Source organism: Phaseolus vulgaris, chromosome 4, assembly GCF_000499845.2.
Source record: "Phaseolus vulgaris cultivar G19833 chromosome 4, P. vulgaris v2.0, whole genome shotgun sequence".
Lineage (NCBI taxonomy): Eukaryota > Viridiplantae > Streptophyta > Magnoliopsida > Fabales > Fabaceae > Phaseolus > Phaseolus vulgaris.
Window position 1 is genome coordinate 8,965,318 of NC_023756.2, and position 72,089 is coordinate 9,037,406.

General features: G+C 33.4%; 2 protein-coding genes and 1 long non-coding RNA gene across 9 annotated transcripts in view; 2 read left to right on the top strand and 1 right to left on the bottom strand.

Annotated features, from left to right (window-relative positions):
- The window catches only part of LOC137837190 (V-type proton ATPase subunit a1-like), a 16,883-nt gene extending 11,282 nt beyond the window's left edge, over positions 1-5,601 (top strand). Inside the window, exons 2-5 of one of the 6 annotated variants that reach the window (XR_011085384.1) lie at positions 165-278; positions 391-432; positions 596-733; positions 1,615-4,626. Coding sequence is in view for 3 of the 6 variants with exons in the window: in XM_068646110.1 (XP_068502211.1) it covers positions 78-278; positions 391-432; positions 596-733; positions 1,615-1,698 (465 nt within the window). In the remaining 3 variants the exon portion in view is untranslated. The other 5 variants (XR_011085383.1, XR_011085382.1, XM_068646112.1 and 2 more) reach the window with 5 other exon arrangements.
- Positions 5,602-27,876: 22,275 nt separating this feature from the next.
- LOC137838259 (uncharacterized) lies at positions 27,877-28,818 on the bottom strand. Its single transcript, XM_068647510.1, has one exon. The coding sequence runs from the start codon at positions 28,816-28,818 to the stop codon at positions 27,877-27,879; it is 942 nt and encodes a 313-aa protein (XP_068503611.1).
- Positions 28,819-49,314: 20,496 nt separating this feature from the next.
- LOC137837191 (uncharacterized) lies at positions 49,315-56,198 on the top strand. Of its 2 annotated transcripts, none has more exons than XR_011085386.1 (4): positions 49,315-49,618; positions 50,306-50,696; positions 51,534-51,704; positions 54,788-56,198. It is a non-coding gene; the product is annotated as an uncharacterized lncRNA (long non-coding RNA). The 2 variants fall into 2 exon arrangements; XR_011085385.1 differs by lacking the exon at positions 54,788-56,198 and adding an exon at positions 51,856-52,088 and having other exon boundaries at positions 49,316-49,618.
- The last annotated feature ends 15,891 nt before the right edge of the window (positions 56,199-72,089 follow it).

Genomic DNA, 72,089 nt, shown 5'->3' on the forward strand with positions numbered 1-72,089 from the left:
TTTATTGATCTTCTTTTCTATTATACTTCTGATTATAATGTATTGCGTCAAATATCAATGATATTTTACTTTTAACTATGAATGTAATTCTGTTTTTTTTATTAGCGAATTCTTACATACTGTCTCATTTTTGTAAGATATATAATATTGTGCACATATTTCAGGCATGTAGTTTTCTTGTTTCAAGCCGTGGTGTTGTTGTTTCAGAAGAGCGAGAATTGGAGGAGAATGTTTTCTCAAATGGAAACTATGTTGAGACACCATTTTTGTTTGAACAGGTTCCTTGTGACATTTCTTATTACTGTGATATTTTTCTACTCTATAAAGTGTAAATTTTGTTACTAGTTTCTTTTTTCTTTTTCAATTTTGTCTAAATGGTTTATTTCACAGGAAATTACGCCTGCACCAGCTGATCCTATTTCCACTGAGATGGTTATCTTCCTTATCAATTTAAAGAATATTGATCATTAGGCTGTAGTTTTGTTAATATGTATTTAACATGCTATTACTTTCACCAATCCCTTGCCCAGTTTGTTTATTTCCTAATAATTTATTATTGCTCTTCCTGATGACCAATTCCTGTTTTTATTTTCAGGTTGAGAAAACTGTCTTTGTTGTGTTCTTCTCTGGGGAGCAAGCAAGAATAAAGATCCTGAAAATTTGTGATGCATTTGGTGCAAACTGTTACCCTATCCCTGAAGATAAAAGTAAGCAGAGGCAAATAACATCAGAGGTATGTATGTCCAGATTAAGAACATTTTTTCCTCTTTGAATTAGTATGGAGTTGGTGAAGGCTTGGGCTTTTCACATTCTTTGAAATGCTTCTTTGAAGCATAAGCAAATGGCTTAGCCTTCAACACAACTTCAGCAAGTCTGTTCCCTCGTTTAACATTGGTAGGTATGTTGAATGGAGAGTCCTTAGGTGGAGCATAAAGCTTGGCTTTGCACACTACGGATCCATATCTCACATAGTTAAAGTCCTTAACTGTGATGCTCTATTTTCCATTGCTTTTAGTTTCACCATAAGCCTTAATGATGTTTCTTCCTGCTTTGCATTTAACCTCCACAGTAGCACCTGCATTCACCCCAAAATGCTTAATTCCAATTCATAAATCATAACACACACCAAGTTATCATTAAAGTGCAAGTTTTGTCAGATACCATATTATATTATATATTAAGAATCATTTAAAGGTTGATATATAAAGTGTCTAGTTGATTATTTCTTAATGTATTTCAGGCATTAGCCGATTCCTCTAAATTATATTTCTGTTTTTCTTTTCCTTTTTATGAAGACATTTATTTAGTATCTTTGTTTAATTTAAATACAGATACTTGCACATATCAATGTAGATAAATATATCATTAAAATTATGATAATTTAACGTGGATCAACCTTATAATTTGAAATGCCTATTAACCACATTATAAAACGTTCACTTGTGAAAGTGACTGAATTTTAAAAACAAAGGCATTTCCATTATGGAAACATAGGAGTCTCCTAACTCCAAAAAGCGGCTGCTAATGAACATCAAAGAAGCAGGAAAGTAACAGTTTGATGGTAACACAGTGAGCATTAATTGGAAGGCTTAAAGTAACTTTTTTCTGTTACAGGTGGGAGAAAATTGTCTGAAATTCAATATTATAATATTGTTTACATCCCACATCAACTACAAATATATCATGTATTATAACTAATGTAGTCATTATAAGGCTTGGACACTCCTTATCATATAAGCCAATTTTGTGTGGTGAGTTAACCCCTAATTTCGAATTCTGAAATTGTATTTGAGTCCATCTTAGATCCGTTATATCACTCATGTTAGTCTACAATAGATGTTTATTTCTAGGCATGGGGAAATTTTGTTACTGGGTGACCCATATTTGTCCATGGTTTGATATACAGGGCATGAGAGGATGTGTTTAAATCTCACATTAAACTAGAGATATGACTAATGTAGATACCAAGTACTTGGTATTTTCTTTTCATCCCATCTTGGTTTTTCTTCGTCTTTCCTCAACCAATTAATTACATTTGATATGAGTGAGTTTGCATATTTATTTCAACTTAGGGTTTAGATTATAGTTTGAATGCTTATTTGTAAAAGTGGACAAGCATGGTAATATCTTTTGAAGTATTTAAGAAATAGAATATTGAACTATTGATGGTATATACTATGTTGGACAAATTTTTCTTTCCATCTGTATTAGCACAATATAAATTTGGTGGTGCATTAGTGATTTGTTTGTAATTTGTCCTTACTCTTTGAGGAAACTATTGTATATTGTTGTAAGTTTATGATTATGGTTTCACAATTCGTTTGGTGTTATTGGTCTAGGATTTGTAACTCTCACATCAAATTTTTGTTTATTGATTTCATGTAATACATTAATTTCTAATGTTTATTACATTAATGTTTCTTTCCCGTCCCTATAGTTTTTGGACAACATGTTTTTTAATTTCTCCATGGATCTGAATGATGAGTTATATGTTTACATGAATTCCCTCTAGCATTTATTGGAATGTCACTCAAGGTACAAATTAAATAAATTTACTAGACAATTACCATAAGAAAATTCTGCAAAAGAGTCATGTTTGCTTACTTTCCAAAAAAAAATTATGGGTAAAAAAAGAATAGAATAAATGGAGGTATTTCAAGGATACCTCAATCTTTATACAAAGACAACGACATCCTTCAACCAACCACACACATTGATAGCTATAGAACGAGCAACACCGAAAAAAGCTCGTCAGCTACTCATACCTAGATACAAAAACAACACCCCCTAACTTGAGTCAAACCGTCTCAACCTGACCTCCCCCTTTTAACCATTCCTATTTTTGTTTGACTTCATGCATACCAAATGTTTAAGACACCAATCTGAGTAGGAAAAGCACGCTAAATTTACCTCTGAGCTAACCCATGACCAGCTTGCAGCTGCACCATTATGAAGATTTCTATATGATCTATGCGTCCATTCCGGAAGACCTTCTTATTCCTTTGTTTCCAATACCAGATTCGATTAATGTCTTCGCTTTCCTTGTTCATCCTAAAAAGGGAGAAAAACATTTTTGGATCTTGATGGATCTTCGAAGTCGCTGGCAATCGGAGTTTATACGCCATGGTGCCTATATGACAAAAGATTTGAAATGAGTCGAAGTAGCATGGTGCAAGGTTAGATGAAGCATGACGTTCCACGGATTGCTGCCACTATGGTTGGAGGCGGACCCACACCCATCGTCGATGTTGAAGGACATATAAGAGCGATGGCGATCAGCGTTGTCTCGCATTCTTTAGCACGAGCACAGGAGATGCTTCTTCAATTCGTGTCAGATGAAAATGTGTTGGTGGAAGAACTCGGTCACGATGGTTTTGGAGTGTGTGGTATGTAGCAAATCCAAAGTGGATGGTGGTGGACGACTGTAAAGTGTTGTGAAGGGTGATGTGCCTATCTGGGCCGACTCGGATCGACATGGTCCCAAGTCAACTCGACCAACATGGGCATGGGCCGACTCTGTTCGACATTGGCCCAGGTCGGCTCAGATCGACATCGACCTGGGTCGACTTTGATCTACATGGACGCGGGTCGATTCAGATTCACATCGACATGGGTCGAATCTGCTCAAAATGGGCACGGGTCGACTTGGCTCGACATGGATCTGGGCTGACTCGGCTCAACATTGGTCTGGGCCGACTCGGATTGACATGGTCCCAGTCCGCATCAAATCAACATGGGTTTGGGTCGACACTGTTCGACATTGGCTCGGGTCTACTCAGATCGACATTGGCCTGAGTTGACTAGGATCAACATGGACGTAAGTCTACCCAGATCGACATTAGCCTGGGCCAACTCAGCTCGACATGGGCCTGGGCCGACTTGTCTCGACATGGGTCTGGGCCAACTTGACTCGACTTGGGCCCGGGTTGACTTCATTCGACTTTTTCCTGGGCCCAATGCTAACTCGAGGCACTAGCCCACTCAACTCGACTAGGACCCGAGTTGACTCTACTTGATTTTTGCCTAGGCTAGCTAGGCTTGACTTGGGTCAAGATCGACTCGGCTCGACTACGGCCCAGACCGACTCAGGCCAACTTTGCTCGACCTGGATCCAGATTGGCTCAAGTGAACCTGGGCCCGGGCCAGGTCAAAATCCAACCCAAAATTCATTTTGGACAATTAAAAAATATGTCCAATATATATCTAATCCATTTCGAATTAAATGGATTGGTCTTAAATCCAAAAATATGGATTTGGATTAGAGCAAATCCATTTAAATAGATTAAAAGTAATATGGATTTGGCAATTTGGATATTTTTACCCACACTTACCTTGTACAAAAACAAGATACACATTTTAGTAATTTCTATGTGTTTCAACTCTAGTTGCAAAGTAATAGAATTTCGTACGCACTTACAATGCAAGAAAAAATTCTCTAAAAATGTGACTAATATTTTTTGTAAATGTGAAGAAAATGTTCCAAATGCAAAGTCCAAACATGCTATACTTTTAGAGGGAATTAAGCTTTAATTGTTAGTTGTGATATCTTAAATGAATATGAGAGTATAATGATACAGTACTTGTATATATGTATTTTCTTTCTCCAATGATGATTTTTCTGCGATGAGTTAGGTATGGGGAGAATGCAGATGAGGTGGGACATTTGGCTATTTAGACATGTCAGAAGTGTCGAGGCTTTTCCAATTGTAGCTTATGCTAGTGAGTTTCTTTTCATTTTTTCTCTTTATGTTTTGGATTAATATTTTATCCATGAGTTCAATATGAAAGAGGAGTTGTTGGTAGGATAAAACAAGCAACCTACTGGTTCCCTATATCTTAGTGCTAAGGAATCTGATTGAAGTATGTTGTGAAAATTCTTGTTGTTAAGAAGGCTTCAAAAGCTTCAGAATTGAATAAGGTCAACAATACGATTATCTTACCATCAAATGAAGCTAATGAGAAAAAAGTATGTTATTTTTCTATTCATTCCATTTACGAAATCTCATGTGGTTGATATTCTTGGTTAAAAAGGATCTCTTGTTTAATTGTGCAAATTCGTGATTAGATAATGATCATATGAACGAAAATGTGTTTATATTTCAACTTATGATAAGTTTTTTTATGAGATAACCTTGTGGTTGGTGGTTCATTTTCTTTTTTGTTATTTGTTGTACGAGCTTGAAGTACTTCTCTCAAGGAAACTTGCGAAAGAAAATTTTACATATGCAAATGATATCATTAAAGTTTGCAACAAAGATGGTGATGATGATAATGTTGGTGCCATGTTCCAATGAGAGATAACAATGTTCCCAAATGTTGGTATGAACTTAGAGACCAAAACATATGAGGATAAAATTCTTTTTTCCCCTGAAATGGAGTTAAGAGAAATATTTGACATTGAGTTACCACCCAAAGATGTTGAGAATGCATTGCAACTTTTAGAGTTTTGCAAAGTTTTTGGAAATGTATGGTTTTGTTTCATGTTAAATTTTTTTTTCCTGATGTTTGGTTTGATTAATTGCAGCTTATTGTTGCATAGTTGATTGACTGAATAAACATAATTGACAAATTCTTTCAATGTTATATAGTGATATTACAAAATTGGAACTAATTATTTGTATAAAGTTTTAGATGATTTTCTAGTTGGTCATTTAATTGAATGGTTTCAACACGATATTCCCTTATCTTATAGTATATAATTTAATGTAACAAAAGATAATATCATTCATGGTGAAACCATTCACTTAAATGACCAACTACAAAATCATTGAAAACTTAATTTTTAAGTTGCATGATATTTGATAGAGATAATTAGTTCCAATTTTGATATCATTCTATAGCATTGAAGAAATTTGCCAATTATGTTTACTCATTTAGTCAACCATTAAATGCAACAATGAATTGCAATTAATCAAATAAAACATCAAGACAAATTATTAACATAAAATCATACATTTCCAAACACTTTGTAAAACTCTAAAAGATGTAATGCATTCTCAACATCTTTGGATGGTAACGCAATGCCAAATATTTCTTTTAACTCTGTGTCAGTGGCAAAAAAAAATTTCCCTTCAAATTTGTTTCTCTCTAAGTTCATACCAACATTAAGGAACCTTCCTATCTCTTTTTGGAGCATAAGACCAACATTATCACCTCCATCATTGTCTTTGTTGCAAACTTTAGTGATATTACTTGTATCTGTACAATTTTCTTTTCCAAGTTCTCCGAGAGATGTAGCTAAAGCTCCTATTAGAAATAACAAAAACGAACATGACCATCAACCATAAGGTCTTTCTTTAAAAAGCATAAGTTGAAATATAAACACATTTTCGCACATATCATCATTATCTAATCATGAACATGCACAATTAAACAAGATATCATTTTGAACCAAATTTGTCAACCACAAGAGGTTTCGGAAAGGGCATGAATAGAAAAATAACATATTTTTTCTCACTAGCTTCATTTGATGGTAAGACAGTCGTGTCATTGAGCTTATTTAATCCTGAAGCTTCTGAAGCCTTCTTAACAGCAAACATTTCCGCAACAAAACTAAAACCAGATTCCTTGACATTACAATACAAGGACCAGTAGATTTCTCATTTTTTCCTACAAACAAAACTCCACTTTCATATTGAATTCATGCATACAATACTAACTCAAAACACAAATAGAAAAATGAAAAGAAACTCATTGACATAAGTTGCAGTTGCAAAAACCTCGACACTTCAGACATGTCCAATTAGCCAACTATTGCAACTCTTTTGCATTCTTTCCATACCTAATTCACCGCAGAAAAAACCTCATAAGAGAAAACAAGTACATATATTAAATACAAGCACGGTATTGTTATACTCTTATATTCTTGTAACATATGTCAGCTGACAATTAGAGCCTTATTCCTTTTAAATGTATAACACGTTTGGACCTTGCATTTGAAACTTTTTTTTGTCACATTTACAAAAAAAATATTAGTCACATTTTTTAAAAAATGCATTACAAGTGCATGGGAAATTCCATTGCTTTGCAACTATAGTTAAGACTCACATAATTCATCAAAAAGTGTTATCTTTTTTTTACAAGAACATGCATAATAAAATCCTTTAGCTTCGTGTTCCACTCAAATAAGATACAAAAAAATCCATATTTATTTTCAAGATTTAACATCATCAACAAATTTTCAATATTTAATAAGCGATATGGACTTTATATATCTAATTGAGAAAATTACTATAAACAGAGTGTCATATTTGTGTACCAATAAGTACCTAAATATATGCCTCAATTTACAATTAATTACACTATTGTAGCTAATTAAAAGATATGACATAAACATATATCTTAATTTATAAGTAATTAAACTATTACTGCTAGTTTCATATTTCATTGTACTTTTTAATTAATTAATAGATAAAATAGTTATCATTAATAAAATGAAAATAAAGGTGAAAAGCTTTATCTCAACATATTCAACACACTCAAGTTGCCTTTGGTAACCATTTACTATTATGTCCATTGACACAATATAAAGAATCCAAACTTTTCACAATCACCTTGAGAAAATATACTTCACAATTTTATCTATCTTCCGAAATTAAAGAGACTAGTTTTCTTCAAATGTGTGTTGTTTCATCTTATATTTTTATACTTGTGTGTTGTTTTTTTTTTATTTCTTTTAGAAATCTTGTTGGATTACAATATGTAAAGAAGTGAATCAACAAATCAACAATGTACCACCAAACTTCATTTTTGGCGGACAGATTGGAAGAAAAATCTATTCACATTATAGTGTATATCATCAATAGCTCAATGTTCGTTTTCCTAAATACTTAAAAAAAAATACTAATATAAAAAGTAAAGGACAAGATATTGAAATCTATAATTATCTCATAAACTATGTACAATTAGATGTACTCTCGAAAAGAAATATTCATCTAGATTTTCTGATGTTCAAATAACAAAAGTAGGTTATAATTTCTTATACAAACCAATTATTAAATAAAGCAAAGGAAGTAAAACATACAATTTTTGCATAATTATTTGTGCTAACGTGATAGATAAAAACATTTCTCAAATATCAAATATTATTACAACAAAAATGGAAAGGTTTGTTTCCTTTTTAGCTGAAAAAGGCCTTCCAAGTGTGTATCTTACCGAGATCTCTTAAGTTTTGTTGAGCAAAATTGTTGAACAAATATATAAATTTCACTACAAAACTCAAGCCAAGTGACGTGGGACTTACTAACCAATTCACACATATGAGTACAAAATAAAATTTACTAATTGCGGGACAAATGTATTAAATTTCTTTTAAAAATGTACATTAAATCTAAAAATAAAGTTTTACTTTTGAATTTATCTTGAGATTAATTTTAGAAATAGAAATAAGTAACTAGAGATATTCATGAAAAAATACATTAAATCTTTTATTAATTACACTCACAAATATATTACTATTTTGCAAGCTTTACAATGCAAGAGAATAGTCATACAAACATTATAACTCACCATTCAGATCCATGAAGAAGATTAAAATATGTTGTTCTAGAATTTTAGCTACATGAAACAAAAATATCAACTTAAGAAAAATCTATTCACATTATGATGTATATATCATCAATAACACCATATTCATTTTCTTAAATGCTTCATAAAATACAAAAATAAAAAAGTAAAATACAAGATATTGAAATCCACAATCGTTCTCATAAACTATGTACAATTAGATAAACAAATTTTTAAACAAAGGAAAAGAAGTACAAATATAAAACAATATTCTCTTAAGTGCAATATAGTCTCACACATAGCATATTTTTGTTTCTTTTTCTCTAAAAACACCTCCCACTTTTCTATCTTACTAAGAAAAACCTATTCACATTATAGTGTATATATCGTCAATAGCTCCATATTCATTTTCTTAGATGCTTCAAAAAATAAAAATAAAAAGTAAAAATTAAAACAAATTATATAAAACAAAAGAAAGGAAGTAAAATATCTTACAAAGATTCCATAAGTCTTATAGAACAAAATTGTTCAACAAATATATAAATTTCACTTAAAAACTCAAGTTAAGTGGAGACAAGTGATGTGGAAATTTCTAAAATTTAACCATAATAACACTAAAAACTGAGTATTTATTAGACGTGTGTTCATACTTCTATTATTAAAAGTAAAATCACATTAAAATGTAACATTCATTTGCAATGTAAATTTAACTTATTTTCATAATTTATGGTCAAGAGGAGAAATAGTTTATAAACACATATTTTGAGGTCATTTCAAGCATTTACATGCAACGTACCATATTTATATAAGAATGAAAACAATTTCAATAATGTCAAATTTTACAAATTTAAATTATAGATATCTTAACTAATCTAAACCTTAGGTTGAAATAAATCATAAATTACTTCTGGGAAACATATTCGATTTGATCCATTTTTTATTGAGAAAAGAAAAGAAAAATCAATTTAGAATTAGAGAAAAAACAATACTAGAAGTCATAAAAACATTAACATTAAAGTATTATCAATCACATAAAAAATTGAGATAAGAGTCCAAAAAATATCTCAAGACAAGAAAACAATAATTCTTCTACTCCCTTAAACTAGATAATTGTTTGTTTAATTTGTTGACAAAAAAATGTTTTAGTGATCTTACAATCTCTTTTTTTGAGCGTTTTCTTTCAAACAACAATGCACCATAATACAATATATAAGAGAGACATAGTAAAACTTCTCAAATATTATTACAACAAGAGTGGATAGGAAACAAGAGTGGAAAGGAAAAGGTTTGTTTCCTTTCTATCACTTTAAACCATTCTCCTAAATGTATTATTGCCTCATGTATCTTAGGTTTGTTTTCTTTTTAGTTGAAAACACCTCCCATATGTATATCTTACAAATATTAGTAAATACTGTTGAGAATGTTGTTCAACAGATATATAAATTTCACTCCAAAACTCAAGACTTGGACAAAACCCATGAAGAAGATTAAAATATGTTGTCCTAGAACTATAGCTGCACGAAACAAAAAAACATCAATTTAAGTAAAATTATCGAAACAAACATACATGCATGACTTACCTCTATTATTAAAAATAAAATCAGATTAAATTGTAAAATTCATAATGTAAATTTAACTTCTTTTCTTAATCTATGGTGAAAGGATAAATAGTTTATGAACACATATTTGAAGTTGTTTCAAGCATTTGCATGGGTTACTATAGTCCGAAGCATTTGGATCAGAGAAATCTGGTTGTCTTCAAATAAGGATTGCTGATGCTGAAGAGATATTCCACCTTGCCCAACTCTCAATATGGCTTAAGCTGAAGTTTGGGAGAATTCCCTTTAGTTATGCCTTCTCGGATTGGATTCTCAATCCTGGTCAGTGTCTACAAAGCTGTTGTAGTGGAGGGTGTCGTGATACATAATTCTTTTTCGGCTTTTGAAGGAATATGTGCTGGATGGGAATTGGCTAGCCGCAGTAACTTTGGAGATAGGAAGTTACGTCTGGGATGCTGATTTTAGTGCAGGAAGGGCGGGAGTGTGGCACCTTATTGGCTATTAGTGAAGGGTAAATAAGTATAAGGCCACTTTGTTGGAACTGTGAAGATGGGATTGGTAGAACTGCCCTGATTAATTGCAAAAGAAGTCCTGTGAAGACGAGGGGCAGTAGAAGAAGCACAGGGAGTGGTCATTGTTGTGTCTGAGCGGCTGCAAGGGCTAGTCTAGCTAGATGGAAGGAGTTGAAGGAGTTGAATGATAACTACCTCACCCTTAAGTACCAGGATGATATTCTATGGCTATATGGACGTATCTATGAGTTAGTAATGTAGAAGTGGGTTTAAAACCTGGTTTTTTGGTCTAGAGAGCCCTGTTGTGTTTTTGTTGCTGGTGTTGTGGTGATACAATGCAGGTTTGGTCTGAATTTAACAGGTTGCAAGTATGGGGTTGTGGGTGCCACTCCCCAGATGCCATACACTGGGAAAGCTAAGAACTTTTGTAGGCTATGTTCTCCAGCTAATAGCTATTTGTGTTTGTTTGTGGCAACTTCTGAGGTAGCTATAGGGGTCCGCCATTCAATCTGGTTTATAAGTGCAGAGCCAATGCATTGGTGTATTGCTTCTTGCTTCGTGAAGAGTGGGTGCATCATCTACTGGAATGCTGTCCTTTTTGGTAAAGCCAGGAAAATGTTCAGGCAAGATGGTGGTGAACAACGAAAACACTATTGGATACGAGGTGATATGTATTTGAGGAAAGCCAGATGGGAGATATAACAAAGAAATTAAGGTAGTGTGTTATATACCTAAGATGATAAACATAGTACGTTAAAAGAAGTACAGGGAGTGGGTTTTTGCTGTGACTAAACAACTTGGAGGATTGGTCCATCTAGACCATCAAATGTGCTATTTTAGCAAGGTATGATGAATGTTTTGTGCTGCATAATTCAAGACCAATTGAGCAACAGTTGTGAGGGATTCTGGTCTTATATGCTGTCAGGAGGTGTTAAGTCCTTACTCCTGGCTTTTGGTTTCTTGAGGGATTCTTTCCTCTTTTAAACCAGCATGTTACAGCACAAACCATGTGTCCAAATTTATATGCTGCAGAATTATGCAGTAATGGTAGGTTTTTTTAAGTTCTGGTTTTGTTTGTAACATGGTAGGTTTTTTTAAAGGATTGGAAGACCCCAAAAGTATTCTCATTAATTATTTTATTTATTGATAATAAAAAAAAGAGCATTTTCATGCAAACAAAAACTACAATATTTATATAAAAATAGAACAGTTAATGTCAAATTTTACACGTTTAAACTATAAAGGTCTTAACTAATATAAATCTTAGGATGAAATAAACTATAAATTACTTCTAACAAACAGATTGGTTTCATCCAGCTTCTTGATTGAGAGAAGAAGAAAAAAAATTAGAAATCAAGCTAGTTGCCACTCCATTAAGCATAAATATAGATCTCACGTAAATAAGCATGACTGAAGTTGTTGATTTTGCATGAGAAGAGTCAAATGAGAATATATGTAAAAAAGTAGAAAAACTGAGATACTAAATATAAAGATGCGTCCATGATGTTAATTGCTTCTACTTTTATTATTAATTTTTTTTCTTTAATCATAAAAAGCTTGTTATCATACTAAGAAGTTTGTAGAAACATAAGAAAAATAACTAAATGGATAGATATGAGTATATTTAAATTCCAAATAACTGTGAAAATAAGAGTAAATACAAAGTCATATTAAAACTGCCTATTTGCCAACTTGAACCGCTAACGAATGTGCTTGTAAGAATCAATACATCCATTCAATGCAAACAATTACTCCACTCTTACAAATAAGCATATGATCTAAACCCTAAAGTTGAAATAATGGTGCAAACTCGTTCAAATTAGATATAATTAATTGATTGAGGTAGAAAAACCAGGTTTAGGTGAAATGAAACCTCATTCATAATTATTTTCTTCCACGCCTATATATATATAGCTTCACCAATGAATGCAGATTCCTTCATTCTTGCTCTGTATGAGGGTTGAACCACCTCTTAAGTGGATCGATTTATTTTAGTTTTTTCTTGTTGATAAAAAAAAAATGAATGCAAATTCCAATCACTGTACATAAGAGAGTGAGTGCAAAGTCACATTAAACTTTCAACCTGAACGGCCACTGCATGCATAATATGAGAATCCATGCATCGCATTACAAGAAAATCATCAAATAGAAACCAATTTTTAGAGATCAAAATAATTAGTTGCAATAATAACTAAATTAGAGACCATTTTAAAAACTAAATAAAAAATTGATTTCTAAATTAGTTTCTATTATTGTTAAATAATTTATAGTTTATAAATTGATTATTATTTCAAAAACTATCCCAAAACATTATAAACAATAAATCCAATCTAACATCCAAATAAACAAAATTTAATTTCAAATAATTTATTATATAAGAAAATAAAATAGTTAGGTTTTAAATAATTTAATATTAGATATAATAATTATTTTAATTTATCTGATTAAAGATATTCATTAATCAATTAAAAACTTAAAAAATATTTATATAATAAAATACACTTTTAAATATATATAAATTTTGAAAATTTAAAAATAAAGTTGACAAACTTGAAACATGTCTTAACTATATGTCTTGAATAACATGTTCATAAATAAGAGTAAATGAAAAAAAAAAAACTTTTTGAGACTTAGAATAAATAAAATAAAAACGTCTGAAAGAAATCCATATATATAAATTTTTTTAAATTTTTTTTGTTTCAAATAATTTGGTAGGTATAATTACCTTCTTTGTCCATATATTTGGGGTCAATATTCAATTTAGTAGAGTGATTTTTAAAAAAATCAATTTGGTTTCTATGTTTTTTAAAATGTATCTAAATTGGTCATTTTCATTAAGTCTCACTTTACGACATCAAGTACTGCTACGTGGCAGAGAGAGATGAGATTGAGAGATTTGAGGTGTCAAGTGGCGACATCTCCTAAGACCATAACCCCCGCATCGTCACCGGCGACATCTCCTCCCACCGTTGTGGCTCCTTCTCTAGTGTCCAAGCCTCCGGTAACGTCTCCTCCGGCTGCAATGGTGACTAAGGGTGGACAAAAAATCAAAATTACAAAATGCAATCCATAATTATCCATTTCCATATTAGTTTTAATTCATTTAAATGGATTTATTTCAAATCCAAATTCATATTTTTGTATTTTAAATCCAATCCATTTAATTGGATATGGAATAGATATAGATTGGATACCTTTTTGGATTATCCAAATTGCATTTTGGGATGGATTTTGACTTGGCCCGATCCAAGTTAAGCCAAGATAATCCAGCTGATGTCGAGCCGAGCGGGCCCGAGCCGATCTCAAGCCCAGCACGCCCGGGTCGTTGTCGAGCCGAGCATTCCCGAGTCGATGTCGAGCCGAGCTGGCCCAGGCCGATGTCAAGCTGATCTGGCCCGGGCCGATATCGAGTCAAGCAAGCCTAGGCTGATGTCGAGTCACCAGACCCCCACCAATGTCCCGGGCCCGGGCCCATGTCGATCCAAACGGGCCCAAACCAATGTCGAGCTGAGCAAGCTTGGGCTGATGTCAAGCCGAACGAGTCCAGGTCAATGTCGCGTCTCCCGGGACCGGGCCGATGTCGAGTCGATTGGGTCCGGGCCAATGTCGAGCTGACCGGGCCTGAGCCAATGTCGAGTCTGCCGGGCTCAGGTCGATGTCAAGCCGAACGGGCTCAGGTTGATGTCGAGTGGATTGGGCCTGAGTCCATGTCAAGTCGATTGGGCCCTGGATGATGTCGAGCTGAACGGGCTCGAACCGATGTCGAGTCTCCCGGGCCCAGGCTGATGTTGAGTCGATTGGGCCTGGGTCGATGTCGAATGCAGCAAGCCCAAGTCGATGTCGAGTGGAGCGGGCATGGGTCTATGTCGAGTCGATTGGGCCCTGGCCAATGTAGAGTCGAGCGGGCCTGGGTCGATGTCAAGCCGAGCGGGCTCGGGCCGATGTCGAGTCGAATGGGCTCAAGCCGATGTTGAATCATCCAGGCCCGGGCCATTGTCGAGTCGTCTGGGCCGATGTTGAGTCGTCTGGGCACGAGCCCATGTTCAATCGTCCGGGTCCGGGCTGATGTCGAGTCGATTGCGCCCGGGCCGAAGTCGAGCCGAGCCGGCCCAAGCCAATGTCGAGTCTCCCAAGCCCGAGCCGATGTCGAGCTGAACGGGCCCGAGCCGATTTCGAGTGGAGCGGGCCTGTGCCCTAGCTAATGTCGAACCAAGCGGGTCCGAGCCGATGTCAAGTCAAGCGAGCCCGAGTCGTCTGAGTGGAGACCATTGTCGACTCGTCCGGGCCCGGACTGATGTCGAGTCGTCTAGGTTCGGGCCGATGTCGAGTCATCCGGACCCGGACTGATGTCGAGTCGTCCGGGTTCGGGTCGATGTCGAGTCGTCCGGGTTCGGGTCGATGTCGAGTCGATTGGGCCATGGCTAATGTCAAGTTGAGTGGGCCTTGGCTAATGTCAAGTTGAGTGTGCTCGGGCCGATGTCAAGCCGAGCTGGCCCGGGCCGATGTCGAGTCGAACGGGCTCGGGCTGATGTCGAATCATCCAGGCCTGGGCCATTATCGAGTCATCCGGGCCGATGTCGAGTCGTCTGGGCCCGGGCCTATGTTGAGTCGTCCGGGCTCGGGCTAATGTCGAGTCATCTGGGCCTGGGCCGATGTCGAACCGAGTTAGTCCGCGTTCAGGTTGAGTCGGCTTAGGCCCGATTCGAGCCAAGTTAGTTAGTGTCCATATCAAAATGGATTTAGTCTAATTAACAAAGTGGATTTAATCTAATTAACAGAATGGATTGAATCTAGATTTAATCTACTTTAAATGGATTTAAAAAAAAATCGATTTAAATTTGATCTAGTTAAAATGGATATGGATTTTAAATCCAATCCATTTATTTGGATTTGGATTGGCTTTAGATTGGATTTTGAAAAATCCAATCCATGACCACCCCTACTTGCATTTATAGGCGTCGGAAGAAATAAAAAGTTGGGCACGTGAATGAGCCGTTTGGGGTTTCCGCAGTTGTTGTGTGCCTTCAAACAACTCAGGTTTTCTTCCTTCTACTTTTCTTTATCTGCATTTATTTGAGATTGAGTTAGGCTTAAAGTTCACTTCTTAATAATTATTTAATTTTATATCCATTTTAGTGTCCCTCAAACCTACGCTATAGTTAAATAATATATTTTTCTTTAAGTAGGCTTAGCCAATACTACCTTGTAAATTTTTGTCCCATTGGAGGTCGTCTCTAATGCATCGCCACCAAAAAATTAGCTTCCATTTCTATTGAGATGCTAAGCCCACACTAACCCTATGCAACGTCTCTCTTTTTCTCTTTGTGTCGCTCTTTTGGGGACTCTACCATCATTATTTCTTGTAGTGGTAACAAGCAAAATTAGCAGAGTTGTTGGTGATTATGCAAATGACTCAAGATTGCTCAAAAAGTCATATGTAGGTCTCCACATAATTGAGTCATGGTAACACCTTATTACTTACTACATAACTTTAAATTTAAAACATTCCTTAGTTTGTGGCTTTTGGTCCATTAATACATTAGAACCAAATGAAATGCATTTGTATTAAGTGGATATAACAAACAAAATTGGCGGAGTTGATTGTGATTGTGCACACGAGTCAAGATTGTTCAAAACTCAAAACTCTATATGTAAGTGTCCACGGAATTGAACCAAGGTAACTTATTTCTTACTACATAACTTAAGTTCAAAATATTCCTAAGTTTGTGACTTTTTTAATGTTGCTAGTATAATTTTTATTTTATTATTGAGAGTTGTTTTTTTATGAATCTAAACATTGACTTTTTAATTTTGATATGTAATTTATTTTTTTTGTTAAATATTTTTAATTATATCATGAATTGAATTTACTTTTACGTGGTTGATCCTCTTAGATTTAATTCACAAATTTAATTTAAATTTAATACAATGATTCTAATTAAGGACCTGTAGTCATGATTGTTTGTCTTTCAATCATTTAGGAGTGTTTATCTTTGTTGGTGCTCCAAAGAGTTGTTTTCTACAACCTCTTAGCAATATGGGCCAGATTCAGTTGGTCAATACAGTGATTACAGGAATTCTAGTATATAACTTTAATTTGTATAAATGCCTGTTTCTCTTCTTAAGCAAGTTGAGCAGTGGTGTCAAAACTTTATATGGATTAGAGATATTTTGAAGAAAGGCATAGCTACTATTAGTTGGGCTACGATTTGTTCTCCCCTTGGAAATGGAGGTTTGAAGATTATTAACCTTCACCATGAAAATAATGCATATCTTCTCAAGCTTGCTTGGAACTTTGCTTATAGCGAAAGGTCTTGGTCTTTTCTCTTGAAAGCCAGGGCTCTTAAATCAAAATACGAGTTTAAAATGGTTTATAGATCCTCATCTCTTTGACCAGGAATTAAGCAGTTTTATTCTATTTGATTATACTTCTTGGGCTGTTGGTACAGGTACTTTTATTAATTTCTGGAATGATAAATGGTGTTCTACTACTCCTTTAGCACATATTGTAGGGTTATCTAATGGTATTAACATTCCAGATACAATTTCTCAGTTTTGGATAGGTTGTGATTGGAATCTTCTTTTGTCTTTAGAGCAGATGCCTCATCTTTTTAGTCATATCATGGTTAGGGCGGATCAAGATGTTCCTAATTGGATTCTAGATGAGTCTGGTCGGTCCACTCTTAAATCGGCTAGGACTTTTTTTTGGAACCAGGAGTTCCCTGTGGTTAGAGTAAATTTATTTGGTCTTCAGATATCCCACCTTCCAAAACTCTTGTCCTTTGGAAAGTTTTTAACAGGCGGCTTCCTACAGATCAGCATATTCAAAATAAAGGTCTCCATATTTGTTCTATGTGTACGCTTTGTGAAAAACATTAGGAATCTATTCATCATTTATTTTTTGAATTCCCTAATGCTTTATATATTTGGAGTTGGGTTCGGTAGATTTTTCCTACTTCTCATTTCTCTAATAAGGATGATCTTCTTTCTTTTATTAAGAGTGATGGTAGTCCTTTGGTTAAATTCATTAAGCTCGCTGTGATAACTTTTTCTATTTGGATGTTATGACGTATGAGGAATTATGCTCGTTTTCAGGATAAGATTGAGGTTTCTAGGGCTATTTCGGTTATTAAAGATTTAACATGTCTAGTGGGAAAGTCGTCTAAAGCTTCAATGAAAAATGAAATGATGAATTATAGTGTGATTAAGTTTTTTGGTATTAATACTCGTACTGGTAAAGTTCTTCGTCCTCTTCCTGTTAGATGGGAGTTTCCTTCACCAGGCTGAGTTAAAATTAACAATGATGAGGCTGCTAGGGGTTATTCAGGTCTTGCCACTTGCGGAGGTATTTTCCGTAAGAGTATGGGGAAGTTTATTGGAGCTTTCTCTGCGTTTCTTGACGTTCATAATGTTTTGGTTGCTGAATTTTATGGAGTTATATATGCTTTGGAGGAAACTCAAAAGTTGGGACTTACTAATGTTTGGCTGGAATGTGATTTTGCCTTGATTTGTGTTGCGTTTACTTCTAGGACAAATGTTCCTTGGATGCTTCGTAATCGATGGAATACTTGTCTTAATTACTGTGGAAAAATTAGGTTTTGGGTTACTCATATTTTTTCGTGAAAGGAATGTATGTTGGTAAGTTGGTTAATTTAGGGTTTATTCATAGAGAATCGTTTCATTGGTATAATAAGCTTCCATCTAGTCTGTTCTTTGAATTTTTTATTAATAGGTATAGTCTACTTTTGTATCGTTTTTGTTAACATATGAGTTTTGGTCTAATCCCCATATTTTTGTATTTTCTTTCTTTTTCTTTTTTTTAATAATATTTTTTTCATGTGATGACAAATGATTGTTGTTACTTAGGTGTCAGCCTAGCTGAGATGTCAAATAGCATAAGAAAAAAATTAAAGAACAAACTAAACAATTTATCATTATTTTCTATAGAAATTTAAATCTAAATAAAAATCTAGAACGTAGTTCTAAAAGTATACGAGGAAATTTGATTCTCTGCATAGATAAGATCACGTGGAAGATTATCAATTACCTACACAAAGTAAATTAATTGAATGTATGTACAAATTAATTTAAGTATTTGAAATCACAATGAAAGTTGAGCAGCATACAAATCATCACAGACGCTTGCTCTGTTGAAGCCGCAGAATAGTGTCTTGTAGCAGCACCACAGCAGAGCAAGATACCATGGGCGGCTGTGGCATTCAAATAGTAGAGTTTTCAATACTGGCCACTGCAGCTAAAATGTAGTGACACTACCATGATATAGGCTTCTAACTGATTTTATCCCTAAAGAATCATTGTTTAGAGTTTTAGAGGTACAAAATGAGCTTACTCCCACATTTTCTAGTACATTTTTTATAAAAAGAAATAAATTGAATTAAAATGGGACACTTCGGAGTGTCGAACAACCTTATACAAAAACTCTATATCCTTTTCAACTAACTAACACTATTAGTAACCAATACAACATATATAATATCTCCCTGTATATTAAAACAACCCCTCACATAACATAATGTTGCATTGATAAGCATCAGAGCCATTGCTATTGTGCTGCTCCCTTACCACTGGTTGTCCTAATGTTAGGTGTATATATATCCTTTTAACATTAACACTACACCCTTACAAACCATAAACTTCAGCTTAATACTTACATCAATCATTAATATTGGTTGGTGTCCTTACAACAGGGACCAAGAACACTCGAAACAGGTTGACAAGATTAATTTTTATGCAAATCTTCCAATCTTGGGCTGGACTCTCTGTTTCTCCTCACGACATGTGCTCTCGGCTTCTCCTCACGACAGGTGCTCTCGGCTTCTCCTCACGGATGGGGGGGGGGGGGGGGTACCTGCAAGTCGCTCCGAAGTCAGAAATAGTTTAATGTTCATCAGATAAAATCACTCTTACCTTTTTCTTACGCTGACCTCCTATTTATAGGGTTTCTTTAATGGGCCTTCTACATTCATTTTGAACTTTCTTTCTACACCTTTTTATTATTTATACACCCCCTCATGCAGGTTTCTATCTTAATTGGGCCTTATTATAATGTTTATATTATCCTTTCAGCTTTCGATCTAAACCTCTCGGTTTTAGCTTATCACCTTCGTTGTTTAGTATTTAGTTCTTCGGCCTAAACCTCTCGGTTTTAGCCTACCAGTACACTAGCCCCCGAGACAGAAATAGTTTATTTAAATTTAAACAAAAGTATTTGTGTCTTAATATAATATAATAGTTTTGAAATTTGATTTGATTTGGTATTTAATGCCTCGGTTTTCGTATTTTATTTTGTTGAGACTAAATGATTTGACGTGAATTTGCTGTTTTAACCGTTAAATTATATATTTTTGAACGGTTTCATATTGTTCCAATGTTTTGAATTCTAGGGTTTGTTTTGGGTTATAAATAGGTTTCTCATTCAACCTTTTATGATTGTGAGTTTTGTTGCTATTGAAAAGGAAGTTCGTTTTCAATCTTCAGTCGGTTCTTGCAAAGGTAATATGTCTCTTTTGAGCTTTTCTGCTACTGATGATTTTTCGAGCGCGGGTGGTGAATCAACTGGGCGAGTGGTTCGAGAAGAAGATCATCCAGACTCGAAGTCTTCATCTGCTACTCCTTCTTGCATGAACGATTCAAATGGAGCTCCTACTATTGATGCTCCTCAAGAATTAGAAATTATATTGCCTTGGAAAAATCTTCGTCCAGGTTATTAGTGGGTTAATCCTAAAGTCTGAGAGTTTTTTTCGAAGTATCGTTCTGCTATCGAACTTCGTAGTTTTCTTTCCCATTCTCAAATTTATTATTTTGACATTGAAAATGATATTATTTCTTTTCGGCGTGTTGGGGATGTTGATAATGTTTGCCATGGCCGAGAGGGTGATAGCTATGAATTTTTTTATTTTTATGTTTGCTTTTTTAGAGATCTTCATATTCGATTGCCTTTGAACAACTTTCAAATAGGCGTTCTTAACTTCCTTAATGTTGCTCCTACTCAGCTTCATCCCAATGGTTGGGTTGCAATGCAAGCATTTAGTATTTTGTGTAAATTATTATCGCTTTCTCCTAGTCCTGCTTCTTTCTTGTACTATTATAGCTCTCGGCCTGGTAAACGGCCAGGGTGGTTATCCCTTATCAGCAAATCCAATGTTTGTTTCCTTAAACCTTTTACATCATCATATAAGGATTTTAAGGGAGGTTTTTTCAAAATTCTAATAGAGCCAGTAGGAAGAGAGTATTTTTTCAATGGAGATTCTCCAAAGTTTCCTCTGTATTGGACGAGGGATCCCGTGAAGTTTAACTCAATATCTTTTCACTCAATGGGTGCGGCCGATCATCATGTTATTGAAGTTTTTAGTCACCTCTCGTACCAGGTTCCCACTCGCGCCTTGCTACAATTGTACACTTCATCAAGTCCTCGAGAAGATCTTATTGGTACGTGGTTGTTCCACATTTTCTTGCTTTATAGGATGAGTTTTTTAACTTTGCTAAGTTTTTTATTGATTTTCAGCTCTGATGGCAAGCACGAATCCGAAAGCTCGATCTTATTTTTTGAAGCTGCTGAACAAGGTAGGTGATGTAACTCCTCGACGTGAGAATGTGGTGAATCCTGTGGTGGAAGTAGAAGTCGTGGAACCTGTTGCACATGTTGAAGTGATTGAAGCTACACGTAATGTTGATGTTGCCGGTCCCTCGAAGAAGTCAAAGAAACGAGACAGAAATAGCAAGAGATCACATTCGTCCTCTCGGCGTCATCGCCACGTTGAAAATGTTTCGTCTGAACCTCTTTCTGAAACAATTTTTAGTGCTTCAACAAAATACGCGAAGTTTTTTCAAACTTCTTTTAATGAATCGTCTTACAACATGTTGAAAAATATGGATGCTGCTTCATTGGCGGATTCTATTATTGAATTGTCAAGTAAAAGTCTTTTGATTGGACAAATGATGAAAGAGAAGAATGGAAACTGTGTGTCTTTATCTGAATTTGAAAAATTGAAGACTGATCTTGCTGAGTATAAGGAAAAAATGAGCTCTTTATCTTGGGAATTAGAAGAGATTAAGAAGCAGAAAAATGAAGAAGAAGTTGCAAAGGAAGGTCTTGGAAAGGAAATTGCTGAATTGAAGAGTGAAAACTTAAGATCTAGTAAAGAGAACGCTCAAATTCTTAAAGAAAATCAACTTTTGAGCGAAAAGGTATCGGCGTTATCTTCTGCAAACGAATCTGACAAGAACACCATCAAACTTATGGATGAAGAGATAAATCAGCTAAGGACTAACGTTTTTGAAGCCGAAAGGTTTATCTTTGAACAGCATAACCTTGGTTTTAAGAAGGCTCTTCAACAAGCAAAATATTTTTATAAGATTCCTATTGATGAAGGCAACTTCGATGTTAAGAAGGATTTTTATAAGGGTGAATTAGTTCCTGCTAATGAGATTCCGGAAAATGATGCTAAAGATATTAATATCGAGAATTAGGTGGGCACAAGTTTACTTGCCGAAAGTGAATTTGTTTTGGAATGCTGATCCGTGTATGGATATTTTTGGAATGCTGATCCATGTATGGATATTTGCATTCTTCATGTAATCTCTTTTTTGGAACCTTAATACGTATAAAGTTTATTGGTTTCTTTTTAACTTTGTTATCTTATGTTATTTATTGGATACTTTTTGTTTCTCATTCGCCGATTGTCATTTAATTTGTGGTTGTGACCTCTCGGTTGTATGATTAAGTGTCTCGATAGACCTTTCGGTTTTTACCTCTGGATGCTTAATTTTTTGGTCATTTAATTGAAAATGTTTTAAATGTTTTAAGTGCTTTAACTTATACTTTTTAATTTCAATATCTTTAACATGATTACGTTTCGGTTTAAGCACTGAGTACCTTTCAGCTTTTAAGACTTTAAAGCACAAGTATCTTTCGGTTTTTATCTGAAAGTGTTCCAAAATGGTGGATTCTGCGCGAATTTTGTAACCATTAAAAGGAATTTTTAGAAGACTCGAGAATGCTTTTGGTCGAATGTATAAGATCAAGTTTATGTGGAATATTGTAATGGTTTATTAATTGATAATTTTAATAGCGACTGATATGAATGGCGAATGAAATTTAGACAACCTTATGCAATTAATGTCAAAACCATCGATGGCGGATGCAATTAACATGATCACCTCTCGGTTTTAGTATTTGGTTTTTAAATAGAACTTGCGATTTAGATTTTTATTTATTCTTTCGGTCGAGGATATTTTTCTCACGTTTTCGGCTTTCTTATTCGGTTTATCATGCTGTGAAGTATGACGTAGTCTGATTTATTTAATGTAGCAATTATTTGCTATTTGTGTTTTCGACATTATTCGATGATTATTTTAGATCGCGAGATTTTTTCGGGAGGGATTTCACTTGAAGTGAAAGCATCCGGGACCGAAAGTAACATAAGTATGTGTTCTTCGGGTGGGTTTTCACCTGGAATGAAATCATCCGAGACCGAAGGTATTATAAATATATGCTTTTTCGAGTGGGTTTTCACTTAGAGTGAAATCATCCAAGACCGAAAGTTTTGTAAGTGTATGCTTTTTCGGGTGGGTTTTCACTTAGAGTGAAATCATCCAAGACCGAAAGTTTTATAAATATATGCTTTTTCGGGTGGGTTTTCACTTAGAGTGAAATCATCCAAGACCGAAAGTTTTATAAGTAGATGCTTTTTCGGGTGGGTTTTCACTTAGAGTGAAAGCATCCAAGACCGAAAGGATCATAAGGAAATACTCTTTCGGGAGGGATTTCACCTGAAGTGAAAGCATCCAAGACCGAAAGAATTTTTAAGCAGATGTTTTTGCGTTGTGGAATTTTACCTAGAAAAAATATCCAAGACCGAATAAAAATGAAAGTTAACAAGATGAATTTTGTCACTTGGTAATGCTTCTTGATTAGATGATAAGTATGTACACAAAAGTCTTCTGTTTACATCTTCTATTTTAACTAAAATAGAACTTTAAATGACTCGCATTCCATGTTCTTGGTATTACTTTCTCTTCCAGAGTTTCTAATCTATAGGCTCCATTTTGTAAATTTTCCAATACCCTGAAAGGACCTTCCCAATTGGATGCTAACTTTCCATGTCGTGGATCTTTTCGAGCATCAGTTCGCATTCTCCAGACCAAATCCCTTTCCTTAAAATCTCTTAACTTTACTTTTGCATTAAACCTCTTCATTGCTCTTCTCTTTACTGCAGCTTCCTTTATTTTTGCTCGTTCTCTAAGTTCTTCAATAAGATCAAGGTCAGTCCTTAAGCATTCGTTGTTGATATTCCAATCTTCCATTTGCCTTCGTAATGTTGGTTCAATAGCTTCCACTAGTAACATTGCATCTGTTCCATATGTGAGGTTGAATGGTGTTTCTCCAGTTGACGTTTGTGGTGTGCACCTATATGCCCATAATATCTCTGGCAACTTCTCTGCCCATAAACCTTTAGCGCTTCCTAACCTCTTCTTTAACTGTCCGAGAATAACTTTGTTTGCAACTTCAGTTTGTCCATTCGTTTGCGGATGTTCAACTGAAGTATTTGTTGACTTGATTCCCAAATCTGCATAAAATTCCATAAGTTTTTTGTCAATGAATTGTCGGCCATTGTCAGTTATAATGGTGTGTGGGATTCCAAATCGACATATTATATTTTTCCATACAAACGCTTGAACCTACTGAGCTGTTATCTTAGTTAATGCTTCTGCTTCTATCCATTTTGTAAAGTAGTCCACAACTACTATCATGAACTTGGTTTGTTCTCGTCCAAGTGGGAATGGACCAAGTATATCAATTCCCCATTTTGCAAATGGCCAGGGGGAAACAATTCCTTGCAACTCTTGCGCTGGTATATGATTTAAACTTCCAAATTCTTGACATTTTTTACATGCTTTAATATAAAGTTCACAATCTTCTCGGATTGTTGGCCAATAGTAACCAGCTCTACAGACCTTTGTTGCCATTGTTCGAGCTCCACTGCCATTGTTCGAGCTCCACAATGTAGTCCACAAATTCCTTCATGGAGTTCTTTAATTACATATTCGGCTTGTTCTCTTGACAGACATTTTAACAAAGGCATAAAATATCCTCTTTTGTAAAGTTCATCACCAATTAACACAAAACTAGCCACTTTCTTTGTCGTTTTTGCATCTGGTTCAACTCCTTGTTCTTGGCTCTTTATTACTTCTATGTATGTTTTTATCCATTCATCTTTTGAAGTTGCAATATTGAAGCATTCTTCTAAACTCACTGTTGGCTGACTGAGGGTTTGTTGTATGATTGAATTATGTTGCCCTTGTCGTTGTTGGCTTGCTAATTTGGATAACGAGTCTGCTTTCATGTTTAATTCTCTCAGAATATATTTCATTTCAGCCTTATTAAAGCATTGCATAATATTTAATACTTTTTGGTAATATTTCATTAATAATGGATCTTTTACCTGATACTCCCCTTGCACCTGTCCCACCGAAAGTTGAGAGTCACTTTTGCAAATGACATTCTCGACTCCCATGTCTCTGGCCAATAGTAATCCTGCAACAAGAGCTTCATATTCGGCTTGGTTGTTGGATGTTCTGAACTCAAACCTTAACGCTATTTCTACTTGGAAGTTATATGGTCCTTCAAGTACTATCCCTGCTCCGCTTCCTCTTTTGCTTGACGCGCCATCTACATATAATGTCCATTGCTCCTGTTGTGTTGTTGTCGGCATCTGGATAATGAAATCCACAAGGGATTGGGCTTTGATCGGTCCTCTTGGTTCATACTTGATTCCATATTCTGAAAGCTCCTTCGACCATGTCACCATTCTACCTGCAAGTTCTGGTTTTCTCAAAATTTTAGATATTGGATAATCTGTTCTCACAATTATCTGATGATTCTGAAAATATGGTCAAAGACGTCTTGCAGCATACACTAGTGTTAAGGCAACTTTTTCAACCTGGGGATATATGGTTTCGGCGTTTTGAAGGGATCTACTTACAAAATATATCGGTTTTTTCTCTGGTTTTTCTTGTGGGCTGCTCCTATGGCTTCATTTGAAGTTGCTAGGTAAACTATGATAGGTTGGGTTGACACAGGTTTAACTAAGATTGGTGGTTCGGCCACTATACTTTTGATCTGATAAAAGGCTTGCTCACATCGCTCATTCCACTCAAAAGTTTCGGATTTTTTCAACAAGTTTACTATCGGTTTAGTTTTCTCGGCCAATATTGGTAGAAATCTTGATAATGAGTTCAGCTTCCCCACCAGTCTTCGTACCTCCTTCAAATTCTTTGGACTTCCCATCTTCATTACTGCCTCACATTTATCAGTATTTGCCTCAATACCTCTGTTTGTTAACATGAAGCCCAAAAATTTTCCACCTCTCACTAAAAACACATTTTTCCGGATTAAGACGAATGTTGTATTTTCTTATTTGTGCAAACACCTCCTCAAGGTCTTCCAAATGTTTCTGTACTTTATCTGATTTAACCACCATATCATCCACATAAATCTCCATGTTCCTTCCAATTTGCTCTTTAAACACCTTATCCATCAACCTTTGATAAGTGGCTCCAGCATTTTTTAAACCGAAAGGCATGACTTTATAACAATAGTTTGTGGTATCTGTGGTGAAAGCTGTTTTTGGGATATCCGGTGCATACATCTGTATTTGATTATACCCTGAATAGGCATCAAGAAAGCTCATCATCTCCTGACCAGACGCTCCAACAACCAAACGGTCAATGTTAGGCAACGGATATGTGTCTTTTGGGCAAGCTTTATTCAGATATGTGTAATCTGTGCACATTCTCCATTTTCCATTCGGTTTCTTAACCAGTACCACATTAGATAACCATGTAGTATATTAAGCTTCTCAGATGAAACCAGCTTGCATCAATTTCTCAGTTTCCTCAATTGCTGCCTTCCGTCTTTCTTCTCCCAATTTTCTTCGTTTTTGAGATATCGGCCTTGCTTCTCGGCAAACAGATAACTTGTGACAAATTACCTCTGGATCAATTCCAGGAATATCATATGGTCTCCAAGCAAATAAGTCTTTGTTATTACGTAACATTGTAATAAGTTTGCTCAACAATTCTTCAGGTAAACTTCCGCCTATATAAGCACATTGTTTTTCGTCTCGGCCCAATACCACAGTTGTTGTCTCTTCTTTTGGTTCTAACCTCTCATCATTTAACCTGGGGTCCAAATCTACCATTGCCACCATTCTTTCAGTATCTTTATTTGTTTTCAAATTCATCTTCAAACCTGTTGCATAACATTCCCGAGCATCTTTTTGATTGACATAGATTGTGGCTATCTCCCCCTTCTCTGTTGGGAATTTCATGGCTAAATGCGGTGTTGAGACTATTGCTCCCAACTTATTCAAAGAAGATCGTCCCAGCAACACATTGTATGATGTGGAAGCGTCCACCACCAAGTACCTGATTTTGATCTTTTTAGTCTTACTGCCTCTTCCGAATGTTGTCATTAAATCAACATATCCTTTTGTGCTAACTCTTTCGCCCGAGAAGCCAATAATTTGTTCTCGGAAAGGGACAATATCTTCTTCTCTCAAGTGCAACCTTTTGAAAGTATCCCAAAACAAAATATCAACTGAACTCCCCTGATCAACCAAGGTTTTCATGACGGCATACTCGGCTATTTCTACTGTTATCACCATAGGATCATCATGATCGGGATCAATTTCTTGAAAATCTTCATCTGTGAAAAGCATTGGTGGCAAAGTTCTTTTTTTAAAAATATGATTAATGGTTCTGATACTTCTCCAATGTTGTTTTCTTCCTGGCGAAGATTCTTTTCCAAAGAAACCACCTGAAATTGTATTTATAAACCCTCTGACTGGCCTTCCCAGACTTCGTTCCCTACTTCGCCTAACCGATTGGGTATTTTGATAAAACCTATCACCTCTTCTTTCTGGCCTTCCATCCCTTCTATCATCTCTATCTTCAACTCTTCTATCTTCTCTTCTTTCAAATCTTTCCACTCTTCTATGTCCTACCTCTCCCCCTTTCAATTCTTTTTCAGGACTTAACCTTATTTTTGCATTTCCCCCTCGGATGAAGCGTTTCAACTGCCCCGCTTGGATCAATTCTTCTATTCTATCTTTCAACCCGATGCATTCTTCTGTATGATGACCATGATTTTTATGATACTCGCAATGCTTGGTATGATCTGCTCTTTCTGGTGTTCTTGCTTTTCTTGGTGGTGGTATTATTTTTGTTGCCATGGCTTCTTGTAAAACTCTTGCTCTGTTTGTATTCAAAGGTGTGTATTATTGGAATTTTCGACTTCTGAACTCTTCTCGGGCTCTTCTGACCATAGGTCCGCTTTCTCTTTCTATCACCTTCTTCTCACCTCCATCAATCCTCACCTGGTTTCGGAACTCTCTCAGTTCTTCCATCTGCATAAATTTTGAGGCTCGCTGCCTTAGTTCATCCAAATTAGTTGCAGGTTTTTTGCAAAGGCTATCGGCGAATGGTCCCGGTTTTAACGCTGTTATCATATGATGCATGGTAACCTCTGGGTTGAGATTTCGAATACCTAAGGCGACCTTTCCAAAGCGTTCCATGAACATTCTTAATGACTCTCCCTTCTCTTGTCTTATGTTCACCAAAGCAAATGATGTTAAATGATGAGGACGACTAGTTGCAAATTGAGCACCAAACTTTTCCACCAGTGTATCGAAACAATCAATGCTCAAAGGTGGGAGGCGTGTGAACCAACTAAATGTTGCTCCTTTCAGCGTTGTAGGGAACACCTTGCACATAACAGCATCATTCCACGTATACAAGCTGATCTGAGTGGTATATATTGCAATGCGTTCATCAGGGTCTGTACTTCCATCGTATTTGTCAATCGTCAAATTTTTCCAATTGTCGGGTAATGGAGTATCAACTATAACATCATAGAACGGATGCTTTCTGGAGGATGCTCCTGCAAAAACCCTAGAGTTTTCAAGCAATCTCCTCTTGGTTTGGGAACTTTCGTTGTGATGAAGTCTTTCATTCATTTGTGCTCTAGATTGAACGGTTTCAAAGGACGAATTCAAAACTGTTTCCTCTTGTAATTTTCTCCTCATATATGCATTTTCGGCTCTCAACATACTTAGTTCTTCTTCATTATTCTTTTTTAACATCTCGAATTCTTTTTGTAGTTGTACCAACATTGTCATTGGCATGTTAACATTGTCTTCCTGTTCTCCTCTTTGATTCATCTTGTCTTCAACCCTTTTCAACTACCTCTCGGCCCCACGGTGGGCGCCAAAATGTTCTTACAACAGGGACCAAGAACACTCGAAACAGGTTGACAAGATTAATTCTTATGCAAATCTTCCAATCTTGGGCTGGACTCTCGGTTTCTCCTCACGACATGTGCTCTCGGCTTCTCCTCACGACAGGTGCTCTCGGCTTCTCCTCACGGATTGGGGGGGGGGGGGGGGTACTTGCAAGTCGCTCCGATGCCAAAGTCAGAAATAGTTTAATGTTCATCTGATAAAATCACTCTTACTTTTTTCTTACGCTGACCTCCTATTTATAGGGTTTCTTTAATGGGCCTTCTACATTACTTTTGGACTTTCTTTCTACACCTTTTTATTATTTATACACCCCCTCATGCAAGTTTCTATCTTAATTGGGCCTTATTATAATGTTTATATTATCCTTTCAGCTTTCAGTCTAAACCTCTCGGTTTTAGCTTATCACCTTGGTTGTTTAGTATTTAGTTCTTCGGCCTAAACCTCTCGGTTTTAGCCTACTAGTACAGTTGGTAACTCAATGCCAAATATTTCTTTTAACTTTGTGACAATGGACAAAATAATTTCCTCCTCAATTGTTTTACTCTCTCCTTAGAACATGACACCAACATTATCATCTTCATCATTTGATGGTATGTCAGTCATGTCATTGACCTTATTTAGTCATGAAACTTCTAAAGTCTTCTTAACAACAAACATTTCCCGATGGCATTGAGCTTTTCTCTTCTGTGGTTTTTTGGGTGGTTTGCGGAAGCTTAGTGATTTGTTGATGGATCAAGGCCCTCCTAAGAGGTGTGGCTGCCTTGGAGGTGCATGAGAGTAGGGAAATTGAGGGAGGTTCGGCCAACCCCTTTGGTAGGTGAAAGGATTGAAGATTAAGACCTAATTCTTAGGCAAGGGAGTAAAGTATGGCTCAAGTTAGGCAGCATAACAATACTCAATTTAATCTTGCAAAATAAGAGCCTAGCACCTCCTATACAGGATTGGAGGGCTGGAATTTGAATACCCAAATACAAATGAAATGCTAGCCAAATTACATGCAAGTGTGAGCACATGGAAGCACATGGAGCACATGGCACATGGGAGCACATGGGTGAAGTGGCGCCTAAATGGAGGTAAATTCTAGAAGTATTCCTTGTGCGGTTGGTCTAGAATTTACGCCCATTAGGTCTAGCTAATTGGGCCGGTCCTAAGTTTACTTAGAAATGGTTGTTTCTAATTAAACTTAGGTTTAGCCTTTTAAGTACCACTTTGCATGTTTCATCACATTTACAAAAAGATTTAAACTATGCTACTTTAACTAGAAAAGGAAGAAGAACTATCTCACACTAGAGTCTATGACATGTAAAAATATCCCCTTAACCCCTCTTTGACTATGACTCTAGTGATTGCCTTAAATGTAGCATTTTGGTGGCCTTTGATAGGATTGGTGCTGGGGCCTCTTCCATCATCCCCTCCCTCTTGAAAAGGATTTTTCCTCAAATCCATTGCTTCTTCTTCTTCATGGCTAGGGAGATGGATGTATATGGCTGGATGGTGTCCATCATCTCCTCCTTCTTGAGAAAATCTATCCTCAGATCCACAGTGTTGATCTCGGATAGTAGCCTCTTGCGTTGACAACTAAGCTCGTCCTCCCGGATCTAACGTCCATCTAGGGGGATTATCAAATAAAGCAAATGAGTTAGTTAAAGCAGTTATATCAATTTTATGAAGTTGTCATTTTTGTTTTTCTTTTGTTTTTGACAACTTTTTACAATATTTCTCTTTTGGTCGTTGTATGTGTTCTCTAATCCTCATTTTAAAATTTTCAATCTTTGTTACTTCTTCCTTAGGCATAAATCCTTTAGGAAATGGTGATAACTTAAAAGGAGAAAGAGAATTAAGTCCACATACAACTTCAAATGTAGAAATATTAGTAGTCTTGTGGACTACTTTATTGTATGCATGCTCATCTCTAGAGTTGTGTGTGCACTTCATGATTACTCTAGGTATAGTAGAAAGAACTATGTTTTCAATTTCAGTTTGACCATTCTTTTGAGGATGATAAGAATTTGAAGAGTACAACTTAGTTCCAAGTTTATCTAAAAGTATCCTCAAAAAATGGTTTTCAAAGTTTGGAGCTCTTTTCAATACTATGCTTAGAGGTAAACTATGAAGTCTCATTACTTCTCTAGAGAAGAGCTTATCCACAAAAATGGAATGAATACCTTTTGTGGTCCAAGGAAGCTCTAATATAAAATCTAGCTTTATATTTTCCCATGGATCATTTGCAAAGGGTAAAGGAGTATAGAGTTCATGAGACATCGCCTTAGATGTATTTTTAAAAAAAGGAATGTACCTAGGGTAATGTCTTTGAACATCTTTTCTCATGGGTGATAAGAGTTTTCCTTTTAAAAGCTCTAGAGTTTTATCAACTCTAATTTGGCCCATGAGTTCTCCTTCATGAAGAATTTATCTTTTATGTGTGAAGGTAGTCTCGTTGATACAACCTTTGTTCATGAAAATTTTAATTCTTTGCAATGGTTGTCTCAATAAGACATGACAAGTTTCTTTAGGCACTACCTCACATAAAAATTTGTCTTTGTAGATGCCTATAGATAACTTGACCTTCACTTGGTGAGATCTTAACACATATGAAAAATAATCTACTACATTTTTATCTATGCAAGCCTCTTTTAAGGATTCTTCTTTTTTTACTAGGCTTGCAAGTGTTCCTTTACAAAAGGTAAGACTAGGTTGTTCAACAAGAAGTGTATTTTCAAAGGTATTTTCAAATTTTCCTTCTTGTTGAATTACCTTGTGGGAATGAATACTCTTCTCCCACGCCTTTTGCTTTAAAAGGGTTTTCTCTTGCTTTTCTATTTTTACATTTCCATCACTCTCACTAGCTTCTTTTTCTTGGCTACTATTCTCATCTTTGTCCCTTAAGATCATAGATCTTTCATTGGAACATTGAGATGCTAGATGGCCCTTACCAAGACATTCTAAAAAATGAATTTCTCTAGCTTGAGTGTGTGAGATATGCTCGGCTAGGTTTTGGGAAAGTTCTAGAGATGTTTCTTTTGTATGCTCTTCCCCTCTAGGAAACGCATCCTTGTCATAAGATACATAGTATGAACTTTGTTTTTGACTTGATTGTTGCCTCAAAATTTGTTTTTCAACTTTAATGCTAAGTTGAATCAAGTCATTTAAATCTCTATAAGGTAAACGTTCAACTTTGTTTCTTATCTCAAGTTTGAGACCACTTAAAAACCTAGCTATGGTGGTATGGTTGTCTTCGTTAATCCTTGCCCTCTTAATATATGACATCATCTTTTGTCAATATTCTTCTACACTCATATCTCTTTGATGAAGTCTTTGGAGCTTGACCATCAACTTCCTATTGTAAAGTGAGGGAATATGGCGACATATCAAGGCACCCCTAAGGTCATTCCAATTTGTAATGGGAGGGTCCTTGTGGAGATGTCTCTCTCTTTTTAGGGCATTCCACCAATACATAGCATCATCTTGAAAACTTAAGGTAGCTAACGGCACTTTCTTTTCTTCACTCACATGGTTGTAAGCAAACAAATGCTCTACCCTCATCTCCCAATATAGATATGTTTCTACATCTTCTTTTCCATAGAAATGAGGTAGCTCTACCTTAACCTCCTTTAGGTTTTCTTGTCTCTCTTTTCTAGCTCTCCTAGGGGATGGTTGATGATATTCATTTGTCCTAAGACTTTCTTCCCCAAAAGAATCATAAACTTGAGCGCTATATGCATGAGAATGTAATTTTTTTGAAATTTGAGACTTCTCATCCTTTACTCTAGTCAATTCATTAGTTTTGGCCTCATTCTCCAATTGTTTAGATGAAATTAATTGAATATCCTTGGAAAGTTGTTTTAAAAGAGATTTCAAGGATTTCACATCACTTTTAAGAGATTTAGAGAAGTAAGAAGACATGACTAAAACTTTGTGTTTAAAAGTGCTTTACTTTAAGAAAGAAGAGGAAAGTTAATGAAGGTAGCTTCCCAGGTAAGAGAGGTGAGTCAGAAAGGACTACTTAAATACCAAGTCTTGCCTTAGCCAAAAACTATCCCTCAAAGTCTTCACACAATTCTTTTTCTAAGTAAATCACTTAGAACACAATGAGGATGGAGAAATCAAATTTTATGCAAGAAAAACAATGCAAAACTATTTAACAACTAAAGAAATTTATCAAAGCTTTAAACAAAGATAAGCATAAGCAAATTAAGCAAAACTAAGCAAATATTGACGTAAGGAAATCAAGCTAAAACAATTAACAAAGTTAATCTAGAAAGCTTAAACTAGTCGTTTCCTAGGTGAGGCTTCTTAGACACTTTGAGCCTTAGAAGACACATTCACTGTCTAATTCGTGATTAATCCACTAATTAACAAGAGTAAAATGTAATTACAATTCAAGAAATGCCAGAAATTAAATTGCACAAATTAAATTTCAGCAAGGCACTACTTTGACTTGTTGTTACTCTTCTTTGTTGTGTCCTTCAAAGTGTATGGTGTATTTTGGTATTTGTATTTGTGGCTGCCCCTTGCCTTGATCCTCTTTGATTTAAGCAATTAAATTCTTCAAAACAGTACCTATTAAGTAGAGCTAGACTCTCCTCAAGTCAAATCCCACTCAACAAGCACCAATTGGTATTTATCCACCAACAAATTTAGAGGTCAAGAAAAGAAAGCAAGAAAGAATTAAAATTTTAAAACAGCACCACTGCAATTGAATTTAATAATGTGACACAACTAGAAGGAGTTCAGAATGAATTGGACAAGAAAATAAAAATAGGCACTCAAATAATGGATGACACACAAAAGGAACCTAAAGATTGGCACTAGAATTGATTTGAAAAACCAAAACAGCACCACTGAAAATATTGTGGTCCAGAAAGTGTGACTTAAATGATTTATGTTGAGCTGGCTATTTTGTATTTGTTTCTGAAAATTTAAACAGAATCAATTTAGTTTCTTAAAAACTTTTGGCGTTGGTTTCACTCAAATCACATGTGCCAATTAATTATGATAATTTTTTCAAAAACAGTGTCGAATTACCGCCAGGTGTAGTGTCGGAATGCACACTTCTTTTGTATGATTTATCTTTTTTTTTTCTATTTTGTTTTTTCAACTGATTCTTTTTTTCTTTTTGCGCTAACACCTCAAACTATTGAAATCCAGAGGCTCATCAATTTCTTATGACGTATTTAATTTTTATAAAGCAAAACAGCCAAAACAGATTTGTGAAAACAGAGGATTCTGAAATCTGGAATCAAAACAGAAAGATATACTTCAAAAAACACAACAGATTAATGTGATGGAATTTGTGTGGATCTAGCACACAAATACGAACTCAAACTAAAAAAGAAAAATGCACCAAAGGATAAAATCAAAACAGAATTCAGATTAAGCGCTCAAATCAAAACAAGACACAAATAAATCAAGAAAAGTACTACTAAGATTTGTTGACAATTTTTGGAATCACATGACTTGACAAAACTTATAGATTCAGAAAATAAAATGACTCAAACACATCATATGAACCAAATAGAAATTCAAGCAAGACTAAAATATCCTAAAATAAAAACAGCAACACAAATTACCATAGAATCCTACACACAAAAATTGCAAATAAGATGCTCAAGCACAAATTAAACAATTCTACCGATTGAAATGCTTAGAAGAGCATCCAACTCAAATTAAAAACGTAAAACAGCAAGACAACTTGAATAAAAGATGAACAACTTGAAGATAAGAAGAACTCAAGCAGAAAAATGAAAAGAGATACTTATCTCTTGAAGAGAATAACTCAATTTAATCTTGCAAAATGAGAGCCAAGCACCTCCTTATACAGGATTGGAGGGCTGGAATTTGAAGACCCAAATACAAATGAAATGCTAGCCATAATACATGCAAGTGTGAGCACATGGAAGCACATGGAGCACATGGAAGCACATGGAGCACATGGAAGCACATGGAGCACATGGGAGCACATGGGTGAAGTGGCGCCTAAATTGAGGTAAATTCTAGAAGTATTCCTTGTGTGGTTGGTCTAGAATTTACGCCCATTAGGTCTAGCTAATTGGACCGGTCTTAAGTTTACTTAGAAATTGTTATTTCTAATTAAACTTACGTTTAGCCTTTTAAGTACCACTTTGCATGTTTCATCACATTTACAAAAAGATTTAAACTATGCTACTTTAACTAGAAAAGGAAGAAGAACTATCTCACACTAGAGTCTATGACATGTAAAAATGTCCCCTTAACCCCTCTTTGACTATGACTCTAGTGATTGCCTTAAATGTAGCATTTTGGTGGCCTTTGATAGGATTGGTGCTGGGGCCTCTTCCATCATCCCCTCCCTCTTGAAAAGGATTTTTCCTCAAATCCATTGCTTCTTCTTCTTCATGGCTAGGGAGATGGATGTATATGGCTGGATGGTGTCCATCATCTCCTCCTTCTTGAGAAAATCTATCCTCAGATCCACAATGTTGATCTCGGATAGTAGCCTCTTGCGTTGACAACTAAGCTCGTCCTCCTGGATCTAACGTCCATCTAGGGGGATTATCAAATAAAGCAAATGAGTTAGTTGAAGCAGTTATATCAATTTTATGAAGTTGTCATTTTTGTTTTTCTTTTGTTTTTGGCAACTTTTTACAATATTTCTCTTTAGGTCGTTGTATGTGTTCTCTAATCCTCATTTTAAAATTTTCAATCTTTGTTACTTCTTCCTTAGGCATAAATCCTTTAGGAAATGGTGATAACTTAAAAGGAGAAAGAGAATTAAGTCCACATACAACTTCAAATGTAAAAATATTAGTAGTCTTGTGGACTACTTTATTGTATGCATGCTCATCTCTAGAGTTGTGTGTGCACTTCATGATTACTCTAGGTATAGTAAAAAGAACTATGTTTTCAATTTCAGTTTGACCATACTTTTGAGGATGATAAGAATTTGAAGAGTACAACTTAGTTCCAAGTTTATCTAAAAGTATCCTCAAAAAATGGTTTTCAAAGTTTGGAGCTCTTTTCAATACTATGCTTAGAGGTAAACTATGAAGTCTCATTACTTCTCTAGAGAAGAGCTTATCCACAAAAATGGAATGAATACCTTTTGTGGTCCAAGGAAGCTCTAATATAAAATCTAGCTTTATATTTTCCCATGGATCATTTGCAAAGGGTAAAGGAGTATAGAGTTCATGAGACATCGCCTTAGATGTATTTTTAAAAAAAGGAATGTACCTAGGGTAATGTCTTTGAACATCTTTTCTCATGGGTGATAAGAGTTTTCCTTTTAAAAGCTCTAGAGTTTTATCAACTCTAATTTGGCCCATGAGTTCTCCTTCATGAAGAATTTATCTTTTATGTGTGAAGGTAGTCTCGTTGATACAACCTTTGTTCATGAAAATTTTAATTCTTTGCAATGGTTGTCTCAATAAGACATGACAAGTTTCTTTAGGCACTACCTCACATAAAAATTTGTCTTTGTAGATGCCTATAGATAACTTGACCTTCACTTGGTGAGATCTTAACACATATGAAAAATAATCTACTACATTTTTATCTATGCAAGCCTCTTTTAAGGATTCTTCTTTTTTTACTAGGCTTGCAAGTGTTCCTTTACAAAAGGTAAGACTAGGTTGTTCAACAAGAAGTGTATTTTCAAAGGTATTTTCAAATTTTCCTTCTTGTTGAATTACCTTGTGGGAATGAATACTCTTCTCCCACGCCTTTTGCTTTAAAAGGGTTTTCTCTTGCTTTTCTATTTTTACATTTCCATCACTCTCACTAGCTTCTTTTTCTTGGCTACTATTCTCATCTTTGTCCCTTAAGATCATAGATCTTTCATTGGAACATTGAGATGCTAGATGGCCCTTACCAAGACATTCTAAAAAATGAATTTCTCTAGCTTGAGTGTGTGAGATATGCTCGGCTAGGTTTTGGGAAAGTTCTAGAGATGTTTCTTTTGTATGCTCTTCCCCTCTAGGAAACGCATCCTTGTCATAAGATACATAGTATGAACTTTGTTTTTGACTTGATTGTTGCCTCAAAATTTGTTTTTCAACTTTAATGCTAAGTTGAATCAAGTCATTTAAATCTCTATAAGGTAAACGTTCAACTTTGTTTCTTATCTCAAGTTTGAGACCACTTAAAAACCTAGCTATGGTGGTATGGTTGTCTTCGTTAATCCTTGCCCTCTTAATATATGACATCATCTTTTGTCAATATTCTTCTACACTCATATCTCTTTGATGAAGTCTTTGGAGCTTGACCATCAACTTCCTATTGTAAAGTGAGGGAATATGGCGACATATCAAGGCACCCCTAAGGTCATTCCAATTTGTAATGGGAGGGTCCTTGTGGAGATGTCTCTCTCTTTTTAGGGCATTCCACCAATACATAGCATCATCTTGAAAACTTAAGGTAGCTAACGGCACTTTCTTTTCTTCACTCACATGGTTGTAAGCAAACAAATGCTCTACCCTCATCTCCCAATATAGATATGTTTCTACATCTTCTTTTCCATAGAAATGAGGTAGCTCTACCTTAACCTCCTTTAGGTTTTCTTGTCTCTCTTTTCTAGCTCTCCTAGGGGATGGTTGATGATATTCATTTGTCCTAAGACTTTCTTCCCCAAAAGAATCATAAACTTGAGCGCTATATGCATGAGAATGTAATTTTTTTGAAATTTGAGACTTCTCATCCTTTACTCTAGTCAATTCATTAGTTTTGGCCTCATTCTCCAATTGTTTAGATGAAATTAATTGAATATCCTTGGAAAGTTGTTTTAAAAGAGATTTCAAGGATTTCACATCACTTTTAAGAGATTTAGAGAAGTAAGAAGACATGACTAAAACTTTGTGTTTAAAAGTGCTTTACTTTAAGAAAGAAGAGGAAAGTTAATGAAGGTAGCTTCCCAGGTAAGAGAGGTGAGTCAGAAAGGACTACTTAAATACCAAGTCTTGCCTTAGCCAAAAACTATCCCTCAAAGTCTTCACACAATTCTTTTTCTAAGTAAATCACTTAGAACACAATGAGGATGGAGAAATCAAATTTTATGCAAGAAAAACAATGCAAAACTATTTAACAACTAAAGAAATTTATCAAAGCTTTAAACAAAGATAAGCATAAGCAAATTAAGCAAAACTAAGCAAATATTGACGTAAGGAAATCAAGCTAAAACAATTAACAAAGTTAATCTAGAAAGCTTAAACTAGTCGTTTCCTAGGTGAGGCTTCTTAGACACTTTGAGCCTTAGAAGACACATTCACTGTCTAATTCGTGATTAATCCACTAATTAACAAGAGTAAAATGTAATTACAATTCAAGAAATGCCAGAAATTAAATTGCACAAATTAAATTTCAGCAAGGCACTACTTTGACTTGTTGTTACTCTTCTTTGTTGTGTCCTTCAAAGTGTATGGTGTATTTTGGTATTTGTATTTGTGGCTGCCCCTTGCCTTGATCCTCTTTGATTTAAGCAATTAAATTCTTCAAAACAGTACCTATTAAGTAGAGCTAGACTCTCCTCAAGTCAAATCCCACTCAACAAGCACCAATTGGTATTTATCCACCAACAAATTTAGAGGTCAAGAAAAGAAAGCAAGAAAGAATTAAAATTTTAAAACAGCACCACTGCAATTGAATTTAATAATGTGACACAACTAGAAGGAGTTCAGAATGAATTGGACAAGAAAATAAAAATAGGCACTCAAATAATGGATGACACACAAAAGGAACCTAAAGATTGGCACTAGAATTGATTTGAAAAACCAAAACAGCACCACTGAAAATATTGTGGTCCAGAAAGTGTGACTTAAATGATTTATGTTGAGCTGGCTATTTTGTATTTGTTTCTGAAAATTTAAACAGAATCAATTTAGTTTCTTAAAAAACTTTTGGCGTTGGTTTCACTCAAATCACATGTGCCAATTAATTATGATAATTTTTTCAAAAACAGTGTCGAATTACCGCCAGGTGTAGTGTCGGAATGCACACTTCTTTTGTATGATTTATCTTTTTTTTTTCTATTTTGTTTTTTCAACTGATTCTTTTTTTCTTTTTGCGCTAACACCTCAAACTATTGAAATCCAGAGGCTCATCAATTTCTTATGACGTATTTAATTTTTATAAAGCAAAACAGCCAAAACAGATTTGTGAAAACAGAGGATTCTGAAATCTGGAATCAAAACAGAAAGATATACTTCAAAAAACACAACAGATTAATGTGATGGAATTTGTGTGGATCTAGCACACAAATACGAACTCAAACTAAAAAAGAAAAATGCACCAAAGGATAAAATCAAAACAGAATTCAGATTAAGCGCTCAAATCAAAACAAGACACAAATAAATCAAGAAAAGTACTACTAAGATTTGTTGACAATTTTTGGAATCACATGACTTGACAAAACTTATAGATTCAGAAAATAAAATGACTCAAACACATCATATGAACCAAATAGAAATTCAAGCAAGACTAAAATATCCTAAAATAAAAACAGCAACACAAATTACCATAGAATCCTACACACAAAAATTGCAAATAAGATGCTCAAGCACAAATTAAACAATTCTACCGATTGAAATGCTTAGAAGAGCATCCAACTCAAATTAAAAACGTAAAACAGCAAGACAACTTGAATAAAAGATGAACAACTTGAAGATAAGAAGAACTCAAGCAGAAAAATGAAAAGAGATACTTATCTCTTGAAGAGAATAACTCAATTTAATCTTGCAAAATGAGAGCCAAGCACCTCCTTATACAGGATTGGAGGGCTGGAATTTGAAGACCCAAATACAAATGAAATGCTAGCCATAATACATGCAAGTGTGAGCACATGGAAGCACATGGAGCACATGGAAGCACATGGAGCACATGGAAGCACATGGAGCACATGGGAGCACATGGGTGAAGTGGCGCCTAAATTGAGGTAAATTCTAGAAGTATTCCTTGTGTGGTTGGTCTAGAATTTACGCCCATTAGGTCTAGCTAATTGGACCGGTCTTAAGTTTACTTAGAAATTGTTATTTCTAATTAAACTTACGTTTAGCCTTTTAAGTACCACTTTGCATGTTTCATCACATTTACAAAAAGATTTAAACTATGCTACTTTAACTAGAAAAGGAAGAAGAACTATCTCACACTAGAGTCTATGACATGTAAAAATGTCCCCTTAACCCCTCTTTGACTATGACTCTAGTGATTGCCTTAAATGTAGCATTTTGGTGGCCTTTGATAGGATTGGTGCTGGGGCCTCTTCCATCATCCCCTCCCTCTTGAAAAGGATTTTTCCTCAAATCCATTGCTTCTTCTTCTTCATGGCTAGGGAGATGGATGTATATGGCTGGATGGTGTCCATCATCTCCTCCTTCTTGAGAAAATCTATCCTCAGATCCACAATGTTGATCTCGAATAGTAGCCTCTTGCGTTGACAACTAAGCTCGTCCTCCTGGATCTAACGTCCATCTAGGGGGATTATCAAATAAAGCAAATGAGTTAGTTGAAGCAGTTATATCAATTTTATGAAGTTGTCATTTTTGTTTTTCTTTTGTTTTTGGCAACTTTTTACAATATTTCTCTTTAGGTCGTTGTATGTGTTCTCTAATCCTCATTTTAAAATTTTCAATCTTTGTTACTTCTTCCTTAGGCATAAATCCTTTAGGAAATGGTGATAACTTAAAAGGAGAAAGAGAATTAAGTCCACATACAACTTCAAATGTAAAAATATTAGTAGTCTTGTGGACTACTTTATTGTATGCATGCTCATCTCTAGAGTTGTGTGTGCACTTCATGATTACTCTAGGTATAGTAAAAAGAACTATGTTTTCAATTTCAGTTTGACCATACTTTTGAGGATGATAAGAATTTGAAGAGTACAACTTAGTTCCAAGGTTTTCTAAAAGTATCCTCAAAAAATGGTTTTCAAAGTTTGGAGCTCTTTTCAATACTATGCTTAGAGGTAAACTATGAAGTCTCATTACTTCTCTAGAGAGGAGCTTATCCACAAAAATGGAATCAATACCTTTTGTGATCCAAGGAAGCTCTAATATAAAATCTAGCTTTATATTTTCCCATGGATCATTTGCAAAAGGTAAAGGAGTATAGAGTTCATGAGACATCGCCTTAGATGTATTTTTAAAAAAAGGAATGTACCTAGGGTAATGTCTTTGAACATCTTTTCTCATGGGTGATAAGAGTTTTCCTTTTAAAAGCTCTAGAGTTTTATCAACTCTAATTTGGCCCATGAGTTCTCCTTCATGAAGAATTTATCTTTTATGTGTGAAGGTAGTCTCGTTGATACAACCTTTGTTCATGAAAATTTTAATTCTTTGCAATGGTTGTCTCAATAAGACATGACAAGTTTCTTTAGGCACTACCTCACATAAAAATTTGTCTTTGTAGATGCCTATAGATAACTTGACCTTCACTTGGTGAGATCTTAACACATATGAAAAATAATCTACTACATTTTTATCTATGCAAGCCTCTTTTAAGGATTCTTCTTTTTTTACTAGGCTTGCAAGTGTTCTTTTACACAAGGTAAGGCTAGGTTGTTCAAAGGTATTTTCAAAGGTATTTTCAACTTTTCCTTCTTGTTGAATGACCTTGTGGGAATAAACACTCTTCTCCCACGCCTTGTTGAATTGTAAGTTTACTACCTTGTAGGAAGATGCTAAAATTGCAGTGTACTTTGGCAAAACTCTGTTTCATCACACTGAAAAATGCTTTGGCAAAAAAATGCTTAAAGCTTGATATTTAAAGAATGATTAAGCTTTGACTTGACTGTTTGGCCTACTCTTCCCTTTGAATTTGTTTTAGAGAAAATTAGATGGCTTGTTCTTGCAATAGCCATACTTCAAGCTGTGGTTGGAAGTCAAGCTATCAGGTACTTTCTCAATAATCAAACAATGTTCTGCCATGGGATGCTTTCCCAAAGTCAAGATCATTCATACATCATCAAAGTACACGGCCAGATTTATATCCCAGAGATCAACTTTCTGGTGTTTGATGCTACTTTGCCAGGCTATTACTATTGGATTTAGAGACGCAAAACGCATGGGAAACACATCAGATACGCTTCCTCTTGATGCACACCATAATTTATATGTACTCTAAACTAATGTTCTTTTCTCTTTACTCTCTTTCCTCTTTTGGTATTTAAATTGAGTGGACATCAGTAGTTCATGTTTTTCCTTACTACTTGATGGAATGAATCAGTATGATGTACTTTGGTCTGAAAACATCAGATCAATTTACATTTTTCAACAAATTCTAGATTAATATCTGACGGTGTTATTCTGATTTTCAAAAAACCAGTATATTAATAGTATAGAAATCCTGATCATGGTTTTTAATGGCTTTGAATGTTGATAATGTTGATTCTTGGAACCTTCTATTAGAGTATATAATTCAATGTAACAAGAGAGAATATCATGCATGGTGAAACCAATCAATTAAATTACCAACTACAAAATCATCGAAAACTTAATTTTTAAGTTTCATGATATTTGATAGAGATAATTAGTTCCAATTTTGATATCACTCTACAGCATTGAAGGAATTTGCCAATTATGTTTACTCATTCAGTCAACCATTAAATGCAACAATGAATTGCAATTAATCAAACAAAACATATGGACAAATTGTTAACATAAAATCATATCTTTCCAAATACTTTGTAAAACTCTAAAAGATGCAATGCATTCCCAACATCTTTGGATGGTAACGCAATGCCAAATATTTCTTTTAACTCTGTGTCAACGGGGAACAAAATTCCCCCTCAATTTTTTTCTCTCTCTAAGTTCATACCAACATCAGAGAACCTTACTATCTCTTCTTGGAACATGGCACCAACATTATCACCTTCATCATCATCTTTGTTGCAAACTTTAGTGATATCACTTGAATCTGTACAATTTTCTTTTCCAAGTTCCCCGAGAGATGTACTTAAAGCTCCTATTAGAAATAACAAAAACAAACATGACCATCAACCATAAGGTCTTGTTTTAAAAAGCATATCATAAGTTTAAATATAAACACATTTTCGCACATATCATCATTATCTAATCATGAACATGCACAATTAGACAAGATATCCTTTTGAACCAAATTTTTCAACCATGGGAGGTTTCGAAAAGGGCATGAATAGAAAAATAACATATTTTTTCTCACTAGCTTCATTTAATGGTAAGACGGTCGTGTCATTGAGCTTATTTAATTCTGAAGCTTTTGAAGCCTTCTTAACAGCAAGCATTTTCGCAACAAAACAAAAACCAGATTCCTTGGCATTACAATACAAGGACCAGTAGGTTTCTCATTTTTTCCTCCAAACATAACTCCATTTTCATATTGAACTCATGCATACAATACTAACTCAAAACACAAATAGAAAATGAAAAGAAACTCATTGACATAAGTTGTCGTTGCAAAAGCCTCGACACTTCGAACATGTCCAATTAGCCAACCGTCCCAACTCTTTTGCATTCTCTCCATACCTAATTCACCGCAGAAAAAACCTCATCAGAGAAAATAAGTACATATATTATATACAAGCACTGTATTGTTGTACTCTTATATTCTTGTAGAATATGTTAGCTGACAATTAGAGCCTAATTCCTTTTAAATGTATAACACTTTTGGACCTTGTATTTGAAACATTTTTTTTTTCTCATTTACAAAAACAATATTAGTCATAGTTTTAGAAAATGCATTACAAGTGCATAGAAAATTTCATTGCTTTGCAACTATAGTTGAAACACACATAATTCATCCAAATGTGTTATCTTTTTTTTACAAGAACATGCATAATGAAATCCTTTAGCGTCGTGTTCCACTAAAATAAGATACAAGGAATCCATATTCATTTTCAAGATTTGACATCGTCAACAAATTTTCAATATTTAATAAGAGATATGGACTTTGTATATCTAATTGAGAAAATTACTATAAAGAGAATATCATCTTTGTGTACCAATAAGTACCTAAATATATGTCTTAATTTACAATTAATTACACTATTATAGCTAATTAGAAGATATGACATAAATATATGTCTTAATTTATAACTAATTAAACTATTACTGCTAATTTCATGTTTGATTGTACTTTTTAATTATTTAATAGATAAAATAATTATCATTAATAAAATGAAAATAAAGGTGATCAGTTTTCTCTCAACATATTCAACACACTCAAGCTGCCTTTGGTAACCATTTACTATTATGTTCATTGACAAAATATAAAGAATCCAAACTTTTCACAATCACCTTGAGAAAATATACTTCACAATCTTATCTATCTTCTCAAATTAAAGAGACTAGTTTTCTTCAAATGTATAGTAGCAGCTTCATCTTATATTTTTATACTTGTGTCTTGTTTTTTTATTTCTTTTAGAAATCTTGTTGGATTACACTAGTATAATTATTCATAAAAATGAAGTTAAAGATTTTGAGAACTACCTTGTAACTAATCAACACATAAATTATTGTAACTTTTCAAGTCGTAGCATTACTCTTCAACAACTTAAGCTTGATTCTCGTAGCATCAGAAACACTATTTTCTTCCAACATTAGAAAAAAAAATGTCTACTTTTACAAATATTAAAATATTAAATATTATAAAATATAAATCAATCGTACATTAATCTTTTTAAAAACTCATTAAATCTAAATCTAAATATTTTATTTATAATTTACCTTAATATTAAAGTAGAATGGTTGTAAATAATAAGAGATATTTATAGGAAGATACATTAAATTTCTTATTAATTACAATAACAAATATATTTAGTTTGTAAATTGAGTGGCATTCCAAGAATAATTGCAAAAGAGAATTCATATCAACGTTAACCATCAACATTAACAATTAACCAATTACGTGAAATCAATGACATAAAAATTTGAAATAAGAGTACAACTCCTATACCAATAGCACCAAACTAATTCTTCAACCATTAAGAATGTCTTAAGACATATACTACTTATAAAATTTTATATTGTAAGGGCGAAGACAATTATGTAAAGAAGTGAATCAACAAATCACCAATGTACCAGCAAATTTCAGTTTTGGCGGATAGATTGGAAGAAAAATCTATTCACATCATAATGTATATCATCAATATCTCAGTATTCCTTTTCTTAAATACTTAAAAAAAAACACTAATAATAAAAGTAAAACAAAATTGAAATCCACAATTTGTCTCATAAACTATGCATAATTAGATGTTGTGAAGACTTTAGTTTTATTTTATGGTTTTTCCATTGTTGTTAGTGCTTTAATATTCATTTTGCTGCAGATCTATACAAATTCATCCTTTTTCGTTTCTTTAGGTTAATGTAAAATTAAAAATCTTTCTTAAAGGATATTCGGGTTTTTCTTTAGGTTAATGTAAAATTAAAAATCTTTCTTAAAGGATATTCGGGTTTTTACTCTATTACAGTAAAGAAAATAGTTTTTACATCAACTTTCAATTCCAGGCTTTTAATAATTTTAATTAAAATATTATAAAACAGTTTTGAATTAAAAAAGCTTTTTAGAGAAAAAATATTTATTTATTTTTAATTAATAAAATTGATAAAAAACAATAAAACAGAGAAGATTAACAGATCAACTAATTTTTTTTCCAGTGTTTTTTCATAAATGAATTTATTTTTAAGTTTAATATTTCTTCTCATTGTGGCTAAGAGAGTGATGATTTGAAAGTTGGAATTTGACACATGGCTCTTTCATGGGGACAGCTGTCATCTAAGCTAAGCTTCTAAACCAAGTATTACTTTATTTAATAATTATAATTAAAATAAAATAATGGTAGTTATAATTTAATAAAGTAATGATAATTATAATTAAAAAGAATGTAATGATGATTATAATTAAAATAAAGTAATGATAATTATAATAGTTAAAATAATGATAATATAACTAAAGTAAAATAATTATTATTATAATAATATATAATTATAATTATAATAAATAAAGTAATGATAATTATAATACATAAAATTATAATAGTTATAATTATAATTAAAATTAAAATTAAAATAAAGTGATGATAGGAGATGGGTTATGATTTTCATTTGGGTTTTTTGTGTAAAAAAAATGTTTTTTAAATGAGGGTTGAACCACCTTGAATCTGTTTAATTTAATTGTTTTTTTTTTATAAAAAAAACTTGAGATTCTTAACTTTGTTAGATTGTAAGACTAAGTTGTGCACCTTTACGAATGTAAAAAAGATGATGTTCATGAAAAAATAATTGTTCAATATTTGACATATTTTATTTTTAGTTCAATAAAAAAATTACATTCTTAATAAAAATCTTTAATTTCATTGATTTTGTTTCTCACTTTATTAATGGTATATACAAGTATTTAATCTTTAATAATTGTCATTTATGTTTATTAGAGAAAAAGTTAACACAAATAATCTTTAATGAATTTTTTTATCTTTTACTGATCTTTGTAAATATAAAATTATTAGTTATTCACTTTTATAAATATATAATTCTTAATTATTCATTTAAGGTTAATATTTTTCTTTTAATAAAGATATATAAAAATTACTAAATACCTGCTCAGTTATATTAATTATTAGCAAAATTTAAATAATGATCTACATTTAAAATATCCTAAAAATATTTAATATATTTTACTTCATTTTTAATTTTCACAAGATAAATCATACTGAAAGTCAACATAGACTTTATTATTGCAAGAATAAGATAATAATGCATTGTGAAATCACTGATCAATTAATATGGGATGAAACTCTAATTAATATTTTGCATGATATTTGATAGAAATAATTAGTTCCAATTTTGTAATATCACTCTATAACATTAAAGAAATTTGAAAATTATGTTTATTCAGTTAGTCAACTATTAAATGCAATAATAAATTGCAATTAATCAAACAAAACATCAGACCAAATTGTTAACATGAACACTTTGGAAAACTTTAAAAATTGTAATGCATTCCCAACATCTTTGGGTGGTAACCTAATGCCAAATATTTCTTTTAACTTTGTGCCAAGGGGCAAAAGAATTTCCTCCTCAATTGTTCTGCTCTCTCCTTGGAGCATGGCACCAACATTATCACCTTTAGTGACATCATTTGCATCTGTACAATTTTCTTTCTCAAATTCTCCTGAGAGATGTGCTTTAAGCTCCTACAGGAAATAAAAATAAAAACATGAACCACCAACCATAAGGTCATTTCATAAAAAGCATATCATAAGTTGAACTATAAACACATTTTCACTCATATCATCATTATCTAATCATGAATTTGCACAATTAAACAAGAGATCATTTTTAACCAAATCTGTCAACAACGGGAGATTTTGGAAAGGACATGAACATAAAAGTAGCATACATTTTTCTCAATAGCTTCATTTGATGGTAAGGTTGTCGTGTCACTGACCTTATTTAATGATTAAGCTTTTGAAGTCTTCTTAACCGTAAGCATTTCCACAACAAACTTAAAACCTGATTCTTTGGCATTACGATCAGGGGACTAGTAGGTTGCTCACCTTGTTTTTTTCTACAAACATAACTCTTTTGTCATATTGAACTCATGGATACAATACCAACTCGAAACACAAATAGAAAAGACGAAAAGAAACTCACTCGAAGAAACTGCAGTTGTAAAAGTCTCGACACTTCGAACATGTCCAATCAGTCAAATGTCCCACTTCTTCAGCATTCTCCCTATACCTAATTCATCGCAACATAATCTTCATCAGAGAATGAAATTACATGTGTACAAGTATTGTATCATTATACTCTCAAATTCTTTTAGGATATCCTAACTGACAATTAGAGTCTAACTCCCTCTAAAAGTATAACACATTTTGACCTTGCATTTGGAACATTTTGTTCACATTTACAAAAAAATATTAGTCATAATTTTAGAAAATATGAAGTTGTTTCTTGCATTGCAAGTGCCTACGAAATTCCATTGCTTTGTTACTATAGTTAAAGCACACAGCAATCACCAAAATGTGTTATCTTTTTTCTGTACAAGGCATATGTATCCAGCATAAGAAACCATCTAACTCAAGTTAAGCAGAACTACTATAGACAACAACAAAGTTATTGATGGTCCTACCATGTTCAAACAAGACAGTAGCAAGATGATGACCAACTTTATTTTTAAAATTAGTTTTATTTTTTTAAATTTTCAAAATTTATATATATATATATAAGTATATCTTATTATATAAAGATTTTTCAAAAAATTTATTGTTTAATTAATATCTTTAATCAAATAAATTAAAATAATTATTATATGTAATATTAAATCGTTTAAAACCTAACTGTTTTATTTTCTTATATAGTAAAATATTTTAAATTAAAATTTATTTATTTGGATGTTAGATTGGATTTATTGTTTATAATGTTTTGAGATATTTTTTTTAAAAAAAAATATGAAATAGATTGATTCTAAATTAATTAGAAATATATAAAAATAAAGTCTATAATTTTTTTTAAAATTTTTATAATATTAGAAACTGTTTGATTTTGAATTTATATGCACATTCTAGTAAGAAGAAGAGGAATGAAGAATGTTTATCACTTAATGAAAGTATTTTATCCTATTCTCTTATTTAAAAAACAGTAATAAAAAAAGAGGTTGAAATAAATATAACTAAAATAACAAAACAAAAGAAGAATCATGTTCTTAGAATTATGATTTCTGTTTTTTTTCAAAAACATTCAAGTATTTTTTAATTAAAATATTATAAAACAGTTTTGAATTAAAAAAAAACCTTTTGTAAGACAAAATATCTAATTTTTTAATTTTATAAAATTTATCTAAAACAATAAAATTTTAAATAAAGTACTTTTTCTTGTAGTGAGTTTATCACTTAAAGGAAGTATTTATTTTTTTATTCCCGAAATTCATGTATTTTATCCTATTCATATATATATATATATATATATATATATATATAAAAGTATATCTTATTATATAAATATTTTTAAAAAGTTTAATTGATTAATTAATATCTTTAATCAAATAAATTAAAATAATTATTATATTTAATATTAAATAATTTAAAACCTAACTATTTTATGTTCTTATATAATAAATTATTTTGAATTAAAATTTATTTATTTAGATGTTAGATTGGATTTATTGTTTATAATTTAATTCATTATTTGTTTTTAATTTTTTATAATATTAGAAACTGTTTGATTTTGCACGTATGTGCAAATTTTAGGAAGAGAAATAAGAAAGTTTATTACTTAATGGAAGTATTTTTTTTTTATTCCACAATTTCATGTATTTTATCATATTCTTATTTAGAAGGAGGTTGAAATAAATATAACTAAAGAAACAAATCATGTTCTGTTTCTTTAAAAAACACTCAGACTCAAGTTGGGTTTAAGTATTAATTTTTTTTTAATTAAAATATTATAAAACAGTTTTGATTTATGAAAAATGATAGGATGTAGGTTAGAATTGAAATGGCAGAAGAAGAAATTAAATTGCCTTGGAATCTTGCAGTCTTGCACTAATTGGCGAAACTATTGGCGTGGAAGAATACATGCATTGATTCTCACAAGCACATGTACCGGTGTTGAGGCTGGCAGCTTTAATGTGATGTTGCATAAATTAAATTGTCTTGGAATCTTCACACTCTTGCATTCATTGGTGAAACAATAGGCGCCAGAACAAATAAAAAGTGAATGAGCCATTTAGGGTTTCCAAATGAGTTTCCGCAGCTGTTGTGTGTCTTCAAACAACTCAGGTTTTCTTCCTTCTACCTTTCTTTATCTGCATCTATTACTTTTTCTTTCTTCTACCTTTCTTTATCTGCATCTATTAGTTTTTTTCCTTCTTCCTTTCTTTATTTGTATCTATTTGAGGACTTTAGTTTTATTTTATGATTTTCTCTTTGCTGTTATTGCTTCAATATTCATTTTGCAATCAAGTTTAACATCCTTTTTCGTTGCTTTAGGTTACTTTAAAATTAAAAATCCTTCTTAGGGGATATTCACTTGAAGGGTGGTAGCCCAGCTCCAGGAAAAAACAATTGCAAAAGTTAAACAAATTTTTTTAGACTATATATATTTTAAAACTGTTACATGAGTTGTTTATAACCCTTTTGAGTTTTCAAAGTATAATCTTTTTTACACTATTACACTAAATGAAACAGTTTTTACATGAACTTTCAACTCCAGAATTTTAATAATTTTAATTAAAATATTATAAAACATTTTTTAATTTAAAAAACTTGGTGTTAGTTAGTGCTTCCATATTCATTTTGCTGCAGATATGTAATATGTACCTGCACCAAGTTTAACGTACATTTTCGTTACTTTAGGTTACTGTAAAATTAAAAAAAATTCTTAGGGGGTTTGACAATTTGAAAAAAAGTTAAAGAAATTCTTAGGGGAACTTGAAGATTTTCTTATTAATGAATGCATGTATGCAGGAATAGTCCGAGAAAGTTGGATCAGTTGCGTCGATGCTTTGAGGTCCAATTTGCAGCCGGGAGGGACTTGAGGCCTGATCAACTTGGGAATATTATCCATTAATGTTTTCATCAAAACAACATTTTAAGTTTATAGCCATATATAGCTGTTGTTGTGTGCTGCACTAATCTTATGTTTGAATTTGGAGTTGTGTTAGATAATGTAGAAGTATTGCCTTAGTTATATACATAATTGCTTGTTGTTCTTTATGGTTGAAATTATTGGTCGACGTGTCTTACTTACTTCGTGGCAGAAGTTACACACTGTAAGTCGACTTCAGAGGCATGAGGAGATCTGCTCTGAATCTGGTGGAGTGATGGATTATGAAGAAGATCGAAGCTGACCAAAGAGGTAATTTGAATAAACTGTGTAACAAACTAGTATTTGATCATGCCCTGATCAAAATTGATTTTCTAAGTTTACATCATTGTTCTTGAACTACAAGTTTGACATGGATATGGCTGCCACTTTTGTTTATCTGTCTATGCCTTAAATGCGTCTGCATACAGTATGTATTGAAGTGTATTCATATTATCAATGGGAATATAGATTAGATATGGCATTATAAATATAGATTGGGTTCTGTAGGCATCTAGTTCAATTTTTTGTTTTTGAAAAAGCTAAAAGAATATTATTAAAGCAAAAGCCAAGTTTAGAGCACAAGATATGCCCATTAGAGCAAACCAGATGAGTTCTTTAGTTGCTTGATTGATTTTTATTCATGGCATGCGTCCACAGAGGATATAATCTTTTTGCAGACAAGTATATCTCATCGATATTGCTCTTGTATATCACACCACAAAGCGAAATAGGAAACAAGGAGAAAAAAAGGGGGAAACCCGTTAACTTTTTCAAGGTTGTGTTTTGGAAATTGATGGTGTTTCTTGAACCATTTTAATCTAATACTGAGTTGTCAAGAACAAGCTGAGATGGTGGTGCAGCTATTTATTTTTGGGTTGCTGAATTTATACTACTGTTTTGTTTTGTATTATGCTTCACATATATGCTGCTTCAATTGCATTGTTATATTATGAACAAGGTGGGTGAAAAGCTAAAAGATGTTGAAGTTCTTCTGGAAAGTAGGGTAGTACTAGTAGTTACAGTAATTATTATCTCATTGGATTTTTTTCTTCACTTCTTAATAACTATTGTTTCCAAGCAACTTAATGCTAGTAATATGTTTGACAGAACCTTGAAACAAAAAAAATCAATGAAGAGAAGGGGGCAGCACTGGCTGCACAATTCGCTGCAGAAGCCACGCTTCTAAGAGTTCATGCTGCACAGAAAAATGATGAAATGCCTCCTATTGAAGCTATTATCGTGCCCCTGGAGGCAGAGTTGAATCTCACTAGGATGGAGGTACATTTTGATTAGTATGTTATGCATTGAATTGATTTTTAGCTGGGATTGGATGGTAGTTAATTTAGCTATTTGATGTCCCATGGATGTCTCATTTAATGATCAGAATCAAGTCTAATAAATTGTTTATCCTTGTTGCTATGTTTTTTAGGTGGCATAGGTACTAATTCGATACTTCAACCATAAATATTAGCCAAGTATACTGGACTTTAAATCAAGTTATGAGTTGTTATGAGTATCCAATACCCATATGAGATATAGAAGTGTGCAATATATTGAAACAAACAAGTAAAAATGGTCCCTTGATGAACCACAGATAGAAATCATTCCTCTGTATGAATGACGTTGATACTATTCTATGAAGCCGATTACTTAAAAATTTTATTTTGTTTTTACTAATGTCCAGAAGTATGTTCATGATTTGGATTTCAGAATTTCAATTATATATTATGTTTTACCAATTTTTACAATATGTACCTTACGCATGTCATATCTTATATATTGTTTGAATAATTATATTTGTTGTATAGACTACGTTTTGAACGAGTGCACTCTGCACAATGTTTATATCATAAGCCATTACCATATTTGTGTGTTATTAGTATTTAAAATGCTATAGTTTGTGATTTTTTTTGAAAGTAACCTAACTTGCTCATCTTTCATCTCATGCATATGGAGAATCAATGTTCTTTTTCTTGATATTTTAAGTTATTAATAATTCATGTCTTATTATCATAATTGAAAATCTTTATTAATTCAAATTTTCTATTCTCTTATTTGATAGGTTGGTTGTATAACAAGATTGATCTTACTACTTACATATAAAAACTGTCACTACTTACACATAAAAATCGTCACTACTTACATATAAAACTGCCACTAATTACATATAAAAACCGCCACTACTTACACTATGTTTAAAGTAGCGGGTGTTGCGGCGGGTAGCCTAAAACCGCCACATTAAACTTTGTGGCGGTCAGTTCTATGGCGGTTTGGGAAACCGCCACAAACGTATATTGTGGCAGTTATAAACGACAATTTATACGAAAATAACCGCCACAATATACACTTTTTTTTGTAGTATGGAGTGTTCTGGATTGTTGGGTGGGAGAGGGGCTCAAGGTAGGTGTCCACGTGGCTTGGGAATTGTGGTGGGTTGGTGGGGTTGATATTATGGTTAGGTGAGAGAATGAATGGAGCGTGTTGGATTGGTGAGTGTGAGAGGGGCTCGATGTCCTTTCCACATGCAACTTTTGACGTGTCGAAGGGCCATTGGCTGAGGGGGGTGGTGTGACTAGGAAATTAAGTGGGAGGCGGTGTGCGTTAACTTTAATTTTTGTGGGCATGGTAGATGCGACTAGTAAATTAGGCGAGAGGGAGTGTGAGTTAACATTAATTTTTTATGGGCAGGGTTGGTGCAGCTATTGAAGTAGGTGAGAGGAAGTTTGAGTTAGAGTTATTTTCAGTGGGCAGAGAGATTGCACTAGAGTTTCAAAGGTGTGAGGGTGAGGATCTTTTGTAACTTCGAAGTAACGAAGCATGGAAGGCAGGGTGGATCTTCAAAGTTGCTGGCATTTAGAGTTCATACGCCACCGTGCCTATACGAAGAAGGATTTGAAATGGGTCGAAGTAGCATGGTGCAAGCTTAGGTGAAACGCGGCGTTCCACGGATTGTTGTCGTACGGTTGGAGGCGGACCCACACCCATCATTGATGTTGAAGGACACATCAGAGTAATCGCGGTCAGCGTTGTCCCGCATGCATTGGCGCGTGCACTGGAGATGCTTCTTCAATTCGTGTAAGATGACAGTGTGCTGGTGGAGGAGCTCGGTCACGGTGGTTCCAGAGTGTGGGGTATGTAGCAAATCCAAAGCGTAGTGAAGGGTGATGTGCTTATGGCCTGGGCCGACTCTGATCAACATGGTCCCAAGTCGACTCGATCAACATGGGCATGGGCCGACTCTGTTTGACATTGGCCCAGGTCAGCTTAGATTGATATCGGTCCGGGTCGACTCTAATTGACATGGACACGGGTTGACTCAGATTGACATCGTCCTGGGTCGACTCTGCTAGATATGGGTCCGGGTCGACTTGGCTCGACATGGATATGGGCTGACTCAACTCAACATTGGCCTAGGCCGACTCGGATCGACATGGTCCTAGTCTTAATCAAATCGACATGGGTCGGGGTCGACTCTGTTCGACATTGGCTCGGGTCTACTCAGGTCGACATTGGCCGAGTCGATTAGGATCGACATGGACACAACTCTACTCAGATCGACATTGGCCTGGGCCAACTCAACTTGACATGGGTCTGGGCCGACTTGACTCGACATGGGCCTGAAGCGACTTGGGCCCTGGTTGACTTGATTCAACTTTGGCATGGGCCCAATGCTGACTTGAGGCGCTAGCCCACTCAGCTCGACTAGGGCCCGGGTTGACTCTACATGACTTTGGCCTGGGCCATCTAGGCTTGACTTGGGTCAAGACCGACTCAGCTCGACTATGTCCCAGACCGACTCGGACTAACTTTGCTCGACCTGGGTCCAGATTGACTCAACTCAACCTGGGCCCGAGCCAAGTTAAAATCCAACCCAAAATTCATTTTGGATAATTAAAAAATGTGTCCAATATCTAATCCATATCCAATTAAATGGATTGGACTTAAAATCCAAAAATATTGATTTGGATTAGAGACAAATCCATTTAAATTGATTAAAAGTAATATGGATTTTGATAATTATGATTTGGATTTGGCAATTTGGATATTTTTACCCACACTTACCTTACACAGAAACAAGATACACATTTTAGTGATTTCAATGTGTTTCAACTATAGTGGCAAAGAAATGGAATTTCGTATGCACTTACAATGCAAGAAACAAATTCTCTAAAAATGTAACTAATATTTTTTGTAGATGTGAAGAAAATGTTCCAAATGCAAAGTACAAACATACTATACTTTTAGAGAAAAATTTGCTCTAATTGTTAGTTGTGATATCTTAAATGAATCTGAGAGTATAATGATACAATACTTGTATAAATTTTTCTTTCTCCAATGAGGATTTTTCTGTGATGAATTAGGTATGAGGAGAATGCAAATGAGTTGGGACAGTTGGCTATTTAGACATGTCCGAAGTGTCGAGGCTTTTGCAATTGCAGCTTATGCTAGTGAATTTCTTTTCATTTTTTCTATTTATGTTTTGGATTAGTATTTTATCCATGAGTTCAATATGAAAGAGGAGTTGTTGGTAGGAAAAAACGAGCAACCTATTGGTTCCCTATATCTTAGTGCTAAGGAATCTGATTTGAAGTATGTTGTGAAAATTCTTGTTGTTAAGAAGGCTTCAAAAGCTTCCGAATTGAATAAGGTCAACGATACGATTAGCTTACCATCAAATGAAGCTAATGAGAAAAAAGTATGTTATTTTTCTATTGATTCCATTTACGAAATCTCATGTGGTTGGCATGCTTGGTTAAAAAGGATCTCTTGTTTAATTGTGCAAATTCGTGATTAGATAATGATCATATGAACGAAAATGTGTTTATATTTCAACTTATGATAAGTTTTTTTATGAGATAACCTTGTGATTGGTGGTTCATTTTCTTTTTTGTTATTTCTTGTACGAGCTTGAAGTACTTCTCTCAAGGAAACTTGCGAAAGAAAATTTTACATATGCAAATGATATCATTAAAGTTTGCAACAAAGATGGTGATGAGGATGATAATGTTGGTGCCATGTTCCAATGAGAGATAGCAATGTTCCCAAATGTTGGTATGAACTTAGAGACTAAAACATATGAGGATAAAATTCTTTTTTCCCCTGAAATAGAGTTAAGAGAAATATTTGACATTGAGTTACCACCCAAAGATGTTGAGAATGCATTGCAACTTTTAGAGTTTTGCAAAGTGTTTGGAAAGGTATGGTTTTGTTTCATGCTAAAATTTTTTTCCTGATATTTGGTTTGATTAATTGCAGTTTATTGTTGCATAGTTGATTGACTGAATAAACATAATTGACAAATTCTTTCAATGTTATATAGTGATATTACAAAATTGGAACTAATTATTTGTATAAAGTTTTAGATGATTTTGTAGTTGGTCATTTAATTGAATGGTTTCAACATGATATTCCCTTATCTTATGGTATATAATTTAATGTAACAAAAGATAATATCATTCATGGTGAAACCATTCAATTAAATGACCAACTACAAAATCATTGAAAACTTAATTTTTAAGTTGCATGATATTTGATAGAGATAATTAGTTCCAATTTTGATATCACTCTATAACATTGAAGAAATTTGCCAATTATGTTTACTCATTCAGTCAACCATTAAATGCAACAATGAATTGCAATTAATCAAACAAAACATCAAGATAAATTGTTAACATAAAATCATACATTTCCAAACACTTTGTAAAACTCTAAAAGATGTAATGCATTCCCAACATCTTTGGATGGTAACGCAATGCCAAATATTTCTTTTAACTTTGTGTCAGTGGCAAAAAAAAATTTCCCTTCAAATTTGTTTCTCTCTAAGTTCATACCAACATTAAGGAACCTGCCTATCTCTTTTTGGAGCATGAGACCAACATTATCACCTCCATCATTATCTTTGTTGCAAACTTTAGTGATATTACTTGTATCTGTACAATTTTCTTTTCCAAGTTCTCCGAGAGATGTAGTTAAAGCTCCTGCTAGAAATAACAAAAACGAACATGACCATCAACCATAAGGTCTTGCTTTAAAAAGCATAAGTTGAAATATAAACACATTTTCGCACATATCATCATTATCTAATCATGAACATGCACAATTAAACAAGATATCATTTTGAACCAAATTTGTCAACCACAAGAGGTTTCAGAAAGGGCATGAATAGAAAAATAACATATTTTTTCTCACTAGCTTCATTTGATGGTAAGACAGTCGTGTCATTGAGCTTATTTAATCCTGAAGCTTTTGAAGCCTTCTTAACAGCAAACATTTCTGCAACAAAACTAAAACCAGATTCCTTTACATTACAATACAAGGACCAGTAGATTTCTCATTTTTTCCTACAAACAAAACTCCACTTTCATATTGAATTCATGCTTACAATACTAACTCAAAAAACAAATAGAAAAATGAAAAGAAACTCATTGACATAAGTTGCAGTTGCAAAAACCTTGACACTTCGGACATGTCCAATTAGCCAACTGTTGCAACTCTTTTGCATTCTTTCCATCGCATAAAAAACCTCATAAGAGAAAATAAGTACATATATTAAATACAAGCACTGTATTGTTATACTCTTATATTCTTGTAACATATGTCAGCTGACAATTAGAGCCTTATTCCTTTTAAATGTATAACACGTTTGGACCTTGCATTTGAAACTTTTTTTTGTCACATTTCCAAAAACAATATTAGTCACATTTTTTTAAAAATGCATTACAAGTGCATGGGAAATTCCATTGCTTTCCAACTATAGTTAAAACTCACATAATTCATCAAAAAGTGTTATCTTTTTTTTTACAAGAACATGCATATTCGTGTTCCACTAAAATAAGATACAAGGAATCCATATTTATTTTCAAGATTTAACATCATCAACAAATTTTCAATATTTAATAAGCGATATGGACTTTATATATCTAATTGAGAAAATTACTATAAATAGAGTGTCATATTTGTCTACCAATAAGTACCTAAATATATGCCTTAATTTACAATTAATTACACTATTGTAGCTAATTAAAAGATATGACATAAATATATGTCTTAATTTATAAGTAATTAAACTATTACTGCCAGTTTCATATTTCATTGTACTTTTTAATTAATTAATAGATAAAATAATTATCATTAATAAAATAAAAATAAAGGTGAAAAACTTTCTCTCAACATATTCAACACACTCAAGCTGCCTTTGGTAACCATTTACTATTATGTCCATTGACACAATATAAAGAATCCAAACTTTTCACAATCACCTTGAGAAAATATACTTCACAATTTTATCTATCTTCTGAAATTAAAGAGACTAGTTTTCTTCAAATGTGTGTTGTTTCATCTTATATTTTTATACTTGTGTGTTTTTTTTTATTATTTCTTTTAGAAATCTTGTTGGATTACAATAATATAATTGTTCATAAAAATGAAGTTAAAGATTTTGAGAATTACCTTGTAACTAATCAACACATAAAATATTGTAACTTTTCAACTTCGAAAATGTCGTACCATTACACTTCAACAACCAGGCTTGATTCTCGTAGCATCAAAAACACTGTTTTCTTCCAACACTAGAAAGAACAAATGTCAACTTTTACAAATATTAAATATTATAAGATATAAATCAACCGTACATTAATCTTTTTAAAAACTCATTAAATCTAAGTCTAAACATTTTATTTAGAATTTATCTTAATATTAAAGTAGAATGGTTGTAAATAATAAGAGATATTCATAGGAAGATACATTATACTTCTTATTAATTACAATAACAAATATATTTACTTTGTAAATTGAGTGGCATTCCAAAAATAATTGCAAAAGAGAAGTCATATCAACGTTAATCATCAATATTAACAATTAACCTATTACATGAAATCAATGACATAAAAATTTGAAATAAGAGTCCAACTCTTAGACCAATCACACCATACTAATCCTACAACCATTAAGAATGTTCTGAGAAATATACTACTTATAAAATTTATATTGTAAGGGCAAAGACAATTATGTAAAGAAGTGAATCAACAAATCATCAATGTACCACCAAATTTCATTTTTGGCAGACAGATTGGAAGAAAAATTTATTCACATCATAGTGTATATCATCAATAGCCTAATGTTCGTTTTCCTACATACTTCAAAAAAAAAAATACTAATATAAAAAAGTAAAGGACAATATATTGAAATCTATAATTATCTCATAAACTATGTAAAATTAGATGTACTTGCGAAAAGAAATATTCATCTAGATTTTTTTGATGTCGTTAAAATAACAAAAGTAGGTTATAATTTCTTATACAAACCAATTATTAAATAAAACAAAGGAAGTAAAACATACAATGTTTGCATAATTATTTGTGGTAATGGGATAGATAAAAATATTTCTCAAATATAAAATATTATTACAACAAGAATGGAAAGTTTTGTTTCCTTTTTAGCTGAAAAAAGCCTTCCAGGTGTGTATTTTACAGAGATCTCTTAAGTTTTGTTGAGCAAAATTGTTGAACAAATATATAAATTTCACTACAAAACTCAAGACAAGTGACATGGGACTTACTAACCAATTCACATATATGAGTACAAAATAAAATTTAATAATTATGGAAAAATGTATTAAATTTCTTTTAAAAAAGTACATTAAATCTAAAAATAAAGTTTTGCTTTTGAATTTATCTTGAGATTAATTTTAGAAATAGAAATAAGTAATTAGAGATATTCATGAAAAAATACATTAAATCTTTTATTAATTACAGTTACAAATATATTAATTTTTTTGCAAGCATTACAATGCAAGAGAATAGTCATACAAACATTATAATTCACCATTCAAATCCATGAAGAAGATTAAAATATGTTGTTCAAGAATTTTAGCTACATGAAACAAAAATATCAACTTAAGAAAAATCTATTCAGATTATGATGTATATATCATCAATAACACCGTATTCATGTTCTTAAATGCTTCAGAAAATACAAAAATAAAAAAGTAAAATACAAGATATTGAAATCCACAATCGTTCTCATAAACTATGTACAATTAGATAAACCAATTTTTAAACAAAGGAAAAGAAGTACAAATATAAAACAATATTCTGTTAAGTGTAATATAGCCTCACACATAGCATATATTTGTTTCTTTTTAGCTAAAAAAACCTCCCACTTTTCTATCTTACTAAGAAAATCCTATTCACATTATAGTGTATATATCATCAATAGCTCCATATTCATTTTCTTAATTAGATGCTTCAAAATATAAAAATAAAAGTAAAAAGTAAAACACATTATATAAAACAAAAGAAAGGAAGTAAAATATCTTACAAAGTACATTATATAAAATATCTTACAAAGATTCCATAAGTTGGGTAGAACAAAATTGTTCAACAAATATATAAATTTCATTTCAAAACTCAAGACAAGTGGAAACAAGTGATGTGGGACTTTCTAAAATTTAACCATAATAACACTAAAAACTGAGTATTTATTAGATGTGTGTTCATACTTCTATTATTAAAAGTAAAATCAGATTAAAATGTAACATTCATTTGCAATGTAAATTTAACTTATTTTCATAATTTATGGTCAAGAGGAGAAATAGTTTATAAATACATATTTTGAAGCCATTTCAAGCATTGACATGCAACCAAACCTACCATATTTATATAAAAATGAAAACAATTTCAATAATGTCAAATTTTACACCTTTAAATTATAGATATCTTAACTAATCTAAACCTTAGGCTAAAATAAATCATAAATTACTTCTGGCAAACATATTCGGTTTGATCCATTTTTTATTGAGAAAAGAAAAGAAAAATCAGTTTAGAATTAGAGAAAAGACAATACTAGAAGTCATATAAACATTAACATTAAAGTATTATCAATCACATAAAAACTTGATATAAGAGTCCAACTCCTAGACCAATCACACTAAACTAATCCTACAACCATTAACAATATCTTAAGAAATAGATTGTAAAATTTTATATTATAAGGGCAAGAATCATTATGTAAAGCAATGAATCAACAGATCACCAATGTACCACCAAATTTCATTTGTGCCAAGAATTGGAAGAAAAATTTATTCACATCATAGTGTATATCATCAATATCTCAGTATTCATTTTTCTAAATACTTAAAAAAATACTAATATTAAAACTAAAACACAATTGAAATCTTAAATCGCCTCATAAACTATGCACAATTAGATGTATCCAAAAGAACTATTCATCTAGATTTTTAGATGTTATTAAAATAACAAAAGTGAAGTTTATTAGGATAGGTACATAATTTCTTATATAAACCAATTTTTAAATAAAGGAAAGGAAATAAAAATACACAATGCTTACAATGTTTTCATTGTTATTATGGTGCATTGTTATTCGGAAGAAAATACATTTTAAAGCAATTCTCGTGATAAAAAAGTGACCTCAAGAAAAGAAAACAATAATTCTTGTACTTCCTTAAACTAGATAATTGTTTGTTTAATTTGTTGATAAAAAAAAGTTTTAGTCATCTCACAATCTCTTTTTTAGCGTTCTCTTCCGAACAACAATGCACCATAATACAATATATAAGAGAGACATAGTAAAAACACTTCTCAAATATATTACAATAAGAGTGGAAATGAAAAGGTTTGTTTCCTTTCAATCACTTTAAATCATTCTCCTAAATGTATTATTGCCTCACGTATCTTAGGTTTGTTTTCTTTTTAGCTGAAAACACCTCCTATATGTATATCTTACAAATATTCGCAAACAGATATATAAATTTCACTCCAAAACTCAAGACTTGGACAAAACCCATGAAGAAGATTAAAATATGTTGTCATAGAACTATAGCTGCACAAAACAAAAAAACATCAATTTAAGTAAAATCTATCAACATATGTGTGTTTATTATGGAAACAAACATACATGCATGCTTACCTCTATTATTAAAAATAAAATCAGATTAAATTGTAAAATTCATAATATAAATTTAACTTCTTTTCTTAATCTATGGTGAAAGGATAAATAGTTTATGAAAGAATATTTTCTGTTTTATTCAATCTGTCTTTCATCTATAGCAATGATACATATATATAACCATAGCATTAGAACCGTACAGAACCATACAAATTCTTTTTCTAACATAACATCTGTAATTAAGACTAATTATAGACCCATTAATAGTGATTATATTCCTATAATTAAGTCTAATTATAGACTCATTAATAGTGATTATATTCCTGTAATTAAGTCTAATTAAGTCTAATAATAATAATGATTTTGTCCGGTAATATCCCCTCAAGTTGGAGCATGTAAGTCTTGAATGCCCAACTTGACCAAGATGGCTCCAAACTTTTTAGCACCGAGAGCTTTGGTGAAAAGGTCAGCTAGTTGTGTATGTGTGGGCACATAGGATGGAAGAAGGCGCTTGTGAATGATTTCATCTCGAACAAGGTGACAGTGAACTTCAATGTGTTTGGTGCGTTCGTGGAAGACCGGGTTTTTAGCAATGTGAAGTGCTGCTTGACTATCACAATAAAGACGAATTTGGTCAGGATGAGGAACATGTAGAGAAGCGAGAATGTCTTTAATCCACTTTAATTCTCGGGTGGTCTTAGCCATTGATCGATATTCAGCCTCAGCAGAGGAGGGAGAAACCGTTTGTTGTTTCTGGGTTTTCCAAGAGATTGGGGAAGTGCCGAGTTGAATAAACCATCCGGTGAGAGATTTCCGTGTCAGTGGACAACTTGCCCAATCAGAATCACACCACCCAAAGAGTTGTAAGTTGTTCTCTCGAGGTAGGAGTATTCCTTGTCCAGGATGCCCCTTTAAATATCGAACAACACGAAGAGCAGCTTGCCAATGCTCAGAGCGTGGATTTTGCATAAATTGAGATAAAGCTTGGACACTATAGGCAAGGTCAGGTCGAGTGAAACACAGATAAATTAACCTCCCAACAAGTCTACGATAAGTAGCTGGGTCAGAAAGAAAAGAACTAGTAGCGGAGCTCAATTTGTGATTTTCTTCACATGGTGTAGTGGCGGGCTTCGCACCCAACAATCCGACTTCAGTAATGATATCTAAGGCATATTTCCTCTGACAAAGGAAGATTCCGTTGGGGGAGCGAGCAACTTCAACCCCCAGGAAGTACTTGAGGCGGCCTAAATCTTTCATATGAAAGCATTGATTTAAGTAGCCTTTAAAACATTGGATGGCAGTACCATTATTCCCTGCAATCACAAGATCATCAACGTAGACTAGCACAACCAACTGTATGTCATTATTATTGAGAGTAAACAGGGAATGATCCTTCGGGGATTGTTGGAAGCCGTAACGAGTGAGAGAAGCAGATAGTTTAGCAAACCAACACCTGGGGGCCTGTCGGAGGCCATATAGAGACTTTTGAAGCTTGCACACTGCCCCTGGTTGAGATTCTTGGAAGCCAGGAGGGAGTTTCATATAAACCTCATCATCAAGATCACCATGGAGAAACGCATTTTGAACGTCCATCTGATGAAGCTCCCAATCTTTTGCGGCTGCTACTGCTAGAGTTGTGCGAATGGTTATCGTCTTTACGACAGGAGAAAACGTCTCGTTGTAATCCAAACCCTCCACTTGATGATTGCCAAGAATTACCAATCGAGCCTTGAATCTTTCAATTGTTCCATCCGAGTTGTATTTGATTTTGTAGATCCATTTACACCCAAGTGCCTTCTTTCTTTCCAGGAGGGAGAGCGGTGAGTTTCCAGGTGTCATTGAGTTCGAGAGCATGAATCTCCTGTGCCATAGCACACGCCACCGGGGTTCTCAGACCGCTTGAGAAAAGAACAGGGGTTCCTGCTCGGTGTGTAAAGAGGTAAGAAAACTTTGATGATGGTTAGAAAAGGAATCACAATTCACAAAATCATGTATAGGATACGAAACACCTGAGGATTCTGTTGAAGGAGGTGACGGAACAGAGGGGCTTCACGGTATCGTGGTGGCTGCGACAAAATCACGTAACCGTACGGAAGGCAGCTTCGCGCGATGCCCTCGCCCAAGGGGAACCGCGGCCGTCAGCGGTGGTGAAGAAACCGACGGCGCCGTCTCCGTCGGACGCGGCGGTGGATCCGCGGGTAGCGTCGAGGCTTCTATACACGGATCGGAGTCGTTGATAGTGTGGTCGAAGTCATCTGTGAGGGTAGCATCCTCCTTGGCTGGGATGGGAGATGCAATGGGTTGGTTGACGATGCATTCATCTAGGTTTGAGGAGGCAACTTCATGAAGAAAATGTGGGTCCGTTCCAGTTTCTAAAGAGTTGGCAATAATTGGGTTTTGCAATGGTGGTGCAGTGTCCATCTTTTTGGCTTCAAAATATGGAAATTTATTTTGGAAAAAATGTACATCACGAGAGACAAAGAAAGTTTCTGTTTCCAAATCAAATAATTTCCATCCTTTTTGGCCATATGGATACCCGACAAACACACATTTTCGGCTACGACTAGCAAATTTATCCCGCTGTCTATTTTGATTATGAGCATAACATAATGAACCAAATACTTGTAAGTGCGCGTAACTGGGTACACATCCATGGATCACTTCATAAGGGGTTTTTCCTTTTAGAATGGAGGATGGTGTGAGATTGATTAAGTAGCCTGCAGTCAAAACACATTCCCCCAAAATTTAATGGGAAGATTGCCTTGAAACCGTAATGACCGAGCAACATTCAGAATATGCCGATGCTTGCGTTCGACGCGTCCATTTTGTTGCGGGGTCCCGACACAGGAAGTTTGGTGAAGGATACCTTGTTGAATGAAATATTGTTTTAGACACATGAATTCGGTTCCATTGTCAGAGCGAACCATTTTAACACATTTGTTGTATTGCCTCTCAACGAGTGTGAAATTTTTTTTCAAAGTCACTGATACCTCTGTTTTTTCTTTTAACAAATAGATCCAAACTGCCCGTGAACAATCATCCACAATTGTCAAAAATTATGAAGCACCACAGGATGAAGGAGTTTTATAAGGACCCCATAAGTCACAATGAATTAAATCAAAAATATTCAAAGCTTGATGCGCACTTAAGAAAAACTTATCTCTCGTTTGTTTCGATTTTTCACAAACTTCACAAACTTTATTCAACTCATCACGAGTACATTTCCCACTTATATCAGGAAGCATTTGCACAATCTTAAATGACGGATGTCCTAATCTTTGGTGCCAAAGTGCTAGTTGATTTTCCATCTTGACATGACATGCTTGAGTCTTCCGTACCCCACGATACCAATAAAGCCCATCTTTCCGTTCACCTGCTCCAATCAGTGTCCTCGAAGTGCGGTCCTGTATAATACACAATTTATCAGTGAATGTTACAACACAATTTTCTTCATCCGTCAATTGAGGTATTGAAAGTAAATTGCATTTTAATTTGGGAACATAAAGGACATTTTTCAATTCAAGTCCTTCTTCAAGAGTCATTGTTCCCTGTTCGCAAGCTAGAACACGTTCACCATCGGGTAACCCTACGGGGCACCCTTGTATAGTTTCCTTTTCACTTAAATTTTCCAGTGACCCGGTCATATGATTTGATGCCCCACTGTCAATAATCCACAAATCCCAAATGCTCTTACCAGTCATTTTCTCTGATTCATTTGATTTTTTTTTGCTGATCATATCAATCAGTACCTTCCATTGTTCATTGGTCAGACCTGCCATCTCAAGTTTCTTGTCGTCATTGTTGGCTTGACTGTTGCTTCCACTAGCGTGTGCCACATTTGCACGTGTCGGGTTACCTTTGTTTCGCATCCCTTGGCGTCCCCTGCCGTTCCATTTGCCTTCACTTTTTGGTCTGTCACCCCACCATTCGGGATATCCGATCAATTGGAAGCATCCCTTCATGTCGTGACCATTTTTACCGCAATGACTGCACGTCATTAATTTTTCTACCATATCTCCACGCCCTTTTTCTTTGTAGTTGGCCTGCATCGCGAGACCCACGACAAACCCCCTTTCTTCCGTTGATTTGACCATCATTCTCATTCTTTCTTCTTGTACCAACATAGCATATATGCGGTTCAGAGACGGCAATGGGTCTGAGGCCAGAATGTTTGATCTTACTGTCCCGTAGCTTGCATCATCCAACCCCATAAGGAGTTGATGAACCTTCTCCTCCTCCCTTCGTTTTTCCAACTGAGCACCAATCCCACACTTGCATCCACCACACGTACAAGATGAAATTTTGTCACTGTTAGCAAAGTAAGTTGCCACCACCATTCCCTCCTGCTTGCATCTTGACAAGTCCGACCTTAGTTGTTGAATTCTAGGTCCATTCACGACCGAGAATCTTTCTTTAATGTCTTCCCACAAGTTATGTGCAGTCTCAGCATATGCTACTGTGGATCGTAAGTTTGGTTCAATGGTGTTTAGAATCCAAGAGACAATCATGGACTGCACGGTCCACCAATCTTCAAGGTCGGGTGCCTCATCCTCTGGTTGGATATGTGTTCCATCAATGAAGCCCCATTTTCTCCGGGCACGAAGCGAGATCTTTACTGCTCTTGCCCATTCGTCGTAATTTTCTCCGCGCAATTGGACTTGCGTGATTATGTTTCCGGGATTGTCACTCGCGTTGAGATCATATGGCGAGTAGGTCTTCTGAGTACCTCCTCCTTCGTGCTCTGCTTTGTTGGCATTATTCTTTTCTGGTGCATCTGCCATGGTTGTGCACCGTTGCCTTTGCTTTGTGTTTGTCGGGTATCAGAGTTTTGTGCTCTGATACCATGAAAGAATATTTTCTGTTTTATTCAATCTGTCTTTCATCTATAGCAATCATACATATATATATATAACCATAGCATTAGAACCGTACAAAATCGTACAGATTCTTTTTCTAACATAACATCTGTAATTAAGACTAATTATAGACCCATTAATAGTGATTATATTCCTATAATTAAGTCTAATTATAGACTCATTAATAGTGATTATATTCCTATAATTAAGTCTAATTAAGTCTAATAATAATAATGATTTTGTCCGGTAATAGTTTATGAACACATATTTTAAAGTTGTTTTGCATGCAACAAAAACTAAAATATTTATATAAAAATAGAACAGATAATGTCAAAAGATGTTAACTAATATAAATCTTAGGATGAAATAAGCTATAAATTACTTCTAACAAACAGATTGGTTTCATCTAGCTTCTTGATTGAGAGAGGAAAAAAAAGTTTTCCAAGGAGAGAAAAAAAATATCAGAAATCAAGCTAGTTGCCACTCCATTCAGCATAAATATAGATCTCACGTAAATAAGCTTGACTGAAGTTGTTGATTTTGCATGAGTATATATATATATATATATATATATATATAAGTAGAAAAACTGAGATACTAAATGTAGAGATGCGTCCACGATGTTAATTGATTCTACTTTTATTATTTTATTTTATTTTTCTTTAATCGTCAAAGTTTGTTAACATACTAAGAAGTTTGTAGAAACAAAAGAAAAATAACTAAATGGATAGATATGAGTATATTTAAATTCCAAATAACTGTGAAAATAAGAGTAAATGCAAAGTCATATTAAAACTACCAACTTGAACTGCCAACGAATGTGCTTGTGAGAATCAATACATCGATTCAATGCAAACAATTACTCCCCTCTCACAAATAAGCATATGATCTAAACCCTAAAGTTGAAATAATGGTGCAAACTTGTTCAAATCAGATCTAATTAATTGGTTTAAGTAGAAAACTTAGGTTTAGGTAAAAAAAACCTCATTCATAATTATTTTCTTCCACGTCTATATATGTATATTTCTTTATTCTTACTGAGGAATGAACCACCTCTTAAGTGGGCTGATTTATTTTAGTTATTTTTTTTGATAAAAAAAATACTGCAGATTCCAATAACTATGTACATAAGAGAGTGAATGCAAAGTTACATTAAATTGCCAATTTGAACAGCCACTGCATGCATATGCTTATGAGATTCAATGCAAACACTTACTCCACCACTTTTACAAATAACCATTCAAACTATCTAAACCCTAATTCAAATCAGATCAAATTTATTGGTTGAGGAAAGAGGAAGAAAAACTAGGTTTGGATGAAAAGGAAATACCATATAAATCAGATTATTTAATTTTTAGAAAAATAAAAAAATGATACTTAAAACTCAACTTCAATGTCTAAAAAAAAACAAAACTTATAATTTTAAACACCTGATTATTTTGTGATATGAAAAAAAGATACTTCCTTAGGTGATAGGTTTCTTATTTTCTAATGTGCATGTAATTCTATAGTCTAACAGTTTCTAATATTATAAAAATTTAAAATAAAGAAGGTTTTAGACTATATTTTTTTATATATTTTTAATTAATTTATAATCAATCCATTTATTTAAAAAAAAATCCCAAAAACGTTTGTGCGATAAACATGCATGGATAAGTTAATTTCATTATTAAAAATAAAATATGATTACAATTACAATTTTTATTGTAAATTTATAATTTATTTTCATAATGAAGAGGTGAGCTTTATGTACACGTCTTTTTGAAGTTGTTCGAATACAAACACTTTTTGAAATGTATGACATATTCATAAATAGAAGTAAAAGACTAAAGTACGTTTTTAGACTTATTTTGAATACATGCAAAATAACAATAACTCAGTATAGAGATTTGTTCCTTTATTAATTGTCTCAATAACTCAGTATAGAGATTTGTTCCTTTATTAATTGTCTCTCTGCTTTCTTTATCAATGAAGGGTAGGCTCCCTTGAGAGTAAGAACCTGCACCCATAGCAGAAACACCACACCTAGAGAAAAGGCACAAAGGACCATTGCCTCTATCACCACAAACCAGATCAGACAAAGTCATTGTGATACTAAGCAAGAACTCTCCTGACATTACTAATGCTTTGTTTGGATTAGATAGTGGATTTGAGAAAATAAATTTGAGATGATTTGAAAAAAAAATATAGAAAAAAGTGATATTGTTTAGATTAAGGTAATTAAAAACTGTCTTAACTCTCCTCGCTAAGACAGATCCACACTCTGAAAACACAACCAGCTAGGCTTCCTCTACATCACCACCTGCATATCGAAACCCCAGTCCCTAAGGACATCATTCTTCTTTTCTTGTTTCCGTTACTTTGTTATACTTGTATCACCCTCCTTTATATTACTGTTTTTAAGATAAGAGAATAAAATTCCAAAAAACATACTTTCACTAAGGATAAACTTTTTTAATTTCTCTTATACAAGTTCAAAACATTTTTTAATATTATAAAAAATTAAAAACAAATAATGTCTTAAATTATAGACTATATTTTTATATATTTCTAATTAATTTAGAATCCATCTATTTAATATTTTTTTTCAAAAAACTATCCCAAAACATTATAAACAATAAATCCAATCTAACATCCAAATAAATAAAATTTAATTTCAAATAATTTATTATATAAGAAAATAAAATAGTTAGGTTTTAAATAATTTAATATTAAATATAATAATTATTTTAATTTATCTGATTAAAGATATTCATTAATCAATTAAAAACTTTAAAAAATTTATATAATAAGATATACTTTTAAATATATATAAATTTTGAAAATTTAAAAATAAAGTTCACAAACTTGTCTACTATCCCAATCCCAATAAAACTCCAAAATTATCAACTCAAAACAAGAGTATATTAGCTTAAGAGATTCTTTTTCTTAAAAATAAAATTAAATACATCAATTCCTCTACATACAAGTTTGAAAAGTATTTTTTTTATTCTTTTATTCTAAGTCTGAAAAGGTCTTTCTTTCATTTACTACTATTTATTTATGGACAAATCACATGTTTCAAGACATAAATTAAAAAAAAAAATATTTTCTTAAATTGTTAAGAGATTTTTTTTATAGTTATTTCTTGTTTTTAAGAGACAAAAAAAATAAGATTATATATAGTTTGCTTCTTACTTTCACATATATAGTTTCTAAAACAAGCAAAGTTAACAAAAAAAAATACACAACACTTTTGTAATTAAGTGTGGTAAAAGTTGACTAAAAAAATACTACTTAAATTTGTCATTTGTTCTAAATTATATATATATATATATATATATATATATATATTGTTAGAATTAATGGCTTAAACAAGAGGGGGTGAATTGTTTGTCAAAAGATTTTTGCAAAGATTGAATAAGAATGAAGTTTTATCAACAAACACATATTAAGCAATCAAGGAAGTCAATCAAACAATGTAAAAGAAATGGTTTGCAGAATTTCAATCGGCTGAAACTTCGTTTTAACCGGTTGTTTATGGCAGCAGCAAAAGCATAATTAAATCAAACAGTTTATAAGGAGTGAGTGAGAGAGAGAGAGAGAGAGAGAGAGATTACTCAGCCAATTTATATTGGTTCACTCAACCTTGAGCTACATCCAGTTTCCAAAACAACAACTGGGTTTCACTAGTAACCAATCATAGATTACAACACACGCAATCACAAAGAGGTGATATTGATACCATAAGAACCACTCACCCTCTTTGCTACACACACCTTTAGTCAGAACACCCTCTGACTTTACAGGTTTTCACACACTTCACAAGTTTATAAAAGAACAAATACAAGAATCATTAAAGGAACAGATTACACCTGAATTTACAAGAATCACAGAGCTCATAAGATTAGACCTTGAACCAGTGCACAACTATTTTGCAATCTTGCAAACCTTTGAAAAACTTGTCTCAAAATCAATTTCAATCTCACTGTATTTGATATCTTTCTTGTATTTGTTGTTTTGAAAGAAAAGTCATATTTACAACTCTCAAAACTAGCCGTTCTAGGCAGCAATCATGAGCCAAAACAGTTTTGATTCAATTGCAAAACAGATTAACAGATTTTTGAAAAGCTGTTATAAAATGTGACAATCAACCGGTTGATTTGGTTAGACAGTTATTTAACCAAGTCAAAAAACAGTTCTAAAACCTTCAAACAAACTAAGTGACAAACAACCGATTATTTCGTGGTTTCAACCAATTGTTTTTCTCTTTGCTTAGAAAAACACTTTTCTCTTTTAAGATAGATTGAGCTAGCTTGTGCAAGGAACTAGGAATGATCCTTACAAGAATTTTAAATAACCTAGACTAAGCTCAAACTAAAAGCAACGCAGCTTCAACCTTCATCATAGATTTGAAACATCAAAGCTCTCATGTTCTACATATATGTATGTATATATAATTAACTTTCTTTTCTTAAAATTTAAAGTTTTCAAAGAATTAAAATTGACCTGTAGAATTTAACTCAAATCATTCTAACAACTCTTTTAAACATATTTTGAATGAAATTAATTCAAACTAAATATTTGTTTTAAATGTAAATATTTATGTATAACTTATTTTTATTAAAATATAAATGATTGTATTTATAATATTGCAGAAGATTGTATAATACAAATTTAAGTAGTGTTTTTAACTCTATGTAGTCACACTTAATTATGAAAGTATTCTGTAATTTTTTTATTTATTTAAAGCCATAAAAATGATTTAAATATTTTAAAACAATTAAGAAAATATTATTTTTAATTTATATGTCTTATGCTGTATGTCTTGAAACGTGTGACATGTTCATATATATAAGAGTAAATGAAAAAAAAAAAAAAACTTCTTGACTTAGAATAAATAAAATAACAACGTCTGAACGAAATCCATAAATATAAATATATTTAAATTTTTAAATTTTTATTGTTTGAGATAATTTGGTAGGCTCACTTTACTGAATCAAGTATTTGTAAAAAAATAGACACTCACTCACACTTAAATTCTCTCTAAAAGAAACACTCTTCTTTGTAAATTTCTCTATTGTATTTCTTTCTGTGGTGTATATTACAATTGAGAGAGCATCCTATTTATAGGCTTTAGGAAGCTCTTCTAGAAAAGTCTTCATTATGGCCTTAAAACCCCACTAACAACACAATTAAAATCCCACTCACAACTTTTGACCTTTTACATATCCAAACTCCCATTCTACTCTTTTCTAGTAACTTCTAACTTTAAAACCCACAAATTACATTAAAGTTTATTCAACAAAACTCCCCCATAAACTTAAATGTTTCTACCATCCATCATGCCAATCATCTTCTTGAATTTGTCGAAAAAGACTTTCGGTAGCGGTTTTGTGAAGATATCAGCAACTTGATCTTGACTTGCCACATGCACCAATTCCACACTTCCTTTCTTCACATGATCACGAATAAAGTGAAAACGAACGTCAATATGTTTGCTTCTTTCATGGTTCACTGGGTTCTTTGCCAACTCAATTGCTAATTTGTTGTCAACTTGAATCACAGTTGCATCTAGTTGCTTTAGCTCCATCTTACTCAACAAGTTTCTTAGCCATATCGCATGACATACACACCAAGATGCTGCCACATATTCAGCTTCACACGTCGATAGCGTCACGATTGGTTGCTTCTTTGAAAGCCAAGAAAATGTTGTGTTGCCCATAAAGAATACATATCCCGATGTACTTTTCCGATCATCTATGTCTCCGCACCAATCGCTGTCAGAGTAACCCACCAACTTGTAATCTTCTGCTTTTGAGTAGAACAATCCGAGTGATACAGTACCTTGGATGTACCGTAGGACTCGCTTCAACGCCTTCCAATGTGAGTAAACCGGTTCCTCCATGAATCGACTTATGAT

Coding starts and splice junctions, on each gene's coding strand:
- LOC137838259 (XM_068647510.1), bottom strand. CDS start 28,818: ATGAATCAAAGAGGAGAACAGGAAGACAATGTTAACATGCCAATGACA.